The sequence below is a fragment of the Athene noctua genome, chromosome 1 (genome assembly GCF_965140245.1).
Source record: "Athene noctua chromosome 1, bAthNoc1.hap1.1, whole genome shotgun sequence".
NCBI classification, from domain to species: Eukaryota; Metazoa; Chordata; class Aves; order Strigiformes; family Strigidae; genus Athene; species Athene noctua.
In genome coordinates, this window is record NC_134037.1 from 141,735,120 (window position 1) to 141,807,208 (window position 72,089).

Sequence of the window (72,089 nt, forward strand, 5' to 3'; positions counted from 1 at the left end):
TGTTGCTATAGCTGCATTATATGACGTATTCACATCATCCTATGAAAAAGAATTGAACTATGACTGACTAAAGATGCTTTAACTTATGAACTAGAAATGTGTGGGGAGAAAATAAACATGGTACTTAAAGATAAAAATATACATTAACTTTGACCATTACTTCTTTCTGTAGAGTATTCTAACTGTTGTTTCATCCACTGATTATAGCAGTAAAATATTTTAAAGTAAATACAGAAATTTTGAAGACAAACCTGTCAGGCTCAAACAGTTGGAGGTCTGGAACCTGGCTCGAAGAATACTGGTATTTTCTTTGAAATCAGCAATTTATAGCCAGGCTTTTTACACCAGCATCACACACACACACACCCCTGTGTAATATGGAAAATCTTTAGCGGAGGAACTATTTACAGAGATTCAAAATGGTATACAAACTCTGTGCTATTTCAGATAGTAATTGGCCCTTGTGGTAAATTGGGTTGATAAAATCAGTGAGGTAATGAGAAGTTTCTAAATATATTGTTATGAAGGTCCAGTTACAGCTCTGATTCACTCTTGTTCCCGAGGAAAGTTTTTCTTAAGTCTGTTTTCATTATCTGACAACAGATCAAAGTATACAACTGCCATTTCCAGAACATAAGTATAGTGGAATGGGCCAGTCCCAGGTACTGATGGAAGAAGCAGGTTAATAGAAATGGACACATCATCAGTAATGCAAAGAAGCCTTACATTCCCAGGATATACGAACATGTCTACCTCATAACATTAGCATCCTTGCCTGAAAAAAAAAAAGTCTTTCCCTGGGATTTAGGATTGCACATGTAAGAAAATTATAAGGGCCTTTAAGGAGTGTGCACTTGTGCAGGCAGGAATAATAGAAGTGAAATCTGTGGAGCTACCTGAAAAGAAAATTGGAATGAAAACTGGGGTGTAGGATCCTGAGGGTATGTCTGTACTGCTAAATAAAAGTGCGTAGGGATGGAGAGCCTGGGCTCTCATTGTCCCTGCTGCTTTGCAAGCCAGCTCAGCCCCTGGCTTCCTTTTGAACTATTTCAAATATTTGTTTCCAAGACAAATCTGCCACAGAAAGGGCAACTCTCTGGCCCTGGGGCCCAAAATCAGTTCTTGGCAGGCTTTCCCTTAGTCATATCAACATAACCCGATTGACCAGTGCACTCAATTATGTGCTCTTATTTATCCCTGGCCAAGGAAGCACTTAAATTCCTACTTAGCTTTAGGCACAGGGTTCAGTCCTCTTGAAACATTTTGCATGCAAGGCAAAAATACGTTCAAGTAACCTGGATTTGACGTGTTAAACCTACATTTTAGGTGCTACTGAAGTTATGATTTTCTTTTAATGAAGGCTGAAGCCAGGGGTCTTAAGCACATTTAAAGCAGAGCAGATGTTATTTTGTTAAATCAAGATCGTGGTTTACACTTTCCTCTGAAGTATTGAACATTAACTGGTATAAAAGAAAGATACTATAATATATGGATCCTTGGTTTGTTTTGGTAGAAAATTCCTTGGCTGCTAAGGAAACTGTCCTGCTGCCTTGCAGACTTAAGGAGTGTAGTGTTTAATGAAAGTTCACCAGTGGGACTGTGGGCTGCCTGAGCACAGAGGATAGCTGTTAGGGAATATGCCTTTCTAGCTTTGGTCATGCCACACATGGCATTTCCTGAAGCTCCTTCCCTTTTACATTTCTGGAGATCTGGGAGTGAATCCTAATGAAGGTCACATAAATATAAGACAGAGGATACTCAGTGCTAACAGCTCCTGTTATATTAAGGCTGTGGAAAAGAGAGAAAACTCACAAACTCAAAAGCAATATTCAGGTTCAGCTCAGCTTAACTCATTAAGAATATTTATAGTCTGTTTCCCAATTAAAGTTGGGTTTAGAGCCACTTTGATAGAATTTTTAAAGCTTAAGAAATGTCCAATATGTATGCAGTTATTTACAATATTCTATACATTTTTGTTAAGTTATGAAAAGATTGTGAGCCTACTATATGGTGATTGTATCTCAGACCTTAAAGACGGTGTCCATTTTTCAAAAATCCTGAAACACAGGAAAATATGATGTCTGTATAAATCATAAGTAACATGTTTTTGAGAAGTGGAGTAATATAACTGATGAAGGGTTAGAATAGATTATTCTCCCTTTTCCCTCTAACCAGGTTATTCTTATTTCTTTGGAGGTTTGTGTTTATTTTTCTTTTTTGTGTCCAAACTCCAAGTATATTATCAATTGACAAATAATTTGGTCATGTTACAAATTATTATTTTGCTACACTTGCATTCACACGTGTGAAATACTGAGATCCTGAGAGAAGACAGAAGCCCTCTCAAATTCTGGAGAAAACTTTGATATATTTAAATAAATATGTTGGTTTATGCTTCAGGTGGAACATTATTAAAAATCTACTCCTATCACAGAAGGATTAGTAAAAGTAGGAATATTTTGGATTCAAGGAAATTGTACTAAATTCATTATTTGACCAACTGGATGGATCAAAGATTAAAGACTTGCAACAATAGCTGTCAGTGTAGCTGGGCTGCCATGCAGCAGCAGACATTAAGCATTAATGGAGCTTATAAAATAAAAATTAGAGGTGCCAAGATGTTAAAAATATAAATTAAGATGTTATTTTAAGATACTTTCTGCATTCTGTTAATGTCCAAAATAATGAATTAGCAGCCTGTTTAATGACAAGGACATACAGTGGTTTGTAATAAAAACTCAGCTAGAATGTGCTCAGCTGGGCTGCAGATATTTAATAAGGCTCCCGGTGCTCAAGTGTTATTGCACCGTTTCTGGAAGGTAGTGAGCTAAACATATTCAGGACAGAGCTGGCAGGGGCAGGGTCATTAGCACACCTAAAAAATATTATTATTTTGGCTGCTACCTGAGTCCTTTCTGAGAAATGACTGTTTCCCTGAGGACTGTTGGGCTGATAGAGGTTCCTTTCCATAGCAGCGTTGTCTTTGGGGCAGCACGGGGGCCACCCCAAGTAGAAACCATACCAGTGCCGTGACTCCCTTCTCTCGGGTGTCCCCAGACCTATACTGTAGCAGCAAGAAGCAATCACAGCACCTAAGCTGAAGGGTGCCCAGCCAGCAAGGTAAAGGATGCCTGGCCAGAACACGTCCCAGCTGCAGCACTGAGGTGGTGGCAGGGGCTCTGGCAGCCAGCAGCTGACTGAATAATCACATGAGATCCCAGAGGGAGAGGTTGGCAGAGCCTCCCTTGACACCCCAGCCCCTGCTCCCGGGTGCAACACCAGCCACAAAGACAGTACGTGACTGCACTCGTAACGGCTCACAGATGAAAAAGAAGTCTAGAAATTGCCTTCCTCACTTCTACAGCAGCCTCTTGGCAGGAACTACATCCTAGGTTGTTGGTTTTGTTTAAGTTAGGGAAGACTGTGCTGATTTAATTCCCTTAAACGAGTTTCACCTGTGGCAGAAGGATGCATTCCAGAGGTGCTCCAGTAGGCAATCATACAAACTCCTATTGTGCGATTCTCCTCTCCTTTGTACAGTACGGTGAATCAGGAAATCTACAGACAACTTTTCATTCCTTGAACCCGGACTTAGGATTCTTCCCTCACTTGCATTTAGACAGCTTTACTGTTACCAGTGAGATTACACCAGTATAAACCACATGAGAATAAGGCTTATATGAGCATACGGTCGTATGTAGAGCATACGGACAACGTGTTAGTATGCAAAGCCAGCTAAGCATCATCCTAACGTCAGTACAGCCTTGACAAGGTAGGTGAAGCCCACCTTTCCATCCAATGTTTACATGTGGCAATTCATTACCTGTTATTTTACGTTTCCTAGGTGGGGACATTTGTCACCGGTTCTGACCCCTGGCAGGGACCTGCTGCTCCCTCTTGAATCCACCCTGGCCACATGTGCTGGTGTGCGGCGGGTGAGGTGCCCTGCCTCAGGGTGGGCAGTTGGGGCATTTGTGCCCTGCCCCAGGGTGGGCAGAGGGGACACCCTGCTCTCCCCTCGGGGCACGGCTCTGCTCGTGCAGCTGCAATGCTGCCCCCTGCCCTGGGTGTCATGGCTGGTGCAGCCAAGCTGAGAGGCCTGGCTGCAGGTTTTAATTTCACTTCCAAGAGGCCTATGCAAGAGTGAGCATGGACGTACCCAAGTTGGTAAGCTCACAATGAAACACCAGGCAAGAAGACTGCCAAATTTTTAAGGTGTCAGAAAAAAATGGTATTAAAGGACTAATGCAGCACCGAGTCCTGGCATATTCAATACTCCATGGTTTTATATCATTCTGTAAAAAGAAGTAATTTAAATCAATCTTCCCAAAAGTTACCTGCTGAGTTTTTCTTTTTAAAATATTTGAGGAACATGTTTGAGGCCTTGAGCCTCTCTTCAGCCAGTTAAAAAACCAAAACATAAACTGAGAGATTTACCTTCCTATCAATAAAAAGAGATAATGAAAGGATTAGGTGAAACCCAAATCACGTTTCTACAGCTGGTAGGACAATAGCCTTGAAACTGAAATGCACAAAAACATCCTTTTTCCATGAAGCCCTCTATAAAATGGGTAGAAAGGAGAGGGAAAACCCGAGTGCTGGGATGACTGCCTGCATGCCGCTGAGGGTTGTAAAAACTTGTCAGGTGCCTCTGACAGGCAAACATTTACAGTTTTATAACGTCAGTATTTGCAACATTTAAGGCATTTCCTGTCTTAAGTATTGGGAAGTACAAGTAAATATTGCCTGTTCTGAGGCTAACTTCTCTACTTAGTTGAGGTAAAACTAGCAGGCTTTTCATGGTCAGACTGATTTGCAGGCAAACCACAAAAATTCCAAAGCTGCTGTCACATTTTTAATTCATTAGTAGCAACTCATACCTACTCCCAGAGCTACTTTTTATAGTGGGCCTTTTCTGGACCACAGTGGGTTTTGCGCAAAGTAGAAAATCTGAGCCTAGTAAGGTGGTTCTGGCTAAATGCTGAAATTGTCAGAACAAAACTTCTTCAACTAAGTCTTCCCTTTATAGAGAAAAGGGAATTTTTTCTGTCTTTTTTTTTTTTTAGGTTTCAAAAACCATGCTGAACTTCCCCACCCTACTTCATATGCAGACTTCATAGATATCTGTGAACCTTTACATATTCCAGCTCCGGATGGCAGCCTAGAGAGCCTGCTGGAAAGCAGAGTAGGTGTGAAAATGGGTGGGTTTAGAGCAGCGCTGGAGTATATCTCTGCAATTGCTCCATTGAAGCTGGCAGAACTATATCGATTTAAGGCTAGATTTGGCTCATGATTGAATTTTGTATGTCTTTAGAGCCAACACTGTGCATGGCATATGAAGCAAAACAGAGCACAGTTACTGCTTTTCTTCTCAATCTATTTCTTGTTCTTCCAGCATTAAGAGGTAATAAAAAGCATGTACATATGTGTCTGCACACACATACACGCTTGCCCAGACAAAGCCTTTTCTTACAAATTTTTCATTGTAGTTTTGCAGGCTGGGAAGACCTGGCTAGTTCAGATAAAGCTTCAGAGAAGTATTTTAAGGTTTAGATGCTTATCTTAACCAGCCCTGAACTCTGATTTCGCCCATGGCTGAGGGAAATTTCTCCCCCCAGGAAGCCTGTTCAGGGGGCAGCATCCATGCAGGGAACTAACTGCCAGTTCAGAGCTGTGGCAGTGCAGCATCCTTTACTTCAGGGTAGAAAGCTCACCATATGGCTGCTTTGTTTCCAGTAGCTATAATGTAATTGAATCAATTGCCCTCACATGATACGGGTGTACTAAATGAACATACATCATTTATTTCTGGGTTTTGAGGCTTGTAAGGAGTGGAGGGCAAGGCCCCTGAGGATAGATCAGTCTAGTTTGTCTTCAAGAAAAATGGGTTGAAATCTGAACTGTGGTGCAGGCACAAATCAATTCAGTGGTTCTGACAGTCCCACATGAATACTTTCCTCATTTGGAAATTATCCTCTGATGAAGGTTGCTGTCAGTCTTTACACAGCTAGGCTACAAAAAGCAGGTATCTTCTGAAGTGAAGGTCATAAGTAAATAACATGCAAATACAGCTAACATAAGCTAGGGAAGGGGATAGCAGTAATTCTCATGATACTGTCAGAAAGTAAATCATGAGGTGGGAGCAGGGAGAAGAGGCTGCCAAAGGCTGGCTAGAGAAGATGCTGAGACCTCCAGCAACTGAGAATTGCCATAAGCCTGTCTCCCACTTTCCCCCTTGCAGCAGCAGCCAGGTAAGGTCAATGCCTAAACCTACTGTGCCCTAGTTTTCCCAGTCCTCTACTACTTCACCTCAGTGCTTTGCAGTTAGATAACTAGCATTTTGGCTTTTTTTCCTCTGCTCTGCACCAGCTCTGTACCAAGAGCTGGGGCTAAAACCATTGCTCCTGATCTCTCTGGTCAGGCATTGATACTGCTACTTGCTTTGTGTCTGCTTCAGGCTACACAAATCTTTCCCAGAAAAACCAAAGTAGGCTTAACTTCGCTGTTTTTTCTTTCATTATAACACCAAAATTTAGACCTACAGAAAAACAAGGCCAAATCCCAGGGAAAGATGGGACAGCTTTTGGAGGGTGAAGAAATGAACTGCCTGAAAGGGTCTTATCTAAGCTAACACCTGGGCCTCTGGCATTAGGCAGCAAGGGATGAGTTTCTTCCTGCAAGTGTGTTTTTATTGGATTGGGACAATGTGTCTTCTGGTCATGCCCATCTCTTTCTATTTACAATTCATCCTGGCTAACTGGCTTCACAGAGTGCCAATTAACCGGTTGGGTTAGTTGCGTGTATCTTGTGGTTGCTGATAAAGAGCTATTCTTTGAAGTCAAAGCCTGGCTTCATGGGACTTTTCTTCTAAAGTTGAAGAGAGAATTCTGGACTTAGACTTTGATATCCCCCTTCCCCTTCATTAGCATTTTGGGGACTCCAAATTTGGAGAGCACCAGTTTAGAGCTAGAGACCATTTATCAGCAATTCGTCACCTTATCGGAGAGTTTGGAAAGTGTTTTTCAGACCTTTCAGCTATTTTTGTGACTGCAAGACTTTTTCCTGCAGTCTGTCTCCCAAAGCAGAAATTGAAAATCTGGCTTTTCAGAGCTGTTATTGAGTCCATCCTTCCTCTTAATTTATTGACATAGGCGCTTTACTATATGATATTTTGTAAAAGCCAACCTATTTTCTCAACTCTTTTATGCATCTCTGTGTTTAAATACATTTCTTTCATTTCTTGTTTCCTTCCTGCCCTTGTTAATACCTTTCAGACCTTTGAGTTTTGTAGTCCCACAGCAGCACGGGCAAATATCAGTGCAGCACCAAAGTCCTTACAGGAAGAAAGTTGAAGGTCATTGCAGAGAGGGAGACAGTATTTCTGGAGAGATGGGATTGAAATACAAGTGTGTGGGCATCCTCTGGCTTTGAACATAGGCGATACTATAAAGCTACAGAGTAGGATAAGACAGAAGCGGGAGAAGACAGAGTCAGCCCCTCTGCAAACTGTTGGGAGGCTAAACTGCGAGGTCATTCAGTACTCCAGGCCAAACTAATATTGGTAACACAGCCCCTTTGTTGTGCCTTCATGGTAGATGTGTGCCTTTATACCATTCCTTGCTTCCATTTCTCTATTTCAGTCTCCACTAAATTGATTTTTTTTCTATTTCTGCTCCTTGGAAACTTAATTCTCTGCCACCTAATACCCTCTTAGTGCAATCCCTGTACAGACACATTAGGTCAGAGTGGAATTATATAGATGTAAGGCATAAAACCTGTATCAAAATTTTTCCATTCTAACTAGTTTTGCCCAGAAAATGTGGACTTAAGGAAGCAGAAAAGAAGTCCAGCACCAGCTTATGGCAGTAAACGGTGTGTTATTACTAAAAATTGCACCCCACAAAATTTTCTGATTTTATACAGAGATGTTGTCATTTTTTTTGAAGACAGCATTTTCCTCTGAAACACCCTCCCTTTCCTTCATCTCTCCTGTCCTGTTTTTTGACCAGAATAGCTCAGGCTGTATCTTCTGTAATAAGAAGCAAACCAATCCCCATTCCCACTTCAAGTGTCATTGCTCACAGTCACTTATTTGAAGCGGCGCTCTAATTCATCTTCTCTCATTTGTTCCCTACCTATTGGTAAGGAATAGAACAAGGGATGTCTGCTTTCCCATGAACGTGCAAATAATATTTCTTCAAAACCAGGATTACATATCTTCAAAAGGCTTTTCTGGTCAGGGATCCACAATGTGTAACAGGGAGTTGACTGAAGACTCACAATGTAGAGTTTGCTCAGAGGAGTGAAATAAAAAGATGGATTAGCTGCTTTTTCGGGGATCTGAGTGTTAATTGGCTCCCTAATAAAATCATCTAGTTAAACTCTCTGCTCGGTGGTATAGCACTGCACTGAAGGAATTTTTGAAGGCACCCTGCTAAGTTGATTGTGCTTCTAGATAATTAATTGAAATGAGAAAAATAACACATACCAAAAAAAAGAATCACAGATTTTCAGCTGTTCTTCATACACAAAAATTGCAAAGATTAACTCACCTGATAGGAAAGTAAGTAACCTACTGGACAGAGTGTTTCTTTGTCTCAAGCAACAGGTTTGGCAACCACTTCCTTTGGAAAGATTCACATTTCTAAAGCTGCAAGGAGGAATTGTAAAACTATGACAATGCTTTGAATAAAAATGTAATGGTTATTTTGTACTTTTTAGTGGGTTTGTATACATTTTATATGGTTTTATAGACATTTTAAAATTTGGGGAAGGTAGTTTTAAAACAAAACAAAAATGGTTCCCATTCTCTCCTGTTTTATTTCTTGTTGCTTGTATATGGATTTTGCCCCCATGTACAGCAGTCCTGTTGGCATATATCATCCCAGGATGATTTAGCTTTCTGTGTAATTGTGTCTAAGTGTCTGTATTTATCCTGTTGGTAATCCTGCGCTGGAAACTCTTGCCCATACTTGGTTATATTCTAATATTGATTTTGTTTCCTTTTCTTCTGGTCTTAGTTACAAATTACACCTTTCTTTTTGCTTGGAATGTTTTAGGGTGATTGATTACTGAATGAATTGAGTGCACCCACAAGCTAAGGCTTGATTCAATCCTCTTAGTGCAAAAGATTTCAGATCACGCAAAATGAAGTTACAGCACCCTCTGGAAATAAGGATGGTGGATGTTTTTTTCCTGGATGTTGGAGAGCTGGGCCTCTGGGTACCCCCCTTGGGCTTGAGTACCCATCTTCACTGAGGCACAGAGTTAAACCCCAATTTCTGTCATGTCAGTGGATTTCTGTGGCTATCAGAGAGTTTGTTTGCAACCCCTTGAAGATGTGAGATCTATAAATTGCAGGCTCTTTAGGGAATATGACTTTGTATGTGTACAGGGCTTTGTTTTCTTTGTAAAGAAGAGGGAAGGGAGGAAAGTTTGATAAGAGGCACTCACATATATGTAAAACAATGACTTGAGATCACTAGGAAAAAATGTGGATCCAGAATTATCCTCTTAAGTCCCTTCCCCAAAGGTGGTTGAACTTGCTTTTATGCAGATGAACTCACTGTGAGCTTGACATTGCAAACAGTGCACTTGAAAGTATTTTGCCTGCTTCCAACCTTTTCTATGAGGTGGGTAACAAATAGATTAAGCGTGTGCTGCAGTGGACTTGATCAGATATGTACCAATATGCAAATGTCTCTGTTTACAGGTGGGCTTGGCTGCAAGAGCAGAATTTATCTGGGGCATGCATTACTGTGGCTTCTGCACTGTCAGGTGTGGTGTGGAAATGAGAGGACAGCAAACAGCACAGCTTGCAGGGACTTGTTGCTGATACCCCTTTCATTCCTGGAGTTTGACAAACTCTTAAAAACCTCTTGGCATGTTCATTCCTCTATGTAGCTTTTGGGTTGTTGTAACCACACAGTACTGAGCCTTCAGTGCCGTAATTACTTCCATCTCCTCCTGCTGCTGCAAATAAGCAGAGAGGAAAAGTTCATTAATCAATTATCTGAATTTTGGAGAGAACCAGAGCAATGATAGTCTCCTGTTTCCTGGAGATTCGAAATATGCCTCCTTCCTTCGGAAGCGGATGCAGCCCCAGCTGAAACAGGGAGTGGGGAGAAAAAGGAGGGGGAGAGCAGGGGGGTGCACACTTGACCTGGCAGCTTGAAAAATGCTGGCACAGAGAAAGGCCTGAAGCCACCTCTATCTGAAGATCCATAATAAATCTGGTGTGTGAACGTATGGATGAGAGAGAACAAATTTAGGAAATACAACATCTCTGAAGAGCTTGCTTCTTGTTCCACATGATGACCTGCCTTCAGGACTGGTTTTATGCATTTTACTTGTCAAATCCTCTTGCACTTTGTGGCTTGGGAGGCTAAGCTTGTATTACTGGTTCTGTGGGTACTTTATACAACTGTTTCCCAGACTGTTTCTCTCCTCCCAGCTATTCTTTCCTTCATTTGGCCTCAGTCTCATGTTCCTGCCTTTCCTTTGGTGCCCACTGTTGTGCTCCAGCCTCATGAGCACAACTACCATCTTGCAATGTTCTAGACTGCTCTTGGGACCCCCACAACATCCCAAGGATGTGTTTGCTGTGGAGGGTTGTAGAGAGATGGTGTGGGAAGAAGTTGGGACAATTGCAGCTAAAAATGCAAACGAGCAATGTCATTGAAGAAGCTAGCGTGAAGTAGGATATATTTATTTAGCTCCATTTAAGAAGCATATACTTCAGTGGGATTTCTGCTTGTGGAGTAATTTTTAAGGCCACAGTGCAACACACTGTTACTAGAGGCAATGACAAGTACATTTATCAATGGTAGCAGCAACAAACCAAATTAAAATACAGTCATTACTACTTAGTCTAAGGTTTAATGCAGCAAAATGTTAAGCATGTGCTTAAGACCCATAGGGCTTCAGCCAGTGCTAAGAATAGGCACATTCAAGTGATTTGTTGAGTTGATGAGTATAACAGGTACCTGATGGCTCTGCAGATATCAAACTCTGGTACTTTGTCTCTCACTACATTCCTGTACAGTCCAAATCCCTTTTATATTACATACAGAAAAAAAAAAAAAAAAAAAAAAAAAAAAAAAAAAAAAGTGGTAAGTGATTAGGCTACACAGAAAGATAGAAAGAAGCTGTAGGAAAATTCATCTTTTTCATCAAATCACTTTTTTACTGTTATTGAAATAGGAATAAATATATTGCACTATAAACTGACAAAATTTTGCATGCCTTAGCTCTTTATATGGACTCAGGAACAAACTTCACCTCTAAGTCTTATTTTCATAATTTTTAATCCCCCTTCTTTCATAAGTTTCTCTTATATTCTTAGAACAATATGAGAGAATGAAAGTAACTAATTTAAATGATATAAAAATGCACAGATATTAACTGGAAGACTTTGTAGGAATACGGATAAAGTATCAGCCTTAAATTTCAAAGTGTACAGTAGTCAGTTCAGATAGGGTTTGGGTTATATTTTTTAATTTAAAATTCTTCAAATCTTTTATTCTTTCTGTATCGAATAGATCACTACATCTTCAATACTTAAATTATCTGCACTATAAAAAGAAATCCCCTTTAACAGTTAAGAAAATATTTAAACAGTTATTTTTTTTTGTAAAGGAACTGAAACATGATGTACAATGTATAAGCTAATCTTCTACTGATGTATACATGGAGGTCCAAACAAGAATAAGAGAAATGTTCTTTCTCTGATCTTGGCAACTTTTGCATTCAGTTTTTTAGGTCATCATTTTATGGATGGTTTGGGAATCCAGACAGATTTAGCTACATGAATTTATTTGCAGAGTCACAGTTTTAGCAAGTAGTAGCTACTTTTCTTTACTTTTACAGAAAAATATACATTTATTAGACCTAAACATAAAGACCTGCTCATATATTGGCAGTTGTAAGCAGAAGTTTTTGAAGTTGGTGAGGGTGGGATACTTACCCAAAGACTGTGGTGAGACAAGAGATCTCTTTGAGTTCGGATGTTCCTGGAGGAAGAGGAGCTGTTTGCATCCCCTGGGAAGAAGAGTCTGAACTGAAAGGGAGTGGGGCAGAGAAGTGGAACTTAATTTTTACCATGTGAAATCTATTCTTAGTAATGTCTTGCCTTAGGGACAATGTGGTAGAAATGTGTTTTTGGAGGTAGCTTAGCCCTAGTTTTTAAGGTATTTAACATCTTTAGTTTAGGCTTGCTAAGGGTCTGAGTTGAATGAAACATGGGACTTCTTGGAAGTTTCCCAAGATGTACTCAGATTGTTCAGCCAGCTCCACTTGTCTCCTTCAGAAGTGAATGACCTCTCCATGTTGTATATACCCTCAGCAGCAGAAGAGAGTTTTCCCACCTGCTGTGTAACCATTTCTATGTTATCTGACATTCCCTTTCCTTGTCACACACATTACTTTTTCTGCATAAAACAGCATAGCACAGGAGTGAGTCAGAGGCGACCACACACGGTAACTGTTGGCTCTTTCCAGATTTCCAGTACATTGATTTGATAGAGGATCCCACATGGGCTTGGAGTGGCCATGATCAGCTATTTAAAAGAAGTACTTGCTGTGCAAGTCACAGGACCTCAGCAAGACCGGCTTACAGGGAAAAAAATAGTTAGGAAATAAAATGAAACTTTGTGAAATTTGATCTAGCAAGGTGGACAGTGAGAGAGAGAGAGAGAGAGAGAGAGAGAGAGAGAGAGAAAGAGAGAGTTTTGACATAAAGTAGCAGTTTCTAAAGAACCAGGAGTACTTTCTCAGTAAAACCTGCCTGTGTTTTTGCACTTTGACTTCTATGCTTTTTCACATATTTTTCTTTGCTAGTTTGGCATAAATCAAGTGTAGCTTTACCTGGGGAAGAGAAGAAGGGAAAGTAGTAGAAGGGGGTGAACTGAGAAAGCTTTAGGCACCTTGCTTGCCCACTGCCTCTTGCCACAACACTTGTGCATGCATGGTCAGATTCTTCTCACGGCTGCTTGATCCCAGGCATGAGCAGCCAGAGACAAGCTGTGCAGTTGCACAGCAGCCAAGCAAGGGGTCATTCTTCCTCTTCACAACCCTGCATCCCACTCTGTGGTCTGTGACATGATTCAGCAGAGCAAAGGCTGGTGGAGGAAAGGAATTTCCACATTCTCATCCAAGTTGCACTCCCTCCTGGAAATAACCATTGTCCACAAATAGAAATAAAGTTGTTTAATGTATTATGGAGCCATACAAGAGTTTCTGCTGAAGCACCCTCCTCTGAAGCACCACAAAGCTATTAGTGTTCTTGAAAACCCAGTGCTTGACAAGCTTTGCTTTGATGTCTGATGACTCCCTGGCGCAGAACGCATGGGGTATCCTGGCCCATGCTGGGGTAACACAGGCCTCTTCTTTTGCCCTACAGACTATAATCCCTGGGACTAGGAGGCATCTTTATTAACAACACCAGTCCTTGCCCTGGTTTGTCACTGTGGGTATTGAAATACTCTATGTAGATTTAAGTCACAGGAAGCCTGACATATCTTTTGATACCCAGAGGGTGAATTGTAGCTTGATGCGTCCTCTGGGATGATGTGCTCCCCCTTCCTGCTTCCACCAGCAGGTGCCGGGTGGTATGACCCCCTCCTAATGTTCCCAGTGCAAGGGGTGGAAGGAGAGGCAGGGTGACAGAGGACAAAGCTGATGCAGAGGGAAGCCATGCATGGAGAGGTTCTTTGGCATTGCACGGGCAGTGAGTGACTTGCTAGCCTGAAGACACAGGAGAGTGGAAAAGGCAGGGGACTGGTGGGGAGGGAACAGAGAGGTAAGTGTCATGCAGCAAGGAAGAGACTTGACAGATCCGTGCTGGCATTTTGTATTTATAAGCTATGTTGAGACCGATGAGCTCCACAATAAAATCCCTACTGACTGCAGAGGCTGCAAGAAATTACCCTTTTTTTGTTAAGGAGAGAAAGTACAAACAAAAGAGGGAGAGGGAGAAATCATATTTGTTAATTCCCCATCTGAGCAGTGTCTTCAGTATGTGCTTAGAAAGGAAAAAGCTCTCCATCACTCAGTGCTGCCGTGACGCAGAGTGAAGGTGACCAGCGCGGGAAGAACCATTCAGCATTTCAGAGCCTCAGGGAGTCTCTCTGTGTACCATTTCGTGCATAAGGCTGGAGAGAAGAGGGGAGGTGGAGTCAGAGGTGAGCTTAGTCACATTTCCAGCAAGCTGCAAGGACCTCAGCTGGCCTCTGTCACTTGTATCTTGATGGACTTTAAATTGAGGGATAGCTTTGGGATCCCACTTCTCACGATTAGCAGCGACAATTCCCTGCACACAGGGGCATTTGTGAGAGAAATTAAATATGTGCGTGTCCAAGGAAGGGGGGGAGGTGTTACTGCCATGCTGGAGAAGTCATCCTAACCTCCATCATAACCCAGCATCCTACAGCATCATCCTAACCAGCTGATGGACACCCAAATATGACAGTAGTTTTGAGGATGAGGCATCTTCAGAACTTTTGAGGGGAGGCATCCTGAAGCACCAGCGCAAGAGCAGCAGGGCCAGTTCGTCTGAGCAGTTCATCTGTTTCCAAGTCACTATTCTGGAGGCGACAACCCTCTTCCCCTGGCTCCAGGGCAGAGCTAAATTACACTAATGCCTCTGGTCTGCCATCAGAAGGGAAAGAGCTGTGTCAACACAGAAAAAGCTATTTTCTTACAGGTTGTTAGAGACAAAGGAGACAAGGCAGGAGCAAGAATATAAGTAGAAGTTCTCTAGTAAAAAATGGGAGAAAAGAGAGAAGATTGATTGTTTAAGTCACAAAAGACAGAAAAATGAAGGGAAAAGTAAAAAGACTATTAAATTGAATATGCCTGCCCTTTAGAATACCATTGATAAAGGCTGAGGATGTGCAGTATAAAGGTTGAGACATATCTAACTGAGGGTCACATCTGCTGAAATGATAATTTATGGTTAGAGAATTAAATAGACTGTTTGGATGATGTGGGTATCATTTCTAGACTATCAGGTATTAGGAGGCTGGAGGGAACACACATCACTAGATACATGAAGCAGGTGTCTGAAGACCATCCAGCTATGAAAGGAAAAAAAAAACCCCAAACCTCTTGTTTATTGCTTTGCTTGCTACCCTATCCTCTCCTGCTTGCTGTAGGGAAATCAAATGAAAAAACAAGTAATGCAATATGCATTCTGTGTTCCCCATTACAACTGACAATCTGAGAAACAATACCTTAATGATGTCTTAGATTTTTAATGAAGATGCTTGTTAGGCTTCACAGTATAAATGTAAAAAAGATTGAGAGGAGTTTGTTCTCCAAACATAGCCAGGTCAGGCTGGAGCAGAGAAGGGTGAGCACAATTAAAAGAAACAAAAACGGTGAGAAAAACCTGGATAGTGACTGAACTAATCAAGAAAGGGATGATTATGCTGAATGAGCAGACTTCTCTATATAGATATATTAATATTGTAAATTGTGTCAGCCGGTGTGGTGGCCCAGCCTCTTAGTGGCTGCATCTGTTTCTTTCCTATCAGCTGTAGAATCAAATATAGTTATTGAGAAACAGATGCATGCACTCTCATCTCCAGAGTGCATTGTACCGTACTAACTGGAGCCCACAAAAAATAGATAGGTCATTCCCTCATTCTCTTGCAATTCCCTAATTCTCCCCTCTTTTTTCCCTGCCACTGCTCAGCTCTGCGCGTACCTGCTCTCTGAATCATATAGAACTTTTTCTTGAGTTGCATTTTTTTACTGAAATGTTTTCTTCAAGTTCCATTCCATGCAATTGCCTCTTACCCCTCACCCCATCAAAAAGGGAGAAAAATGCAAACCCCAGACTATAATTTACAAAGACATACTGTTGAATCCTTCATCAGACTCTTTTGCTTGAAGCCTGTAATTGTATTCTGTAGAAAGCCAAACTGAATTTGCTCCCTCTGGAGAGCATTGTGTTGTAAAAAATCAAATCAGACTTCTACACTTGATAACAGGAATAGCTTTCTTTACCCGATGCAGAAGTGATTTGTATTATGTAATATATGTAATTACTAGAAAATTGTGTATTTGTAATATGGGATACCATTGCTTTCAATACGACACTCTCATTGCTGCTTTTCTAGAGTCTCTCAATTGTTTGTTTTGGGGAAGGTGGTGAGCACAGCAGGCTTACCCAGTGTCCCAGCATCACTGAAGGAAACAGACCGTAATTAAATGAAAATACGTACCCCCTTCTTGTAATCACTAAGAACATTGGAGTGGTGTTGAGGACTCTGAACCTTGCTTGTTTTTACAGACTCATGAGGGAAAGCCCAAGGTACGTGAAAAACACACCACCTAGTGAAATAGACTTGCCTCTTATGTCCAGACATAACAATGATTGCCTATGTGACAACATCTGTGACCATGTCCACCTCTGTAAAATGGTACTGATGGTTGCTCACCTTCATACATCTCTGAGAAGGACAGGGAAACACTCTGTCCTCCCTGAGTGTTTGGTATTATTGATAAAAGCAGTGGCTCTGCACTCCTGCTTAATGGGTTCCTCCCTAAGGCCCTCTGCAGTAGACTATGTTACTCATAACATTTTGCTGTCTGACCAGCACTTCACTGAAGGGTGCTGTAGCTCAGCATTACACATGGTCAACCTTCTGCATTGAGGAATTGAGGGCTTGCTACCATTTGTACCTGGTTTGAACCTGAGAAGCAAGTGTGTATATATACAAACCTGTATTAGTGATCATGCTTGTGCATGCATGCGTGTATGAAACAGAGATGATGATGAGGGTGCCCTTCTTCCTTGGATTAGCCTAGGGATTTTCTGCATGACATTCTGAAGTGACTGTGAACTTTCATATTTCAGAGTTGGGATTTACATGATGACCAGTGGGCTCTACTTGTTGGTCCTCTGGGTTTTCTTTTCTCTTTTCATCAGATAGCAGACTGTTTTCTTTTCTTCCTGCTGACTTCCACATAGCAGGGCTTATAGCCAGAAATTCCTGAAAGCTGACTTGGGTCTTCCTGAACTAGCCCAAAAAACTAATGTATTGGCTTAGTTCACCACTAAGGGTTTTTTTTTGTTTTGTTTTTGCTGTCCTTTAGGGCCTAAAAGTAAGCTGGCTTCCTGACGCAGGATATTTCTTCTAGCAGTATAACTTTTTACTTGGTCTTAGGTCTGACTGATTTGGTGTGACAGAGATTTGTTGCAGGAAAAAACATAGCTTCCTGGGTTTTATGAAGTTGGGCCAATTTCACTGAAAATACCTCCCAAAGGAAATTACTCTCTTCTTCTTGAATTCTTTCTGTCTGCTATGAATCGTTCACCTCCAGGAACCCATTGTTCCCAATTTTGGAAATTTCTGCATCTTTCAAGTGACTTCACTCTATTGGAAGTAGCAACCCCCTCTTACCTCACTCTGCTTCTAGGACTTAGCCTGTGAAGTTCCCAGCAGCTTCCTGCACTTGTGTCATTGCCATCCCATCCCAAGAGAGTTCTCAGCCACTGTCTCATCGTGCTTTGCATTAGTATGCAGTTCCCATTGTGAATTGGGTTTGTGTCTGTCCTGGTTTCAGCTGGGATAGAGTTAATTTTCTTCCTAGTAACTGTCACAGTGCTGTGTTTTGGATTAGAGAATAATGTTGATAACACACCAATGTTTTAGTTGTTGCTAAGTAGCCCTTCTCCTAAGTTAAGGATTTTTCAGTTTCCCATGCTCTGCCAGTGAGCAGGTGCACAAGAAGCTGGGAGGGGACACAGCCAGGATGGCTGACCCAAATTAGCCAAAGGGATATTCCACGCCATAGAACATCATGCTCAGTATATAAACCAGGGGGGAGTTGGCCAGGAGGGGCAGATCACTGCTCAAGGACTGTCTGGGCATTGGTCAGCAAGTGGTGAGAATTGCATTGTGTATCCCTTGTCTTTTCTTGAGTTTTCTTTCTCTCCCTCTTTTTGCTATACTAATTTTCATTACTATTACTATTATTGACATTATTTTATTTTAGACATTAAATTGTTCTTATCTCTACCCGAAAGTTTTACTTTTTTTAATTGTCCTCCCCATCTCATTGGGAGCAGGGGGACTGAGCAAGTAACTGCATGGTGCTTAGTTGCTGGCTGGGGTTAAATCATGACAGTGTCTCAGGGAAGTAGTGCAAGACCTTCAGAGCAAAGAGGAACCTGCTCAAGTCATGCTGCCAAAGTCAGCAGACTTTTTTTCCAAATAACAAGAAAAGGAAAAAAAAAAAAACCAAACACCACCCAGAAGAAGCCAGTCAACTCTGAATTGCACAAGAAAGAGGACTACAATTTCAGAGAAGAGTAACACCCTGACTACTTCTTGCAGCTTCTTTCAGCATGGGAGGGAGGTGTTGCTTCTTGTTCAGTCATAAGTGATAATTGCAAAACATACAATTTCATCCCTTTTGTGATGGAAAGCTTGTGACTGAATTATGTCTCCTGATCTCCTGTCTACCTTTATGTAGATGCGCTCTGAGGTCAGCCTATTTAGGTTATTTCATCCTTGAACTTCTTTACCACGTTTAATACTGGCAGGTACATTTTCCTTCTCAAATCTCTGTCCTCCCTCAGCCTTTTCCCACCATATGTCTATCCTCCTCTCCACTCCTCTTCTCCTGTGACAGTCCTTACCTCTTTCTTTCCACTGGTACCACAACAGCCTTTCTCTCCCATCCACTTCATCTTGTCTCTGCATCAGTGGATCTCAGATCTCTATGGCAATGTATTTCAAATTACTTTCCCACCTCTGCCTGCCTCCCTAGAGTCTGCCTTTCCAGATACCATTGCCAGTCACTTAAATTCACTGTGGCAAAGAACATATTCCTCAATCATATTCCTTCTTCCATGCTCACCAGATGCATTACCTTGATTTTCCCCCTATCTTTAACTCTCCACCTTCAGGCCACTGCTAAATCCTAATCCTCATTCCTTTACAACTAAAATTTGTCTTTCTACTCCCCAGTTCCCAAACCCATTGTATCAGTCTGGCATTGCTCAGAGGGAAGGTTTTGTTTAAACAACATTTCTTGATAGAAATGTAGAACAAATGTGTTTGGGTTTGACTTTGTGGGACCCCAGAATGAATTTCAGTCTAGTAGTTAGGGGAAAATATTAATGAAATAAAACTTTTTCAGTTGAAGAAAATTTAATCGAGCATTTGGTAGAGAACCCCACAGTGTAATTTTAGAGCTCTGTTTTATAACATAGGGTGTTATAATATATATGGACCCACTCCCAATATTAGCTGTGCCACAGATGGATGCATCATAAGAAAGAATGGGGAAGTTGCTTTTTCTCATTCAACAGTTTGAACTGTGCCTTAAGGCCTTGGTTCCTACTCCAGCAGATGTGTAGGTCACTGCCAAATAGCTCTGGGTTTGGTTGCTTGTTGCATTGTGCCATATGTCAGCTGCTGTGCCCATGCAAAAGCTGATGCAGGCTTTTGCTCTCTCTTAATGCCTCTGAGGTAATTCTCCCCTTATGTGAACTATGCTTGGTTGCAATTTCACTGTTGAGCTTTGCAAAATTGAGCTGTTAGGAAAAAAAAAAAAAAAAAAAAACAAAGCAAAAAAAACCCAAACCACAACAGAGAGTGGTAGCTGAGTCAAATGGGAAGTAGTGAACAGCAAGCAAAACTGTACTGTATCCTGTTATATCCTGACACAGATGAACAGCTCTGAGACTGCTGTAGGAACAGGAGTGAAATTAAAGTCTGGGGGTTGTGCTAAAGGCCAGCAGTGCAGCATACTCATGGATGCTGCACCGAGGTCCTCTGAGAGACGCATCTCTGAGCAGACACCTCTGCTCTGTACTTCTTAGGTCTGTTGTCTGATTTTGGGACAGGGTTTGAGACAGAATAGGAGGCAGGGTTTGTTGACAAACAGATGGGGACTATGATGTACTTGGCTCTGAAAGGGACTTGGGTGGGGAGATATAAGGAAGAGGAAAAAGCAGCAGTGCACTTAGTTAATGCTTGGGAAATGGGCTTGTTTAGGAGAAAACAAGCCTCACTGCTTACTAATGCATTAGTTGGGCATCATTGTACACTTTAGGAGACTCGAAAAGGTAATATGCTCTAAAGCTGTGCCTGTGCTCTTCACATGCAATCTGCATGTGCCTTCAGAGGACCTTTGGGGTCTATTTTCCTACACTGTCGAAAGGGATTTTTAATTTCCCTCATGACTTTTTTTTAATTCCTCAAATCCCAACAAGAAGCCCAGCAGCAACCATCAGGACATCACAATGGTCCTGCAACCCCCTGATACAAAAGCAGTGAGTTGCACAGCTGTATGCCCCACAGTGTCCACAACCCAAAGGAGACACCTTCTGTTCCTGCTTACACAGCTGTGGCAGGCATCCTTTAGAGAAACGTGATAACTCACCTTCATAAACTACACCAGCTCTCTCTCTCACAACTACAAACATTAAGCATTTTTTTTTCTTGCAGCCCAGAATAAGTCCTCCACCTCCTGCAGATGTCCTTTTGAGTAGAGCTACAAGTCCTCATCCATTAGTGCAGATTTATTATCTGCATTCATCTACAGGTTTCAAAAGCCTGATAGTAAACTCACTTTTCCTCCCTCCTGCCTACACAGCTAGATGCTCCTAGAGAGGGAAAAATTTAGATTGGCAACTGCTTACTGAGATGTTTCCTATTATTTTGCTTATCTTCCTATAAGTGTGTTCAGAGCAAATGTTTAGTACGCTGCAGATAATGTAGTTACCGATAATGGATCCTTGCTGCTAGGGGACGTGCAGTGATTTACCTTCATCAAATTAAATCAGAACAGGTGTTGCCAACTCACTTCCAAATCAGAAGGTGAGCAGGTGCCACTAAGTTGCATCTGGCAATGGGAGCAGACAAATCTAGGCCAGAGAATTGTTGAATGAGATGATTTTTAATTTGGTGCACAACCTAAGCAATTACAAACACTTTCCAAGGATTCTTCTGCACACCCTTCTCATACCTATTTAAGAAACAGTGACAGAGGGACAGTGTCAGAAAACAGTATTTGGATTAGATAGCATTGTGAATGTTGCCCCTGGCACTTAAGGCATTTTCTTTGTCTTTGGCAGGGAGTTGTGCATGTAGATATACTCCAAAGTGGAGGGAAGACCGCTGGGGCAAAGAAGGGCAAAGTTTATGATACACTGCAGCGCTTGTACAAATCGGTGGCTGTGGACCCGTTTCTACATTGTAAACTGCCTCCCATAAGAATGAAACGCTGCAGAAATAGAGGGATTTTCTTAGGAATGCTCTGATGCTGCATCACAGTTTATGAGTGGACACCTGCTGGTTTCAGCCCTAGATGAAGACACACGTTTCTTCCTTAGAAGAACAGCTTGGGCCACTACTTCAGTAATGATCAGAGTATCTGTATCTGACCCTCCATATTTGGCTAAAATCAGTGTTTTTGAAAGCATGGATTAAGTCATCTTCCTGCTGCATATAAAAGCATTTTTGACTAAGTCGTTTTCAACCAAACAGTGCTCTGCCAGGGCAGTAAATCACACAAACAATGTTAATCACTTTTTGGTCATGTTTAATGGCCTTAAATTGCCTTAGAAATTGCTCCACCTAATTTTATTTCACTGGGGCTCTACAAGGGGTCCAGCTGCAAATAACCACTCAGAATCAAGGCTGAATTACTGCAAATACCTCGGTAAAGGTAAGAAGGCAGATCCTCAGATCATATAAATTGGTACAGCCCTGCTGATGTCTGTGATGTTATGGTGATTGATACCAGCAGGGCTATAATACAGCTAAAGTAAATGGTCTGCAGTTTTAAATGCCTGCTGCTAATGGGTCCCATGGTAAATCAATGGCTGACTTGTTAGTTTCTCCTTAAAATGGACTCAGAAGGTACATTAATGGGAAAAAAATCCAACAGCTTAGCAGAGCAGTTGGCAACATAGGTAGCACTGTAGCCAATATGATTCACATTTGCATTTAGACATAGGGCCTGATTTGTTAGCATAGCAGATGCTTGTGTCAGTAGACAACAGGTCTAAAATAAAGCCTGACCCCTAGACCAATGCAGCTGTGGCTCTGGTTGATCCAAATGACTTCCTGTGACTGGGATCTTACATGTATGTCTCTGGGCTTTTGAGAATTAAAGCCTGCAAGTGCCTTCATTTCTACTTCTCAGCCATCTCAAAGGGAGTCAAGAAACAGATGGCTTTGAGTGCCCTTCCAGTAGAACTGGGGGGAGAGAAAGAGCTACTGAACCTGGGTGGGAATGAGCTTCCTCACCCTGTCAGGGTTGTCAAGAATTCTAGTATTTTTCCTATGTCCCACCAGGGGTAAAAGGTCCTTTTAAAACCTGGATGAAAATCTCCAAAATAAAATCAAGATGGGGTCCAAACTAAATATTTCACTTTAATAATGATCAAAGAGTATATTTTGACTGTGACCTTTCTAAGCAGTTGCCTCTTTTTAATACAAAAGGAATGTGGTGTTTTCACTTGTTTCCTTCAATTAAAAAATAAAACGTTTCACTTTAAAAAATGTCAAAATAGCAGTTATTGATCATTCAAAGTTTCTTTTGATTTTTTTTAAAGCTGAGAGACTTGTTGAAAAAAAACCTTTGCCATCAATCATGTTCAGTTTTTACAGATGACTGCTTATTTTTCATTGTGGGTGGAGGGATGAGAAAAGTTTAGTCCAAAAATTCCTGGCCACTTCTAAAAATTTTTACCTAAATTTTGAAAAGCTGTTGTTTTACATAGGTTTCAGACCAGTTGCATGAGACTGCACTGGGCAATGGAGATGCAGGAAGTGCTTTTTATTTTTTTAGCTCATTTTTAAGTGAATAATCTTTTTTTTTTTTCTTTTTTTTTTTTTTTTATCAGTGACCAACATGATTTATAGAGTCTCTAAGTGATTTATATTCTGTTTGCATGATTTAGTGTCCTGAGTGAATGCAGTTTGGTTGAAATGGCTTAATGAAAAATGGTTTCTTTATAGCATGGATGGAGCTTAATCCATGTTTTCAAAAATCATTCTGATTAAGGCCTTATAAGGATCAGACCAAGGCACTATCTGTTGCCAAGGTATCTGCTAGAAATGTGGTTCCCAAGGAAAAACCTAAAAGCTTTACGTCATGAAAGGAGAAAGTTACTTTCTGAAATACAGTGGTGATGAGACAACTTTATGGATTTCCAGCTCAGATAGCAACACAGCAAGGCTTTAAGGGGAGAGCTGGGAAATAAAACCAACTTGATCAAAAAAATTAAGAAAAACCCCAGAGAAGACCAGCTCACCTGGTATCTTATGCCAAGTAAAATCACTGCCTTCATCCTAGTTGTTCAAAGTCTATACATTTGGCCCTGAGGAGAGGATGTGGAGTTCCTACCCAAAGACAGGCTTCCTGCCCACAGCTTCTGGGCAGCTGTTCTCAGATGGATGCTTGAAACACTCAGATAGTTTTGGGCAATGTTTTAAAGAAATTACCTACACTTAAAGTGACTTTATCAGGGGATGGTGATTAGTGACACATTTTGTTTAAAAGTACCTCATTTTCATTTAAGTGTTTGTTTACAGCACTTCTCTGCTAAATGCCACAAATATTGAATGGTTCCTTGAAGGTATTTGGGCTCCATGAAGTGAAATAGAGTTAGAGGATTTGTAGTTTTCCTTCAGTGGGAGGCTGTTCTACAAGGCACGCTTTTCAGGCCTGTATACCCAGTATACCCAGTATACTCCAGTATACCCTACACGCAACAAAGGTTTTACTTTTTTTGGTGGCACAGGCCAAAGTTTGAGGAAAAATGAGCAATTAAAGTTCTTCAGCTGTGTCCACTGACAGCATGTTTGTTGCAGGGACTTCAGCACAATGCAGCACCTGATGCTGGCACATTTTTGTGAACATCCCCCATGAGCAGTGTTCCCTACCTGCTGGTTTTATTTTTGCACACCAACTTGATGATGCAGGTAGGTTTGTTTTTTTCTTTCCCCATTGCTTTCAGGTCAGACACCCACACATAGATGTTATAAGCTTGCATCTGACTTTCATACAGCCAATATAAGCTGTAACTCAACTGATCTCAAATAAATCACATATCTGCATCTACTCTTAAGGGATGCTGCAGAAAAAGCTGTTTCAGGAATCAAAGCTTCCAGAACCTGGATCTCCAAAGCACAGGAGCAATATTCCCAGCTCACAGGGGCTGTCCTGCTGCACTGCTTTGGCAGGGGCTTTGCAAGCACAGTGGCCCTTCTAACGTCACAGTTAAAATATTCTCTTTTTTTTTTCTGGACTTCTCTGGAGAGAAGTACCCACACAAGTGGTGATCCTCTGGGTCCACTGGGTACATCTCACTGGACATGGACGTGTTAATCTATGTACACCTTTAGAGCTGATCTGATCTGCACATATGCATAAGCCAAGAGACCTCTGTTTCCAGATGTTTAACAAACATTTGTCCAGAAACCACAGAAAAATAAATGGCTCAAGACCCCCTGTCTCTTTAGCTCAGAATGTCCAGCTGGAAAAAGATGTAGCTGGGGAAGCATGGGGGAATGGCACCTTGTCCTACCTCACCCCTATGCCATCCATGCCATGCAAAGGCAAGCCCCCTCAAACTTGCCAGAGTTACTTGTAACCAGAGTGTGACCATGTTCCCAAAGACACCCAAGTAACAAAACACTGGTGAACCTGCCCAAACCCCTACTCATCCCTCTGCGAACAAGGAGCAGTACTTCTGGGTGTTGGGTGTCCGCTGCACACTAACCCACTTACCTCAAATTCTTACTTTGGCTCCAGGTAATGAAGGGCATTTTCCCCTCCTCCGTGCACAGATTTCTGCTTCTGCAGCAGTTTGGAAAAGGGGCTGGACCGCCAATTGCAGAGCAGTAACCATCTACCCGTCATACCTGCTGCTTCTCCAACCGGCGCCTTGCTCGCCCAGCTGTAAACCAGAGCAGTTCTTCTGAAGAAAAGTAATGTGCAACAGGTAATGGGAATAGACCAAGATTTCATGATTATGATTTTTTTCACAGCCTTGTACCTTATTTTCTCATTTACATCTCTGCAAAGCGCTTCAGAGCGGAGCTCCGGGGAACAGTGTTAAGTATGTGCATTTAATGCTGTGGTGATGCGAATGATTTCACAGGGTGCAGGTGGTAGAGAGAGGCTGGGGCTTGTGTTTACACTTGTTTTACACAGTTTTCTATTGTTTTTACACTGCCTTACCCTTCAGTAACTTCAGTTGCGTGACTTTTGGTGCACATGAAAGGAAACTCAAAGTAAGATGGTAGAATTACTTTGGCAGGTTAGATATCTAAGGCACATTTGTGTGGTCAGGGGAAGAGGACTGTTAGGCACAAAGGTGAATTTTCCTTTGATAACCAAAATAAGCAATAAATAGGAGGGATTAAATGTCAAAGAGGGCATTGTCTCCTAAACTGGATAGTGAAACAATGACTAAACCATAAAATAATTTTAAAGAAGTTTTATCTTAGCATGCAATGTATAGGCCCCATTTCAGAGATGCACGTATGCTGATCTCTGGGCATATGTTTAGATGCTGTCCTGAGTAAGGATGAAGGTACCTGTCTCTGTGCTGTCCTTAGGAGAGGCTTAGATGATGAAGCAAACAGTCAGATTGTTTTCCCTGAGGCAGCAGAACTTCCATTCACTTTTCACCTTCTTTTTCAACTGCCTGTTTATTTTCATAGAGCACTGGCTTGAATTCTTGTGTTTTGGCAATAACAGGCTTGACCGTTCCTCATTTCTCGGGTTGTTCTCCCCCACCACTGCCACCTCTGATGCTAAGTCTGTTTTTTGTACTTTCTGTGTTTGGAAGTGGGGGAGTGGAGGAGTTGCTGACAGAGGTAGCCAGTGATAATTACTAAATGTGTCTGCTTGGTTGAAAGTAAGGAAGCATACAACAAATGTTAAAGGGAGCAAAATGGATTATTTCTTATTCCTGGGGGATTCTGCACTTAAAGCGATGCCCCAGAAACAGCTGGAATGTTAAATGAAAGCCAAAGGCCCCCCACAAGCGTGTCAGCAGAGAAAAGCTCCTCACAGTGAAGGCCTTTGAAAATTAGAACTGAAAAATAATATTCTATAAAAAGAAAAATTCTCCTAAGAAAACAGAAAGCAAGGAAATTAAAAGCACAATAGGGACTTGCCACAGTACTTAGGTTGTGAGGGGTCTGTCAAGCAAAATACTGTTAACACAAAACCCTGACTTTTTTCCCTGTACAAATATACATGCACACACTTTATTCGGAGTGGCCTTAAGTTTGCCTCAAGATCACCAACTGAGTTTTTAAATTAACACAGGGGTGCTCACACAACCATGTACCATCCTAATGGCCTTCCAGAAAAGTTCTGTCTGCATACAGAAAAGGAAGCATGGGTGCCTTCTATCTCCCTTCCTTTCTCCCCCCCCGATTTAAAGAAATTTAAGAAAACATTAGGGAGAAGAACAGGTGCCAGTCAGGAATCTGCAAAATGAAATGTTTGGGGGTTTTTTTATCTCTGCTTTTGCGGTTACCCTGTCCCTCTCCTCCTCCTTCATCCCAGGTGATCCACATTGTCTTACATGGCAGAGCACTGTGTTTCATAAAGGATCATCTTGCTGTGTCAATTTAAACACCAGCAAGGCTCTGCCCCATTAAATTCAACAAGGATTCATCAGTAAGATACAAAGGATGTGGCTCTTTCCTTTACGGGCCAGAGGATCAGTGTGGCCTAAACACAAAGCCATGGAATGATAGACCTGGAAGGTTATTCTTATTCCAAAAGTAGACATAGTATTAATAGGAGCTGTACTGACTTACTACCTTGCTGATATGCCCCAAACCCCCTCTGTGTGAGAAAATGAACCATCTTTGTGTTTACTCAGTCATAAGCCTGCTTGCTGAGATTGTTGACGAATTTACCAGATGATACCAATTCAAGTGTTATGTCAGTGACCAGACATCTGGATTGGCCATGACAATCCCCAACTAATGGAGCTTGTCCCAGTGTCCTGTCTTTGTATTGGGATTTTCCTCTGGGCACAGGCCATTTCTCAATTTTTTCTCTCAAGCTGCCATGAAAAGTATTTATGCACTTTCAGAGGGTTGCACAGAATGATAGATGGCACGTAAAACCCCTGTCCCAGCCCCAGCATCAGATCACACAACTCGGAAGCAAAAGGGAGAAAGGGCATTCTTTCCATTATATGATCTGGTGTCTCCCATCCACCCCTTATTAAAAAAAATAGATATAAAAACTCTTGTTAGACTATATTAGGCTCCATTCCATTAAAAATATCTATACTATATGTTTGACTTTTAATTGAAAGACAATGACAGTCCATGAGAGAGCTGTGTATCGGCTGCCAACGACTGAGTACAAAACGGGTGTCACGTCTGCAGACAGGCAGAGTCTTTTCAGGCAGAAGTGAAATCTGCTCACCAGATGTACCATAAGGATGATGACAGTGGATCTGGACACATGCCTACCAAGCAGTGAACTGACACCATCGATCCATTTTGTAAGAGTCGTGAACAAAGCTTCAAATTGCAGGGATGTTTTGTTATTGACCAAATCAAATCAGTTGATAGAGCATTCAGAAAGCCTGCTCTCCAATTGCAAACATTCAGTGCCTCATCTGGATCATTAGAATTTGTAATGTAACAAATCCTTGTGTAGTTATGAACTTGGTGCCCTCAGTCTAAAATAAATTGGGGAGGGGGGGTGTGTGTAAAATAATACTTTGGTAACTTAGACTGATTCTTCGTATTTGCAAATTAATTCAGGCATTCTGGACAAAAAGACTCGTTATCTGTCCCCATCATCACAGTTATTTCTAAGAGACAAAACCAGGATATTAGGATTGTGCCATGTGGAAGACATGATACCCCAGAACCATAACAACTCTTTTTATATGAAATGAGATGTATTTCAAACTTTTTTTTTTTGTGCATCAGCTCAAATCTGTGTTAGAAGTTGACATGAAAACCATACTGAACACCAAAATGCCTTCTGTAGTATAAAATTATGGTATCTATTCAACAACCTCCCAATAGGTCTAAACATAAGTTTTTAATCCATTTTTTAGTGTTTGGAACTGAGTTGCTTATGCACATTTTTTGTTCATGAATTAAACTTGGCATGTCTTAATCTACAGAACTCAGAAATTGGTCAGAATTTTTTAATAAAATAGGTAAGCATTTGGACAGTAAATGTCCCAAGAAATGTTAGAATGTTTAAAGAAAAGTTGTTGGTTATTCAGTGAAATGAATCAATACTCTGCCAAATCTGTAATGAATCAGCACCTCAGCATGAGGTTAGGAGTATCCATATTCTACAAACCCCACGGTGTGTTGTCTTTTGGAGTAGGCATAAAACCCGTGAATAAGCTATTAGTCATTAAAGAACCGCAGGGAACTTTAAGCATAGAGATCTTGTAACAGACGGTCTGGGCAAAATTCTAACTCATGTCTAATATTCATCTGCTGGTGTAAATCAGCATTGCTGCTTGACATTTGTAGAGATTTGCATCAATAGGCTCCCTGGCTCCACCTATCTAAATGATCCCCTGTTCTTTTCATTGGATAAGCTATTCCTCTTCCCTTCCTGCACTGCAAGCAGAAAGCATCTTCCAGTGTCTGCATTTATGGCTGATGGGAATCAAGGAGTGTAGCTGCTGAAGGTCTCCTTATTACCTGTGGTTGAGTTATCTCCCTAATTTTCTACATGTTGTGGGAACTTCCACTGGAAAAAAAGTGATCAAATACAAAGGCATAATCACCTGACCTTAAAGCAAGATGGTTTTCTTTATATACCAGTAGGAAAATAGAGGGCTGAAGTGAATGTCAAGCTCTACTAAATCCCATTGTTAGCGTTTTAACACTTACTGATCCCGGTGTATATAATTCAGCAAATTGCAGAGCAGTGCATAGTCAGGCTTCAGATCTCACCTACTACTACTGAAAAAATTGTCACTCATAAGAAACTACCTAACTGCTAGTTACCATGCCAGAGTATCTAAGATGTACAATTAATTACAGGGTAATAATTATAGTATCTCAGATACTATTGCTGATAACTGAGTTTGACTTTTCAATAGCTGGTACTTCTACAGTGTGATGATACCCAACTAGACCACTGAGAACCCCCTGAAGATAATGCAACCTGCATGCAATTTGGTGCTAAACCATCACTTAGCATTGAAAGTGTAGTCTTCTGAGGCTTAGGCATAGTGTGCTGGCATTTTCTGCCATTGCAGAAGTCCCTAGAGAGTGTTTCCAACACTTTCCAAGAGAATAAGTGGTTTAGAGGCGTTATATACAACACAGCTTAGACCGGTTTCACTGCACCGAGGGAGCTGGCCCTTTCACAGGTGCATACTAGTTACAGGTATATTATGTAGGCTTATTCTACAGCCACTTTTCCTTTTCTCTCAGGTTTATGATGTAGTTTGTCCTTTTTTTTTTTTTCTTGTTTCTTTGGTGAAATAATCTCAAGCTTCTGTCTTAACATTTCCCAGATAAATCCTAACTCAAATACAAAAATTCAGCGTAATCGGTGGATTGTTTTAACACATGCTCATCATTTATTTTTTGAGTACCTTATATAAGTTTTATAGGATCAGTAGCCTGGTGGGAAAGGGAGTGAAGAGTCATGTCATCTCTAGATCAAGCTGTTTGTTACATGGAATTGGCAAAGCAATACCTTTGTCATGATGAGTGCTTCATGACACGGACCTTTGGGTAGACCGGGTGTGCTTAAAGCAGATGATTTATTACCTTCCATTTACCCTTAGTTTTAGGGTTTTTGTTGTAAAAGGGAGAGGAGGGGGTTAAAGATAATGAAGATGAAAGGATCCTTTGGGGTTAAGGAAGCCACTGAAGATCACGAGGGAGGCTTCTGGGAACCAGGTTATTTATGAAACACAGATGCCACAGTGTAATGCTCAGGAACTAGAAGTTCCACTTGTCTTGTGGGCCTTTGCTTATTTTTTGAGTTGTTTTTCCCTGAGTGAGGTGCCAGAAACTCCCTTTGCCAGCAGAGGGTCCTCAAATTTTCATTTGTCACACAGTTCACAGTGCTGATTAGCCTGTCATACATGGAGCCCACACCCCCTCACTTTGCCGCTACTAAGTGCTTCCCATGACACCCCTAACCAGCATGAGCTGTTGTCCCTTTTCTGTCTGGCACCATGACATTTGCAGTATCTTGTTCCTTCAGGCCTTTCCTTGGCCTGTTGTTCTTGGAACCATATGGAGCCTGTTTCGAGGAAGAAAATTCAGTCACAGCCATTTAAATCAGCTTTTTTTTTTTTTTTTTTTTTTTTAACCCAAACAGAATTTTATGCAGTGAGGTAAATCTAGCCAGGGTTGATGTTTGTTCCTCTCTCACTGATAATTCTTTGGATTCTAGCTAACAATTTACAGTTAAGCTAATGATAATTAATATCATCCTAGCATTTCTCAGGATAATGGATTTGTTCACTGTAGATCACCAATCCTGTTATCACCGCAGCACGTGCAGCAACAGCTGCAGTGCACACTTCCCTTCACAGCACCTCTTTTACATGGCAGACACTCCTTTGGTGACTAGAACCAACACTCTACTTCACACGAGGGCTACCTTCAAATGAGGAGAAAGATTGTCAGCAAGACAACCAGAAATGGAGAAATGGTGGTTCCTAGAAACAGAAAATCTACAAATGCAGGTCCTGGACTGGTGTGATGTTCTGGTGTTACCAAAGCCAAATGGTATGGTAGTGGGTCATCACACTGTTTTATCCAGGATAATGTTTGACAGCAGAAGGGAGGGAAGGTACTACCTACTCCTGCTTTATCACACTAGCTTTTATACATAATTACTGTAAAATGCTGTGCATCGTAAGAGCTGTGTAAGTAGCATAGAACCTGCTCATACCACTCTTCTCTTCATGCATGACACTGTTCTGTGAGGGGCAGTGGATTTTCCAGAGGCTAGATGCAGTTCACCCAAGAAGACTCAATGTTAAATAACTTTCACAGTATTATTATTTTTATTACTGTAGTGCATGGAAGTTGTAGTAATAGAACAGACCCCCACTGTGTTAGGGACCTTACAAACAGATTACAAAAAGACACTGTTTTCCCCAAAGAGTTTAAAACTAATTAGCCTTCTCCATTCCGGACATGGTCTTGGTACCTACAGCAAAGAAAAATCTTGTTTGCTTATTTATTTTGCCTGATTCAATTTAGAATAGACAGCTCAGTTTATTTTTCCATTAAAAAGATGATGCCAAACTGAGTGCTAACATACATGAACTACAACCCCTCTGTTTTTAATAGGGGAGGAAGGAGGTACATGCTTGTGATTAATTTGGCTCATCCTGGTTGAAAAGCAATAAAGATTTGTCTTTACTGGCCATAAGTAGAGTGGATAGATTAAACACAAGCAAGCTACCTCTCAAGCTGTGGGTGATGTATTATCTGGAATATGGTATGAAAAATTAGCCAACACATTTACCATACCCTCTAGGAAGCCCTGTGATTAAATTTAACATAGCTGACCTTGTTGTCCTAAGTCTAATGAGCCTGAATGGATAGAAATGTCCTTGATCCAGCTAGTGTTTTTTAGTGTCAGAGTGTAGTCTTATATAATTTATCCACCTTAACCCCACCAGTGGTCCAATTGCTTAATGCACTGGCCTGTCACCTTTCAAATGGGATTTTTGGTCTGCTTGGTGTAAAGTGAAATTAGACTCAGCTGCTTGCACATGTAATGATACATGGCTTCAGCCTAAGAAAGCAGTCTGGGTTTTGCTCTGAGACCTGTATTGATATAAAGGTGAGGGCTGCCCACTACCCCATACAATGAATTTTGTTTCAAAAGTGGAGAGAAGCATCTTGAGGACAGCTTCTGCAGGAGTGCCTGTTACAGCACATGCAAGCTCACTTATACCGTGATAATTCTGGTTTGTGACTGCTCTTTTAGATAATGTATCCAGTTTCTACATATTTGTGCATGACTTAACCTAAGTATTGTGCATCATGTATCCAGCACATGCTGCCCAAACTGAAGCAAAAGAAAGAATCAAACAAAAGGATTACGAAATTTATTTTTGCTGCCTGAGTTACATTTCCAGTCTAAAGCTGTAGTTCCCACTCTGTTAAATCTGCCTCTACAGCCATGAAACAAGCATGCAGTTTTTTGTAGCAAAATTTTAAGCTCTTTCTGGCATGTCAGATCTTTCACCATGAAAAGAGATTCATCCCTTCCTTGTGTAGATCCTTCCCCAGAGGTGCAGAAGATAGATGACTTTGCCCAGCCAAAACCAGCAATGAACCCGTAGGCTGCAATTAACTGGGATGCACTTCAGCTCTTGCCTATTTAACACTGGCTGAAGTTTGCTCTAGAAGGAGAATGAGACAGCCTTCGAAGTGCTTCTCTTTGTCCAAACAACTGAGACCAATTGTTCAATTAAGAACTTGCACTGTAAGACAGTGACCTGCTTAAGCCCTGATTTGGAAAGCCAGTTGGGCACAAGGTTAACAGCTTCCATGGATCACAGACATACCCATACAGGAATAGGGTAGAATTTCACTAACGTCTCAGTAGCTCTTCCCATTTCTGTTGTCTACCTGCAGGCATGTATTTATGGGAGCAGCCCTGGGCAGAGCTCTGCTGCGCTGTGAGGGAAGCAAACCAAATCCCAGCAGATGCCCAACCTTTCCTCTGAGCATTCAGGACACAGGCAGGGTTGTGAAAGCTGCCACCCAGCACACCAGCAACTATCCCAAGCTGTTGCCCTCTTGAACTCAGAGGCCAAGAGACGGCAATGCAGGATGTACTTAACTGGTAGTGTGGAGGATATTTCTTCTAACAAAAGAAGAAATCACACTTGCTTTTTTACAGCCCAGAGGAAGCTAATAGAGTGAGGCACAGTGCTACCATAGTCACTTATGCAATTTCTTCTGCATACTACCCTTGAGACCAGTAGAAACCTTTATTGCAGCCCTCAGATTCTCTCTCCTTTCTTGTCTCTCATATACTGGCTTGATAGAATGTTTCCTAAAGAAGGTAAGGACAGTCTTCCACAAGACTTGACCCAGAAACCTTTCCATTAGCTAGAGTAAAAATAGTGATGGGTTTTTTTTGCAGTTCTAGAGCAGGAGTGAGGCTGTCCCTGAGTTGCTTACACTGAAGCACATTTTAAATGCCTTCTGAAGCTGGGGTCATTCACATTTAAAGCTGAAGCTGTTCATTTAATCATAACAGCAGTTGTAAATTGTAAGTTGTCGCACTTAAGCCATAAGCCATCCCCTGGGCAGGCCCTTTGTGCATCAGAGATGAGTTGAAAGGGAGAATTTGACAAACTTTTCATCAGAGAGAATCAAAGCAGTGGTAAGTCAGCTGGCTACTAGAAATAAATATTGTTTCTGAGCATACCTGTGTTCTGGAGCACTTCACAGAGCATATGAGACACTCACAAATCCTTTTTGCTGTTCCACATTTTTGGAATCACAACTAACTCATATTAAATTGAGGTTCTTCCTCATTCTCACAAAATCTATAATTAAGGACACAGCTTTACAATGCAAAACCAATTTCAGGTTTCTAGAGTAATAGTTTAGTATTCTTGTAAAATATCCAACTGATTCAAAAGAGCTTACACTTAAATATTTCCATGCCTTCCTGCCTACCGCTGATCATCTGATAGGATGTGTGTGCGTGTGTATATGTGGTTGGGTTATTTTAAAATCTTTGCTCCCAACTATTTGGAAACATTCCCTTAGATGTCTGCAGAGGCAGTATAATTCCCCAGATCAGCGCCTAGGAGCATTTTTCCATAAAGCAGTGGGATACCTCATGATCAAGACAATTGAAAAAAAACATAGTAGAAGCTACAGGGAACTGATTCTGACTGTTGCCTGAACATGGAGTTAGTATCTGCTCCTGGAGATGTCTCTGTGCACTCAGAGTTTGCTGGGTGCAATATAAGACATCCAGCCAAAGAGGTAAATAGAAGATCATATTTTTTTCCTCAAAGGGATATGCTGTTTGAAAGCAAAACAAGGCAGGAGTATGAGGCTTCAGAAACCTGAATGGCAAGAGAAATCTTTGAGAAACACCAAACTGGCACTCTCAGCAATGAAGGTGGTGATCAATGACCTAAGGTGAAATCCTCATTAATGGAAATATGGTGGTCAGTTAAGTTGAGCCACAACTTCTTTCTTGTTCTGCAGAAGAAGAGTAGACCTGTGCAGAAGAATATATTAAATATGTTTAGATGTCTGATTTAATTTTTCAATGTAGAAATGACTCTACATGATGCTGACCCTGCAGTTTTGAAAAAATGTTGTGTCTAAGGCTTTAGTTTTCAGACAGTCCCAGGGTCTGCTATCTTAATTTTTCTATTATTTTTTTTTTTTAATTGAATGGTGATGGGAATCCAGGAATGGCTTTTTGTTCTTGTTGTTATTCTCACTGTCCTTGCCTTGTTCATTTTGCTTCTTGGCAGTCACAGCAGAGCACATCTTCCCAGCAGTTTTCTTGAGCTTGGATTTTAGGTAAAGCTTGAAGGCCCTGTCCCAGCATAACACTTGATTGTGTATGTGCCCTTAAGTGGGTGGGTTTTCTGTCTGAATCTTAAGAGGCTGTTCTTATACTCTGAGTTAGACTCTAAAATATTTAAGTAGGAGCATAAACCCCTCAAAACACTGCAGTAGGGTTTCCATTCCCATGCATAACTGGTAAAGGTTAAATGACCAAACCTCCCTAAGTCAGTGGAAAGACTATCTTTGACTTCATCTGGGTCTGGATCAGAGACAAATGAAGGGGGTATTTTTCTTGCTAGGCAGCATTTCAGTGGTGATACTGTAACTGTCAGACTGAAGGAGATGATGAAGGGAGGGGCACTGAAAGTAAATGTCAAAGGTATAAAATATGGGTAGAAGCAATTTAATTTTCCTTCTTTGTTGGGTCGGTTCATTTCATCTCAAAACTGAATGCAAGCTCAGCTCCCAGATCTTTGCAGAATCGTCCAGACATAATGTAATTTGGGAAAATAAGTGGTCCACATTTTCTTGATGTGACAACATATGGATATTAGCAGGTTTTCATTTCTCCAATCAATATACATAAAACATACAGAAGGAAAACAAGTCATGCAATAGGACTCAGATTAGTTTTTAATACTGTCAAGATTTTATCAGTCAGCAAATGAGATAAAGAAAGGATAAATAAATTTGAAACAGCATTGAACAGCAGTGAAACAGACTCTCTTCTCCTCTCGATTTGTGTCAGCTTTTGGATTTCTTTTGTGGAGAACTTCAAATTTTTCAGTAAACACAGAGAATGGAAAGAGAGAAGGACTCTGCATTGCTTCTCTGCAATCCCTTCGCAAGAGCTACTTTTTTAATTTCCCAGAGGTTACCAGCATACTAACATCTTTTTTATTTTAATTTGAATTATGAAGTGTAGGAGCAGAGGGATCTTGTTCCAAGATCCCTTTTTTTTTTTTTTTTCTTCTCCTTGAAAAGGAAATTCTCCACAATAAAGAATGTCTAATTAAAAAGTCTTCATGTTTTTCAGGGGTTTTTTTTGGTGGGTTTGGGTTTTTTTTTTGACTACCTCACTTCATACATTGGTTTCTCAGGTGTGGCTACAAATGATAAAATTTACTGTGTAATTGGATTATGACGTATGAAAAAAGGTAAGTCTGTATTAAGTTATTATTTTGCAATGTTCCCAAGCATTTATCCACCTGAAATGGTTCAAGTGTGGCAAAAAAATTAAGGGAATATAATTTGACTTTGCTGCAAAGAAAACATTAGAACACTCTCCTGCCCTACAGCAAACAGTACAAATAACAGAGGCAAAAAATGCTATGATACAATTAAGTAGATACAATACATGTATCTCAAACTTGTAGTTAGGGCTGACTTAAACAGAATTTAATATACCAGACACATTGCATTGCAAGTGAATTCTCATTTCGCCAAAACACTAACAGATGTTTAATCAATAAGATGGACCATAAAGGGCAGCACAATTAGTAGGTCTGAGAAATGCTCTTGTGTGATGTTAGAAAGCTGTAATTATGGACCAGATCTCATAAGTGTTTTGCACAGATGACACATAATACCAATATTCTAGCTTATAAGAAAAGCTGCATGGCACTTTTAATACAATTACAGGCACAAAGAGACAACAACCCTGATCTTCAAGAATGCATTTAAACAAATATCAAAACTGTCTCTGGATTAAAAAGAAAGGTAAAACAAAAGTTAAAAACAGCTCCTTGGACTCAATTCTCTTGGGTTTTTGTCACATTTTTGCTCAGATGGGTACAGACAACCACCCCACCTTCCTCAGCATGCCTCCCCTTATGCCTTAAGGTAGAAGTCTCAGAACTGCACCATCCTTCTTCTCGCCCTCAGCATGGGAGGTTATGTACAGCTGGTGTGAGCAGTGGTCCTGCCAGCAGGAGATGGCACAGGAGGCCTCAGAGGAAAAGGAGTAGCCAAAGCAGATGAGAGCATTCTGAGGGTCCTCTAATTTTGCTTGAGGAGAGAAGACTTCTAGGTTTCACTGCTAACTATGTTTTTATATGACACACTCCATGATGACTGGGCTCCCAGCTGGTCATAGTCCCTTTATTATCTGTCACCTCCCATAGTAGGAGGGAGAGGTTATCTGCGCTTGGAGCAGCATGGAAAGGAAAATTATTGAAGGAATAATCCTTGATTTTTTGACAGTGCAATCATACTGTTGAGCAGAGTGGCAACCAGGAAAATCACTGGGTTCATGGCTGTGATGTGAGGTTTGTTACCCTATTCCTCCCCTCAAAACTCTCTGCCTTTGTCAGAATGTGACTGAAAAAAAGTGAAGGTAGTTCAACAAAACATTATCCTTCTTCAAATAAAATGAAAGTCCTAGTTGTCCATTCTCTCCAGCAGAGAGAAGCCATTATTAGACAAGTGTTCTCCCATCTGCGCCACGTTCGGAAACATAATCCTCCTAAATTACTGGGATTTCAAAAACATTGCCTTTGTGCATGAATTTGAACTTCCATATTTTAATGTTTTAAAGGGATCAATACAGCAATGTTCAGCAACCTGGAATTGTTATGCTTAACCTGTAATTACAGCTCTTTACTGAAACTTATAGCTGGGCTGAAGCCCTTCAAATCTTAGATTAATCAGACTCAGCATAGCACCCCTGCCCATAAATTCCAGCGAGGTAGATTTATTTCAATATAGTGAATCATGCAGGTTTTGGCAACAATCTGAAGAGTATATTTTGTCCATGGGAAAGTGAAGGAAGAAATATGGTTGGATGGATTATGTAGAGGGAAGACAAATCTCCTTCAAATGCATGTTCTACAACTTAATTAATAAATAGTCAACTGATTGGCTGGTACAGTGATAGGCTTCATTGTAGCTAATGAAGCTTCATCAATGTATGCCAGCTGAGAATCTGACCAATAATTCTTCATGTAAGATTTATAAATAGTACAGAGGAAATACATTGTCAGAAAATATGAACAGGAGCCCTATTAATGCATACTTTTAATTTAGCTATTCCCAAAGAGCATACATCTCATTGCCACAGGCCTGAAGTAGTGCAGGTCATTTTATCCCATGATGGATCTCCCAGGTACATCCCATAATGAGTGCCCCATTAAGTGCAGTCACAGGCTAATCCATGCATACACACAAGCCTGTCAATGGTCAGCAGGGCTGAGGCAGCTGGAGCCCCAGCAGTAACAGCATCTGAACCTGCCAGGCAGAGGTACACGGCCTCTGCTCAGCCCCACTGACTTCACTCTGTATTGCACCCTTGTCCCAGCCAGCGGGGACTCCCATGACTCCCTAGGACGAGGACCTTTGTCCTCACCACTGTCAGCGTGGCACCTAAAACAGGGAGGACCTCGGTCCTCAAGTGGATGCCTTGGCTTCTTACGGTAAACCAACAACTGACAAAGGAAGAGGTGCGGAGGAGGACTATGAGGGTAATGGGGGAGTAGGGTGCCTGTCTTAGGAGAGGAGACTGAGAAAAGCTTGACTTGTTTAGCCCAGCAAAATGAAAGCTGAGATGGGATCTGATTGCTATCTATAAATACATCAGAAGGATAAACACCAGGGAGGGAGGAGAGCAATTTATGCCAAAGGACAATGTTGGCACAGGGACAAATGAGTCTAAACAGGCAATGAATAAATTTCAGCTGTGTAGAAGAGGAAGGTTTCTGAGTAACAGAATAGGAAGGCTCTGGAGAAGCCAGAGGGGACTAGTGGGAGCTTAACTCCTTCTGAGACAGCGTGTTGATGTGGTACAGGGGCATGTGCCAACTGTGAGCTGGACTCAGTAACCCAAATGGCCACTTCCCATCCTCTGTCTGTCCCTTCTGAGTTGTCAAACAGGTGGATGTATCTGCCCCTAGGTTTAACCACTCTCCCTACTCAGAGTCCTGTCCTGTGCACTTCTCTGGGTAGCATATGTTTTCTTTCATTGTGAATGTCAGTAGTCTTCAGGTGTTAGGTAAATTTGGCTTCGGTGGGAACTGTGCTGTCTTTCATATATTCTCCAAAAGTTGAAAATTCAACTTACCCTGTGTACGAATATATATAATTTTAAATAGGATGACATTTTAAATGGTGTAAATTTTCATTAAATTGAAGTAAAAAAGTAAGAAGTTTGAAAAACTGCTGAAGAATAATTTAATGTAATTCTGATAGTGATTTATTTTCATAAAAGCCTTTTTGGAAGCACTCTGACTGTAAAAATATTTTTGGATTATTTTTGATTATTTGTTTCATGATCTTTCATTTTTTTATTTCCAGTCAGTATACAAAAACATAACCTAATTCAATGTAACTCATAAAAACAGACTTAAATTCAATTTTTGTGAATGGGAGCCCTTTCTAATATTTGAGACGGCATATACTACTAGGGCAAAATAGCCAGGATGTTTTACCTCTGTTTTGCTTCTTTGATAGTCTTTGCCATCAGCGCATACAAGATTCTAATTGCCTACATGTATATGTATGCACACATACATAGTTAGATTTTTTTTTTTATGTGTTAATTTTTCCTGAACTTTTTCAGGCAGAGATAAATTTGGTCTCATCTGTGTTTTATTAAGTTTTCAACTACCAGTGACAGTTACCAAAAATCAGCTCATATTTCAGCAGTTTCTTCAGTCCCTTCTCTGCCTGAGGGCATCTTAACCCCCTAGCACCTCTTTTCCGGGTAATGTGTCCTAACCCTTGGGTTTATCAGCTGCTCAAAAGGCTGGGGATGGAGAGCTATTCTCAGTCCTTCCTGTTGGTAATATTCCGTTTTGGATAAATAATTGGGCCCCTTTTATTTTAGTATCCTGACCAGCAGCTGCAGAATCATTTGTATTTCTTCACCAAGTATTTAAGTGTGGTATTCAAAGTGGAGCAGTTTGAGCAGACAAGCCTGAGGGAGGCCTGCTTCAACTTGCACTAATAACTTAGCAGTTGAGAGACTCACTTGAGAGGTAAGAAACCTTGGGTCAAATCATTGCTCTGAATCTGTAAAGTACAAAATCATTTTAAAAAAATGACCTACTTAATCTGTTTCCTATTTTCACCTTTTGTAAATGGGTTCTTTATTATTATTTAATCAAACCAATATTTTCTCCCCGACTCAGCTGCCAAACTGAATGAAACATTCCATGCCAATGCGTGGTGGGTTCACATAAATTCTTTCATGGTGCTTCAGTATATTTGTGTCCAGTCAGTTACCTAAGTGCAGCAACTCTGTACCATTTCACTGACCGTAGGTCTTAGGACGTGCAGGTGCTACACAGTGTTGTACAGTAGACAGACATTTGAGCTAGCTTTAGTTATCTTGCGTACTGAAGCAGAAGAGCCACATTAGCGTGATACCTCGCAAAAGTAGAGTAAATTAGCCCTGGAAATGTTGCACCCATTACTGTCACTACCAATTACAATAATTAATGTTATTCATCTCTAGGCAGCGGATTAAAACTGAACTAACCCATTAGTAACTGAATGTCATTGCGACTGGAGGGTTGTTGGATAGGCTGTGTGAAGGTGGTGATTTCATTTCAGTTCCTATTGGCAAATGGCCATGTTCTTCAAATGAATAATAAATGAATACACAACAAGCAAAATCTTGGCTCCCTGGAGCTCTCTATTAACTGAAATGGTGCAGGACGCAAACAGATCTGTGTCAATTATTGCAAACTTTGTCACGATACCAGATATTTCTGGATTTGAATACAGAAAGGAGTTGAGGATTGAGTGGGCCATGGAGGCTGAGGTACCCTATTTCTCCTTTGGGAAATCCCTCTAGAATAAGGCTGTTCACACAGCCATTTGTAAGCTTCCCAGTAGCTGAATTAATGTCTGCTCCATTGCTGCTTGTTTGTACTCTTTCATGTTTGTTTATTAAATGATCAGTTACAATGAAACACACAATGTAAAAACTAGTCTTGACAGAAATCACCCCTCATTCACAGCACATGTATTACTATAATTAGATTATTTTATGCATTTCTGTGTAAGCACACACTAATCAGTTTGCCAGTACTGTTCAAAAAAGTAAAATAAAGCTGAAGTTTTAGAGATGCATTAGTTGCAATTTGCTAAACATGTCTAAGAAAGAAAAGCTCAGCCATATTCAATTCTATAAATAGCGACAGCAATTAGACAATAGTCAAGTCTCTTTAGCTGATTTACTTCATCTGTCCATAGGGTGTTTTCCAGATCTGACCTTTTTCATCCTTATACTCTTAGTTCCTATTTAACATATCCATAGGCAAGCTGACATGGCTTTGACCCCCCAGATATGGTTGTTTCTTGCTTGCCCTTTGGTGAATGAGAAACAAGCAAGAATCATTGATCTCTTTAAGGAAGAAAACAAGACTCATACAATTTATTAAAGAGAACTGTGAACGGGCTCTGTATGGAGTGTGCATCACTACATTGATTCCTAGGCTATTTGCCAATGTTGGTTTTAATTTCTTAAGGGCTGGGGTTTTTTGTTGTTGTTTTGGGGTTTTGTTTAACGTGACTATTTCTGCACAATATACAGGACTAGAAATGGGCCAAAATTTTAACCCTAATGTGAAACTGACAACATGTAGCTATTAGTCTGTAGAAAGGGAAATAAATATTTCACAGAATCACAGAATTGTCTAGGTTGGAAAAGACCTTGAACGTCATCTAGTCCAACCATTAACCTAACACTGACAGTTCCCAACTCCACCATATCCCTCAGCGCTATGTCGACCCGCCTCTTAATCCCCTCCAGGGATGGGGACTCCACCACCTCCCTGGGCAGCACATTCCAACGCCCAACAACCCCTTCTGTAAATAAAAGCTTCCTAATATCTAGTCTAAACCTTCCCTGGCGCAATTTGAGGCCATCACCTCTTGTGCTATCGCTTGTTACTTGGTTAAAGAGACTCATCCCCAGCTCTCTGCAACCTCCTTTCATGTCGCTGTAGAGGGTGATGAGGTCTCCCCTCAGCCTCCTCTTCTCCAGACTAAACACCCCCAGTTCCCTCAGCCGCTCCCCGTACAACCTGTGCTCCAGACCCTGCACCAGCTTCGTTGCCCTTCTCTGGACACGCTCGAGTCATTCAATGTCCTTTTTGGAGCGAGGGGCCCAAAACTGAACACAGGAATCGAGGTGCGGCCTCACCAGTGCCGAGTACAGGGGTCAGATCCCTTCCCTGTCCCTGCTGGCCACGCTATTGCTGACACAAGCCAGGATGCCATTGGCTTTCTTGGCCACCCAGGCACACTGCTGGCTCCTGTTCAGCCGGCTGTCAATCAACACCCCAGGTCCCTCTCTGACTGGCAGCTCTCCAGCCACTCCTCCCCAAGCCTTTCAACACATTTGTTGTGTGTGTTGCCAGACAGAGTAGCCAAGATCAGAAACTAACCTTGTGATCCCAGCAGAAGGGTGCTGAAGGTGAAAGAATGACCTTTCTGAGCTACATATGGTACAGTTACCATCATTTGGATGAACATGGAGCAGGAACAATGCTTTTTGGGTGCCTGGTATGCCTCTCCTCTGGGAGAAGATAAACTCATATGAAAGAAAGTCTACTTTTCATTTGCTTTCCAGCTATGACAACCAATTGCTGTATTTTTGTCCTCTTTTTTGACCTCCTCAGGATATAGTCATGTCCTGTTAGACTCTTAGTCTGTCATGTAAACTGATCAAGACACATTCAGGTGTAGAATTTGAGGGAAAATTAATAACACACTAATTAGTGCACATGCCTCTCAAATGCTCAAACTTCCAGGCTGAAGTCCACAAGTTCTTAGAGACAGGATGAAGGTATAAATAATTATTAGACTCCTACTGCTTCTCAGAAGCTTATCTCTGCATTTTGCTTACAGTATTAATAGAGACACAGCCTTCTAATTGCATTATATACATTATGTTACATTCGAGTCTTGGTAAAGCAAGTTAATCAGCCATGTCTAAAAATAATGACCGTGGCTCTTTAAGCTAACTGTGCATCTCAGTCATCTAAAATGTAACTCCTACATGGTTTGCCGTATCGCCCATACTCATAGACAAGCAAGATGTTCATGCTGCAATATTTAGACTCTGTAATGCTTTCAATATGTGAGGTGCTAATCTGCTAAGATGCTTCTGATAATCATTTTTTCTATGCTTTATTTGTCCTTATTAAATTACTGAAACCCTTGGGCTGGGACTTTTGAGTATTTGCCTCTGCCCTACACAACCCTCTTTAGATTTAAGAGTTGACCTGTGGGATGAAGCTTTAGATCAGAGTTTTAGATGCTGAGAAAGGCTGAGCTGTGTCAGTCAAGGTGAGCACCGTGTCTGTCCAGGAGGCTATACAAGAGGCGAGGGCTCTGCAGGGGGCAACTGGACAAGTGTCAGGAAACGTTACGGTGACAAAGCTGCACAAATCTCTGTTTCCCACCAGAGAAAGGTGGCTTTAAACTCCTTTTGGGACTTTCTTTGTGGAGACTGCCAGAATGTAAATGGCTTGTCCCCCATGTGCCCTGCATTCATCATCTCTACACAGGTCCTGCGAGCCTTCAGCACAGATCCATCTGGTAGCCAGTGGCTTCACCTGTTCCAGTAAGAATATATTAGATTTCTGCAGGGGAGATTAGAGCAAAAGGGTATTACTTTTTCTCCCTGTGTTGCAAGGAAAGGCTATGTTTCACAGTTTGTGCCAATTGGAGAAGAACTCTCCTGAGACTGCATCCTATAAAGGAATTTATTTACTCTCCAGCAAAAGAGTTACCCAGCAGGCAGGCTCCTGACTCAGTTGCCATGCTCTTAGCACTGCCTATTCAGTTCTGCAAGTTTAGTAAACTGCAGAGAAAACCCACTGGAGAGACATGGGTACAGCATGACTAACTGAAGCTCTGTCGAAGAGAGAGAAAGTTTTCTCTTCTTAATACAGCAGTAAATCCCGTATTGTACAAACTGCAGTAGCAATAAGAGTGGAATGGCACCCCACACCTCAACACAGGGTGGTGGCATGACCTAGTGGGTAGGGAAGCTCTTGGTAAGTCCTTCTTCTGTTTTCTTCCCTACAGACACCGAGATGCCACTGAATTCACAAAGTCCTTGCTGGGATTTTCTTTTTCAGTTGCCTCTTTTGACAAGACACAGCTGGCACTTTTATTCAGCATCCATCAGTACACCAGTTGCAATGCCTTACTGCAATCTTTTTGTCTCCATTGTTGCCCTGTTTTCTGTTGTGCTGGCTGTAAATGAATTGGTTTGTGCAATTAGCGTTGGAGCTGTAAAGTGTCTAATAACAGGGAAAACAGGAGCCTGTGTGCTGAGGAAACTAGATGCACAAAATGACGCAACCAGATTTGGGGGTGTCATGTTGTGCAGCGTCTGACATTTTTTTCATGAACAGAAGCAGAATATATTAATTGCAGTTTCAAGGTATTCAGAGGTATAGCAGTAAGGCTCTCAACCATCAAATTCTGTAAGTATCTGAGAAGTACCACTGATAATGTTTAACACAGACTTCTGTGGCATGCCATTTGGTTTCAGTGCAAAGTACGTGCTTGAGAATCAGCAGAATTGGTGTTTGAAGTAGTCATTGGCTAATATAAAACCTCTCATAAAACTATTTTCAAGGACTTTTTTACCCAAATAAATGGAAATTGTTCAGTCTGTCTTCAAATGAAAAATGGCAATCTGTGTGCTTTGCTGGCAGAATGGAAACAACATGAGAGAGCACACAGGGAGAGTGCAATATGACAGTGACTGGGCTTACCTCTGAAGCCTGCAATATCTGGAATTTAAAGGGGCTACAAGTTAGATTCAAGCTGTACATGAGTGCAACTAATAACATGTTGCAGAGATCCAAGCCTTCAAAAATACATGCAGAAAATGCAGGAGCACAGCTCAAAGTGGTTATCTCAGCTGTGTTGTGTTGTCCAGATTGGTGAGGCCTTTTTTCTAGCCCAGGTGGTTTCATTTCATTGAAATTTCATTTCATTGCATTGTGCTGGTAAAGAGTTCTGGCTGGATGGTCCTGGAGCCTCGATGCAGAAGCTTGTGCTAAACCGTTGTTGTGACCTTTAGCAAGGATTTCAGACTGACGTATTCACGCATGGCTGTCTGCATTTAGGATCCAGCACCAATATCCACTAAATAAGTTTTCTTATGGTTTTCCACTGAATTTGGTGGAACTGCTCATGTGTGTAAATGTTACTCAGCTGTATGTATAGTGTCAGGACCTCAGACATGATGGACAAGTTAATTATAAATAGGTCAGAATGTGATGAATCTCAAGTTGCAGTTGTAAAGTTTGCATTAGTTATTAAATATTCAGGCTACTGTCATACTTGGACTGATTGCTCTAAGGTTATGAAGCAAGTCTCTAATATTTATGACATGTCTTGTTCACTTTTTCTTCTTGACACTGTCTTGAACTGATGGAGACAAGGTGATGGATTTTTTTTCCAAGCACCTATAACCCTTGTATCAATGTTTGTTTAGCGTAAATGTGGAAGACAAGAATTTGAGAATACACATTTTAGGGCTGAAAATTTTAGGAGCAAACAACTCTTTCTATACAATGCGGTAGAGATACACCTACGCAATACAGTGCCAATATTCACTCACTATATGAGTGCTATCATATGCTGTATCAGAGGACCTTTCGAGATTTTCTTTGTTCTACATTTCCCCTTTGTCCTAGTCCCATCACACAAAACTTTTAACTATAGATAATAGAGGGTGTATAGGAGGCAGATTCCTGGGTTGAGCTATCATTTGTATGTCAAACATCCACTCTTTTTAGGCTTTTAAGAAGAGAAACAACATCATGCCTTTAGCTTTGTACTAACACACAGCTGACACTGACTGCTCCTCCCACCACCACCAGGTTAAAAGATGTTCTGATATTTATGAATGCACAAAGTCACAAATCTCATTTATCTCCAGACCTGAGGCCCCATTATCATGTCATCTCACTTGCTCAACCTGAAAACCTTAGGGAGAGAAATTAAAGAAAAAGGTGTAACAGAACAAATATCCCTTAATCAATTGCCCTCTGACATCTCTCACTCAGAGGTTGGAGCTTGCAAAATGAATTAGTGTAATAAGCTCAATATGTACAGCAGATGGCATGGACATTATAATAAAAGCAGATGAAATAAAACCTCAAATCATTTGTAATGATTTATAACTATCGATCCCACTAAAACATTTCTCTTCCTTCAGGGAAGGGAGTAAAGAAGGAAGCATTAGCTAGGTGCTTTATTATATGTTGTATACTTTTTTCCCCTACGTACTGAGCTGAAAAAAGCATTGCACATAGAAAATCTCGAAGCATTCAGCTAAAAAGCCTTTTATATAAAAGTTTAAATAAATTTGCCATCTATTTCAAGGAGTTTAAATAGGATTTTAAAGTGATATTTTAAACAAAACTGCTTTATGAAGTGATTTTTTGGGGGAAACTACATACCTAAATCTCTCAGCTTTATGGGGCATATCCATCTGCATCAGTCACATTGCATTATGTTGTTTCACAAAATGTCATAACATCTTATAGGACATATTTTTTCTGAAAACGATTTTTACTTAAATGGTAGGGTATGCTGCTCACAAGGAAAGTGAGATTAGCTGGCAAGGTATGACAACATAGAACTGAAGGGAAAAGAGAAAAAATAAAGACAAGAAACTTAATCCAACTGTCCCTTAAAAATAATACATTCTGAAGGAAAAAAAAAAAATAACAGTATGACTAAATGCCTATTAGCAGGTGATAAAAAAATGTCTAAACCTTGATTTAGGCAAGCTCAATCTCAGAAAATATTTTTTTCTAACAGGGGCTGCACATATTTCATTGTGCATTCACTACAGGGAGAAGTTTCTGCTACAGGGAGGAGTGTCATTTCCAAAGCTCGCTCCAAAACCCAGAAGTTGAAGGAAATAACTTCTATAAAAAGTTTAAGTGTAACTGAGTTATCTGCTGGTTACGTGCGTCCCAGTTTGAGGAACTATTTGCACAGCTTAACTCTGTCTTCAGGCTAGCATTTGTTTAATACAACTGACCTTGAAACTACTTCTGCACACAATGAAAGTTACACACTAAATTAAGGCTGTCATGCAGACTTAGGACCTTGTTCAGTTATTTAACCTATTAGTGTAGCTGAGAATTAATTTAGGTAAAGAGAACTTACCCCTGTTAATTTACAGACCTTAACAATGTCTCATATACAGCAAACAGGTGAGTTAAACATGGTTTTTTATTCACCCAAGCGCCACTGATTTACACAATATCTGTAAATCTTTCCCTTGCTGAGAGAAGAGAGACTTTCAGACCCCTTGGACAGGTCCCGCTGATCATGGGGACTGAATACTGGGGATGAAGGTTACAGGAATACAATTTGCCATACTGTGTAGGACACCATGTTGCAAACTAGGTGGTGACTGAATGTTGCCAAAATTAGTATTACTGGATTTCTTAACAGTTACATTGGCTACTTTATGTACTTTCCACAGGTATCTAAAGTTCCTAATTGGGGAGTAACATCTCATTATGCTAGGTGCTGTGCCAACCCCTCAGAGAGGCATCTGTTGAAGGACAGAACTTGTCTGAAATGAGTTTTACACTCCCAGGTGCAAATAAAGTCTGTTCAGAGGAGGGGAGCATCATTTCTTAGTGCTGTTTCCATCTTCCTTGGTTAAAAATGGTCCCATATTTTTAACAAATAAAAGCGTTATCTGTACCACTTTATCACTGGTTTAACCAAAGTTTGAGCTGAAGTTGTTACAGAATCATTCTGTTTGTTGTGAACAGATACAGTATTGATAAATAATGACTATTTTCTCACATGAAGCTCCAGTGAAAAACCTTTCCTGAAACCTCCTCTACCAAAACCAAACAAAAAAAAGGCATGTGACAGGTTGTCATTATAACAATACAGGAGGGGAAAATGAGTAATCAAAAGAGGCTACAGCACAGGAAGGCTGAGGCTTTGCTGCATTCACCTCCTGGCATGCTATTTTTACCTAGCCACATGCTGTAAGCCTTGTGGTGGGTAGCGTTGTGCCAGGGAAAATGAAGGTCCCACAGACACGTGGGCAGGGAAGGCTGCGAGTCCTGCTCCAATATGGCCCTGGGGTGAGGGAATGGCCAGGCTGGGCAGAGGTCAAGGAAGGACCCTGGGGCTGAGCAGAACAGTTTGTCTTTGAGTCAATAGGGTGCTGTTGTTGGTGTAAAGGTCCCTACCTTGTGTACACAAAATGTAGTAATCAGCACTAAATAGCACCTTGATGGACATTTGCAACCAAGCCTTCACAGCACGTACAAGGAAACAAGGAAGACACAGCGACTCTTATCTTCAGAATAATTTGTAAGACACCCTGCATGTCTTTATGGGGAAATTTGCAGAACTGTTCACAGGATGCTGCTAACCTGGTCCATAGAGATTTTTGGATTACCTTTATTGGCATTTAATTTCACACAGATGTATACTCTACAGCTTCCAAGCGCAAGCACTAAACTCCTTCAGTTATCAAAAGAAAGTTTTTTGACAAGTTAACAGTCTGGCCTGACTTTTGTTGTCAATAGAGTGGAGAACCCATAATGGCTGTCATGTTTTGTGCTCTGACATAAAGACCTCTCCTGCCTTTGCCATCCCTCAGCGGCCCCCAGCACCTCACCCACACCAACTCTCTGTTTTTCTAGGGGGTGCCACAAGGCAGCAATAGATCCATGGTTTGGCACTTGATAGATGGGAGCCTGCAGCAGGCCTGCGGTGCCAGGCTCTGCCAACAACAGGGACCCAGGTAGCTCACATTGACCTGACCTGCTCCAGAGCACGCCTCTGCATGACACCACGAGGGACCCATGGGTTGTGTGCCCGTGGGCGCTCACCCCAGGACCAGTCCAACACCAGCATGCAGGCTCTGACATGCCAGTAGGTGAGAGGCAGCGCAGTGAACACCAGCCTCACAGGCAGCCTGTCCCACTGCTGGTCCCAGCTCACAAGATAGCACAAGCACTGGCTGTTGGGGCAAGTTCTACCCTCAGCTCCCTAGCCAGAGTTCTGGCAGGAAATGGCTTTATATATGGTGTCCTCAAAAAACAAGAACTGGGGTTTGTCCAACCAAAGCATCATTTCAATTAACATTTTAAATTGAATATTATTGAGAAATTGTTATGTGTCATTTCAGAAGGCTCATGTGGAAACAGACAGATGGGAGGAGACTTGCTCAAACTATATCAGCCAGGTCTGTCAGAGCAGTGAGCTTCACTTCAGAGTAAGGAGGTTATCCATAGATTTGAAGGGACTATCTGAGTGAGACCTGCTACTGTGTATTAGGCTACCCCTGTCTTCTAACCTAGGCCTTCCTTCCATGCTTGAATCTGGATTTTGTGAGTGGCTTTTTTGCAAGACCTTAGCGTTCTCTGATTTCTTGATGCATCCCCAGGCAAGAAACCGTATACCTGCTGTCTCGTTTCTCACTGTGTAATTGCTAACCTATGTCATAGCTGGTTATGTAAGGTTTGCAGCATGAACTGGGTGTGCTGCTGAAAAGCCTTTGTTTTCCAACACAGTCCTTTTCATTTAGAAGTCATGATGTGAATATAAGAAAAGAACAGAACTCTGTTCATTCTTTTTTTTTTTTTTTTAATTTAAAAAACTCAAAACAACACATACAGACTTCTGCCCACAATCCAACAAAACAAAAATGGCTACACATGAACCTTTAGAAATGAAGAATTCAATGCAGATTCTGAACAAAACAGAGATATTTTTCATTTTTCATTAACATTTTATGTTTTTCTTCTTTTATCAAGCATTTTGACTACCTTTCCTTCCACATATTTAACCTCCTGTTTAAAGATTTTGTAGAGCAGCTTTTAAAAATTAATGCATTAGAAAGAGGTAAAGAAAAAAACCCAAACCACTCTAACATAACCATATTTACTCACACTTCAGTGGGGCTCAAGGATGGTGTTTTTATAATAAAACCTTGAAGAAAATCTACTGGGACATTGCTCCCAGGAGAAGTGGTGGCTTCAAGGCTGATAATCTCTTTGTGGTATGATAAAAGTAAAATTACAGAATCATAGAAAGATTTGGGTTGGAAGGGACCTTAAAGACCATCTAGTTCCACCCCCCTGCCATGGGCAGGGACACCTTCCACTAGCCCAGGTTGCTCAAAGCCCCGTCCAGCCTGGCCTGGAACACTGCCAGGGAGGGGGCAGCCACAGCTGCTCTGGGCAACCTCTGCCACTGTCTCACCACCCTCACAGGGAAGAATTTTTCCTCATCTCTAATCTAAATCTACCCTCTTCCAGTTTAAAACCATCACCCCTTGTCCTATCCCTACACCTATGATCAAGGGTCCCTCCCCACCTTTCCTGTAGCCCCCTTTAAGTACTGGGAGGCCGCTATAAGGTCTCCCCGGATCCTTCTCTTCTCCAGGCTCAACACCCCCAATTCTCTCAACCTGTCCTCACAGGGGAGGTGCTCCAGCCCCCTCAGCATCTTCGTGGGCTCCTCTGGACCCATGCAAGCAGGTCCATGTCCTTCTTACTCTGGGGGCCCCAGATGTGGACACAGCACTGCAGGTGGGGGTCTCACAAGAGTGGAGTAGAGGGGGAGAATCCCCTCCCTCAACCTGCTGGCCACAGTTGTCTTGATGCAGTCCAGGTTGCAGTTGGCTTTCTGCTCTCTGAGCACACATTGCTGGCTCATAGTCAGTTTTCCATCCACCAACACTCCTAAATCCTTCTCTCTGGGGCTGCTCTCAATCCACTCATGGCCCAGCCTGTATTTGTGTTTGGGATTGCCCCAACCCCTGTGCAGGACCTGGCACTTGGCCTTGTTGAACTCCATGAGGTTCGCAAGGTCCCACCTCTCCAGCCTGTCCAGGTCCCTCTGGATGGCACATCCCTTCCCTCCAGTATGTCAATCGCACCACACAGCTTGGTGTCATCAGCAAACTGCTGAGGGGACCTCGATCCCACCGTCCATGTCACCAGCAGAGATGTTAAACAGTGCCGGTCCCAGCACCCACCCCTGAGGAGCGGCACTTGTCACTGCTCAACACTGGGACATCGAGCCGTTGACCACAAACCTTTGAGTGTGGCGATTGAGCCAATTCCTTATCCACTCAGTGGTCCATCCATCAAATCCATGTCTCTCCAATTTAGAGACAAGGATGTTGTGTGGGACAGTTAAATGCTTTGCACAAATCTAGGTAGATGACATCAGTTGCTTTTCCCTTATCCCTCAGCACTGAAACCCCATCATGGAAGGCCAATAAATTTGTCAGGCACTATTTCCCCTTAGTGAAGCCGTGCTGGCTGTCACCAACCACTGCCTTATTTTCCATGTGCCCTAGCATAGTTTCCAGAAGAATCTGCTTCCTGATCTTGCCAGGCACAGAGGTGAGACTGACTGGTCTGTAGTCCCCCGAGTCTTTGTTTTTTCTATGTTTAAAAATGGGGGTTATGTTACCCCTTTCCCATGGGAGAAGCAGGAACTTCACCAGCCTACCACGACTTCTCAAATATGTTGGATGTCCCTGAGCTTAGCCACTTCATCCATCAGTTCCCTCAGGACCAGTGGATGCACCTCATCAGGTCACATGGACTTGTGCACCCTCGAGTTCCTTAGACAGTCACAAACCCAATTTCCTACAGTGAACAGTTCTTCCTTCTCCCAGTCCCCACCTTTGCCTTCTGCATCTTGGATGGTGCAGCTGAAGCACTTGCTGGTGAAGTCTGAGGTAAAAATGTCATTGAGTACCTCAGCCTTCTCCATATCCTGGGTGACTAAGTGTCATTTTTCCTTCCTAGTTTTTCTTTTCTCAGGCTTCCTAGTCTTCCTTTTATCACTGACATACCCGTAAAAGCTTTTCTTCTTGCCCTTGATGTCCTCGGCCAGATTTAATTCTATCAGCTTTCCTAACCTGATCCCTGACTGCTCAGACAGTTTCTCTCTATCCCTCCCAGACTACCTGTCTTTGCTTTCACCCTCTGTAGGTTTCCTATTTGTGTTTGAGCCTGTCCAGGAGCTCCTTGTTCATCCATGCAGGCCTCCTGGTGCTCTTACAACTTCTTTGTTGGGATGCATCGCTCCTGAGCTTGGAGGAGGTGATCCTTGAATATTAACCAGCTTTCTTGGGCCCCTCTTCCTTCCAGGACTTTATCCCATGCTACTCTGCCAAGGAGGTCCCTGAAGAGGCCAAAGTCTGCTCTTCTTAGGTCCAGGGTCGTGAGCTTGCTGTGCACCCTCCTCGCTGCCCTAAGCATCTTGAACTCCACCATTTCATGGTCACTGCAGCCAAGGCTGCCCTTGAGCTTCACATTCCCCACCAGTCCCCCCTTGTTGGTGAGAACAAGGACCAGCATAGCACCTCTCCTCATTGGCTCCTCCATCACTTGGAAAAAGAAGTTATCATCAATGCATTCCAGGAGCCTCCTGCGTTGCTCATGTGCTGCAGTGTTGTTCCTCCAACAGATACTGGAGTGGTTGAAGACCCCCATGAGGACCAGGGCTTGTGAGAGTGAGGCTGCACCTACCTGTCTATAGAGGGCCTCATCTGCTCAGTCTCCCTGGTCGGGTGGCCTGCAGCAGACCCTCACTATAACATCTCCTGTCCCTGCCTTCCCTTTAATCCTGACCCATAAGCTCTTGGTCAGCTCCTTGCCCATCTCCAGGCAGAGCTCTGTTCACTCCAGCTGGTGACACCCTCTCCTTATCTCCCCTGCCTGTCCTTTCTAAAGAGCCTGTATCCCGCCATTCCTACACTCCAGTCACAGGAGCCATGGCACATCTCCATGATGCCAATAAGACCGTAGCCCTGCAGGTGTGCTCACGTCTCTAGCACCTCTTGTCTATTCCCCACGCTATGTGCCTTTGCATAGAGGCACTGAAGTTGGGCCCCTGATGAAGCTGGCTTACTGGCTGGAACTCCTTAGTGCTGCTCTTTGAGTGCTCTCCTGCTGCCCTGTGACCCCTCTCCAGGCTCTGGGCATCCATTGCTGGCACTGACATCAAGCTGGTAGGAGTGGGATGGACTGAGGTTCCCCTCCTCTGGCAACTTTAGTTTAAAACCCTCACCACCAGCTTGGCAAGCCTATAACCAAAGATTCTCTTCCCCTTCTCTGACAGATTGAACCCATAAGCCCCCACGAGTCCACATTTCTCAAAGCAAGTCCCATGGTCGAAGTAGCCAAACCCCTGGCTGTGACACCAGTCCTGTAACCAATTGTTGATTTGCCAGATTTAACTGGTCCTTTCAGACCCCTTCCCTTTGACTGGAAGGATAAATGAAAAAAATGCCTGCACTCCAGGGTTCCTTACTCTCACGCCCAGGCCTCTGTAATCCTTCTTGAGACTCCTCAGACTGCTCCTGGTTGTACCACTGGTGCCCATGTGAAACAACAGCATTGCCTAAGCTCCTGTACCTTGAATAAATGAGAAATTTTTTTCTCTGCTTTGGGATTCTTAAAGGTTAGGAGAGGCAGAAACCACCAGCAGTTAGGAACAACTGAAAATAAACCATTGAAAGAGACAAAAAAAAAAAAAAAAAGGTGAAGGAAGGGAATCATGGCTGGATCTTGGGTATTGTTTAGCTTCCAACTAGCTTTCATGGCTGTTTCTACAACCTTATTTTTCAGACCGCCCCACTCCCACTGTGTTAATGAGGCGGGAAGTGACCTGCCTACTTATTTTCTGGCTTCATACTTAGCAAGAGGGCAACATGCTGAACAGCTGACTGTGTGCACAGTATTGTGGATTGGATCCACACGCTATGTGACTGACAATTGTAACATCTCTGAAAAAGTATAAACCAAGCTCCAGACTTGTATTTGCTTTGGGTAGATAATGGCGTTTTCTCTCAAGCAAGCTTTTCTTTCCTTTCTCCACAGCATGATCATCAGGCATCATGCTGAAGTGGCACATATATTATTCTAATTAACTCCCTTAAATTTAAGAAGGAATGCCTCTGTAACTGCATGGGGCTCAATGGAAATTCCCCATGAACTCCACACATTTCACTTCCATCAGTATTTGCAAGCTACAAGCAGCTCACATACGTGCAAACTCCATTTGCAGAGCAGCTCTGAACTGTTTCTTGGAGCGAAGCTTTTTCCCCACACCTTTCTTTCTCTTGCAGCCCATGGCCTTTTTCTCCCATGCTTTTTCCCATTTATGAATGTTTCTGGGGAGCCTTGAGTACAGATTGAGGGGATTGCGGCCAGTGGTACATCTAAGAGAAAGTGTCTGGGAAGTTGTATCTGTGAGTTAGCACTACTTATGTGATTCTCAGCCTCTCTGCAGGAAATGTTTTTTCTGTCCAGCATGTGTTCATCAGCCACGTTTCAAGAGTTGCCTGAGTTTGCCTTTGAAGTATCTCTGTGGCCACAGTAAATGTGCAGGCTCCCTGTGGTGAGAGAAATGTGGAACTGGGCAGTAGGAATTGTGGGCAGCTGATGTAGACACAGGACGAGGTGTGCTCATGATCTGTGTGAGATGATGGAAGAAATTAGTAAGAAACAGAGCAGGATGTAACCCTTGATTTGGAGTAATAGTGTATCTGCCCCAGCTCTGAGCACAATTGCATCTTCCTTTTCCTCTTTAACAATATCCCACAGAGATTCCCTTGGAGAGCACAGTGGGCTAGGAAGAAGTAAAGCTTCGGCTGGAAACCAATTTCTTTCCAGTTTATGAGCTTTCCAGCTCCTTCCAAGATCAACACGGTAAAACAATACAGCTGCATACCTGCAGACAATATAATGGCAGAGCAAATTGCTCTCACAGAAGCAGCACTGTGCTGCTGTACCCCAGAAGACACTTTCAAAACTCCATGGAAGAGCTGTGTGGATCACTTTGACATAGACAGGAAGGAAAAGCATTTCTTTTTGCATAAGGTGAAATGACTGCTTTTAAACCATGAAAGCAGCTAAAAGTTATATGTGTTTCACAATCTTCCAAATCAAGCAACAAGACAAACTGGGGAACACAACCAGACATAGTTGAGACAGGAGCTGAACCTAATGCAGGATTACTCTCCCTAGTCCATACCAAGTTACATTTCACATGCATATAGCCTGAAGCTTCAGCCTCTCTCAGGAGAGAATATACGAACAGGTTAAATCCTAGGAGGACATTAACTTATTTCATTATTATTCTTTGAAAATATTAACTGTTCCCTGACCAAGTTTTGTCAAAGAATTTGTACTCCACTATGCATAAGTGTTCATAGCCATGTATATCCACAGTATATTCCTTTGGCTACATCAGAAAGTTTCCTGAAAATAATTAATTTCTGGTCCCAGCTCTTTCCTAACATTGTGTGTCACCTTGCAGAGGGCACTGTCCATTTTGATCTCCTCAGAGGTTTAATCTTTGGAGACAGTTGCACTCTGATTAACTTGGAGGCACCCTGATCCCCCTGTTACAGTGATGTAATCTAAGTATAACAGTAGGCACATCTCTTAAAAGACCATGCTGAACTGAACATCACTGCTACATATATAACTGCTACCGTCTGTAACTGTGTATGCTGTGTACGTAGATGTGTGCTGCTTCGGCTTCTCAACCTCCAGACTCTGAGGCACAGCAAAGTTGATGACTACATTGAATCTTTCTTAAAGGCCGTCAGAGAAGATCCCTGAGGAATGCCAACTTCCCATGAAAGACGAAGCATCCGTTGTGTTAACTTAACTCCTTTTAACTGCACGTTGACAAGGTATCATTTGGCTTTTTTCCCCCCAATTAGAGGGTGCCATGTGCAGTGCATCCCACCAACCAGGAATCAGGGAGAGCTATCCTGGGAATTCTCACTGACAGTGAAGGTTGCAAACTGTCGTCATTAGCATGCAGTCTACTAACAGAAGCATGAGGCTTTGCATTAAGAAAGGAAAGAATCTGTGCCCCAGAATACTGATTGCTCTGAACAGCAATGTTACAGTGGATGGCATTAGGTGGGAGAATGCTTTTGAGAGCAGAGTCAAAAGAGAGTTTGGCTGTTTCAGGTCAAGCACTTGATTTTAAGGGACTTCTAATCAATTTGTAGCCTAAACCTAGAGTGAGCATCCTTCTACTTTTCACAATGAGGGCCTTGGGGATTGCATTTTCTTTTCACAACTAGTGCTTCAAAAATCAGGGGTGATCTTGAGCTATCGAGTTCATACCTCAAGCTGAACTTGCCTTGCAAAATTGCTTCAGAATTTTGGTTTGTCTCTTACAGGAATTTGGTGGGATGGGGGCAGAACCCAGACAAACAACTGCCTGCCAAGCAAGCACCAAGTTTAGAGCTCAGCCTGATCTCCAGAAGCTCGCAGCGTCAAGGGCCTAAGCTTAGCTTCCTCTCTGATCTCCAAGGGAGTACAACTGTGTTACTTTCAAATGAAAAACAGCAGTCACCACCTCCAACCCGAGTAGTGTAGTCAGTAAAAAAACCTGCATACAAATTGCTTCTACACCTGCAATATGTCCTTGAATCTGTCAGAACTGATGTCTCTGCTCAGGTAATGCCAGAGGTCCCCAGGGGGAGAGCAGTGGAGGGAAACACGCTACAAGTCTTCCCACACTGCTAAGCTCTCGGACTCTCCTAGAGCCTCCAGAAGTATCTGTTGCTTGTTTCAAGTCATGATAGACATTTTAGGTGACACAGTTCAGGTTTGAGTCTCAAAATATATGTGTGAATGAGTATTTGGGGGAGTTATGATAATAAATTACTTTCTGCACTGTACCTAGTCTTAAGGTTACTCAGACAACCTAGATATCAATATGCACATAACCAGCTGGGTATTGAATCAATTACCATTTTCCACAAAGCATTTGCATTCTGTATCTTATGAAAGTGATCTGCTGGCGCCATCAATCAGTATTTGCCTCACATACACAACCTTATTACTAGAAATAAAGTCTTGTAATTATTACTTAAAAGCATGAGTATTTGTACTTCTTTCCCATTGTGATGGTGGTTTTTAACTGTTGTGTTTGATTCATATCAATATATTCCTGTAGTGGAGGATTTTCAGGGCTGCCTTTGGATGTATTGTGTAGAGAAAGCTTTTATAGGAAATTTTTGTTATTAAAAAAAAGAGAGTCTGCAGGTCTTTCTCAGGATTTGTTCTCCATCATCTTTGTTAGCAGTGATGCCGAAATTGAAAGGTACAGTCCTTAAAGAGTCTCTGCCCTGTTCATTTACAGGGAAAAAGTTACACATACTGAATGTGGTTCTTCACAGGCCTCCTATGATTGCCTTTTAAAGCTTTTCTACATACCAGTTTCCCTCAGAGGCCACAAAAAAAAGGTCACAGATGTTTATGTTTGAAGATACCTAGCTGACTTTTACTTGTAAGTGTCCTGGTCTAGGATCCAGGTAAAATAAGCTGCATTTTTCAGTTTCGTATAAGTTTGTCTTTCTCTGCAGTGAGAAGATGTAATAAAAGTGTAAAGAAAGTGTAATAAAAGAAAGTGCCTGTGTAATATTAGATGCAACATACAACTGCAGATGTAGCAGATTAGAAAGCGATACCTTTGGCTGTCAGAGATGGGCTCTGTGTTTCAATCGGCCCTGCAAAACGTGTCAGAGTGAAACACCCCACTGCCAAAAGTGGTAAGGGCTGCCTACCCATGCTGGAGGTCCTGCGTTTCTCCATTCATGCTCCAAGGGAAACATGAGGCATAGTAATGACACCTTACAATGTCACACAAATGTTCACCATAAGTACATTTCTTGCATTTTTTTTTCCCACAAAATTCAATGAGAAGAGACAGATTTATAAAAATTATCACTGAACCCTGCTTGTGCACATTTGCAAATCTCTCTGGATGTCTATTTTGAGCAAAATATGGTAAGGTAGAGAAATTGGTCCCAGTGCATTTTCAGGACATGCTTAATTTTATGCATATGAGCAGTCCCACTGAGTTCAGTGAAACTACATAATTCTTTAAATGAAAAAACTGAAATGAAGCCTGTTACAAAACTAAGACCCAGTGAAATCTGACCTGTGAAATTTTGACCTGATTATCATTCTTTTCTTTCCCTATTAACCAAAATATCTAAATTATTCTGGAATTGAGATGTGGTTTTAGGGAGGAGTGATAATGTTTCATGGTCCTAGATTGCTAAATGCATAGATAGCTTCTCCACCCTCTACAGCTCAGTGCACAATGAGAAACAAAGGTATAACTCAGTATAAACTGGCTTCTTTATTTGTTCAGTCTTTGCAACACAATGACTTAATGAACACAGTCTGAAGACTGTTTGTAAGCCACAATTAGTGCAGATATCCGATAAGTGATTTTGGAGGTCACAGGTTTTGGTAGTCTAAAAATCTTTGAGGAGACTGATTTTCAGAAGGCTGAGAGCTTCTTAACACTTTCCAAAACTGGGGCTCCATCAGCAGGGATTTTAAGGAGGCTCCAACTGGACACTCTGAAGCATCAGGGCCTTGTCCCTTGTGGCTAGAGCCACAAGTTGAAACAGCTGACAGTCAACTATAGACAGGACATTCTGCAGCTATATTTATCTTCAGAGACTTCCTAGATATCACCTTCTTAAAATTCTCCTTTTAAGACTTTTAAGACACTTTTTGTCTCGATTAAACCACTTGAATATAGGATCTGACATTTATAAATGTACCAGGAAGGATCAAAAAGAGTGTCCTTGCTTTCATGTACCTCATTTTTTTCAGTCTTAATTTTGGTAGGGATTGGGTACTCAGGATTTGGTCACAGCTGTGAAGTGCACTGTCATAAGGAAAGCTATGAAAAACAAAGAAGAGCAATGAAAAATAGTAAGGGACTGGTGAAGTTGGTTAGCAGGTAGAATAGAGAGATCTTCCTGACTGATGGGAGAGATGAGCCATCATAATTGTTTGGCACATGATCTCACCACATACATGTGGTTTCTGATACAAGGAATTCAAATAGCAACCATAAGAGGAAATTTTTGCAGGTTATTCTTCGTGTTGAATGCCCAATGTTGGTGTTGCAGGACTACTCTGCTGGTCTTAGTTGTCAGCAAGGGGCACTCAAGAACACCCCATAGATCTCATGTTCAAGACCCGTACCATTGATTACAAATTATTATTACCAATGACATTTGCTGTATACCTTTTTCATCAACCTCTTGCTAGCAGTAAGAGAGGGAATTATTGCCTATTTAGGTTTGTACACTACCTCTGGTAGTCATTCATACTTGAGAAAGGGAAACAAACCCATAAAGTATCTAGCTGACTGTTCAGTGTTGTGTCTTTATGACTTGTGAAGTTCCTTGGGTCTCCTTATGTCTTTAAATGATCAGAATGTGTAGTCTTCTGCATAAAGATCAGTATTTGTACCTGATCAGTTTTCCCAGACGTGGTCAAATTAGTAGTGTCTATTAGTTACCCAGGCAGGAAATTACCCAGTTTCTTGTAATTTATATCTCATACTCCACTAGTATAATATGTATTTGAAAATAATTTATGCAAAGAAATATCAGTCCATGCATTGCTGTTTTTGAGTAGTCACCACTTGCTAATATTTTTGAGACAGTACAGGCATTTAAATCACATCCTGCTATTTCTGCCTCCTATTGGGTAATTAAAAAAATAAAAACAGAAGCCTAGTAAAGGATACCTAAAAATGCATAAAATCTTGTGGGTTTGGTCAGAATTTTCTGACTAATCAGCACAACGAAGGACATTTTAAATGTTTTACAAACATTTACAGGAAAAAAAAATTAGAAATTAAATTATTGTGCTTAGAGCAACTCAGCAACTCTGAATTCCCAATGTTGTACGACGTTCTGACATAGTGAAAGGTTTGTTCTCATTTTGGAATGAAAATTAAATATTTAAAACTGCTAAATGAAGAGCAAACCCAAAATATCCCATGTTGGAATTATTAATTATGAAACTAAATAATCATCTGTTCTTTAGTTGTGTTGTTACCTTGGTCATCCTGAAAGATTAAGAACAATCTGGAAAGTCCCCAACATAAAGTAAGGCAGTTAGATGACCTGGAAATCTGGGATATGACTGAAGTTATTCTAGGCTTCTGGAATTCCTTCCATGAAGCCAAAATGCAGAGTTCCTGAAAGCTTTGGCCGAATCAGTATGATTGGGCACAGCTCTAAGATAACTGGCTTTCAAACCACTCATCAGCTCACTGAAACTGAGTTATTTCTGCAAACATTTTACTTTCAAGAAACAACATTTTTTTCCCTTTAAAGAAAGCTTGTTGTATTGCAAAATATCTGATGAGCTCTACTGATGAGTGATGCTGATCCACAAGTAACTGGAGTTCTCACTTCATGTTGACTTGCATAAATATTGACCGTCTGTATAATGAAAAGTTCTAGGTTTTAATACGTATTTGTAATGAAATTTCTTTGATTTCTATGGGTTCTCCAGAATTTCTGCTGCATATTTAAAACTGCATTCTGGTTTTTGTATGGAGTATCATCATATTTTCTCAAATTAAAAAGGCTGCCCTTCACAAAAGTTCCATTTCTACTTCTTGAGATAAGGTGAATGAGTGTGCTGTTCGATTATTTAAAAAGTGAAAGCTAATGGACTTCCTATAATGTGGGTTCTTATAATTTCCTAGAGCATCCTTCTCTGTGTACCTGTGTGTGGTTCCTCTCTGCCCTCATAAATCACGTCTCATGGCCAATTGCAGGCACACCTGGGGAACAGAATGCGATGTTGTAAAGAAATTTTGTTATACCAGGACATCATTCACTTAATTTAAATAATAAATAAATGACAGCCATAAAATCAGGTTATTTTTCCTGTTGCAGTAAGCTTCATTAAAGACCTCACATCTTTGACTATTGCCCTTTATCCTGTCATCTCTATTTCTTGGGATTGTTTGGCTTAAATGCAAAAGAACATGTTTAAATTTGTAATACAAAACACAGCTGAAATCATTGACACTTCAATCAGCCTTTATTGTGTTGAAATCACAGTAGGATATCCCTTACTTAGACTGTAGTGACACTAAAGCAGAATTGATTTCAGTGTAAAAGGAACAGCAATTGTATGCAAATATATAAATCTCAGTGCAAACAAAGGGAAACATATGAACAAATTTGCTGTTGGCAGAGTTTGTTTTAATTTTCAAATGTAATAAACTAAAGGAGGTGAAAGAAACGAAAATAAAAAAACAAGATTAACTAATCAAGTCACCTCCTGGCTGTAGTCTTCAAAGTCCTGCTGTTCAGAGGCAGTGAGCATTGAGATCAGTCACCTGAAAATTGTGAATGCTGCAGCAGAGCTTCTGTTGAGAAAAGCTTTCTCAAAACATTTAGAAAACATATTTAATCCTAAATGTTCCCGATCCAAATGTTACACAATTGAGTGCAGATCTATGATGTGAAAGCAGTATGCTGGCTACCATCCACAAACGAGTTTAATGTTCAAACAAATCACAATGTTGTCTAAAATGTATGTTAGAAAAGTAAGTAGCAGATGATGTTAAAGCACTCCGCAAATGTATACGATCAAATAATTTCAGAGGAAACCTGCAAGCAGTTGCACCTCAAAAAAAAAAAAAAAAAAAGTTCAATTAACACCATAGTAGAAAAATAAACAATTAAAGTAGAAAGCAAAATGTGCATGTAGTCACAGTCCACAAATGGCAAAATTCAAATAGTAGAAACAGGTGGACATGGCTCAACAAGGAGCTCAGTGGATTACTCTAGGATTACTCTTAAATCTGTGTTCAAATCCTAGTTTTAACTGTAACTGAAATAAGCCTGATGACCTGAAATTTGTCTGCAATGAAAAGTAATCCACATGCTAAAGACGTCAAGGCTCAGAAGAGGTCCTCCGTGTTCCAAGGTGACTTACAGCAGTCAGGATCTGCATCCATGTACAGGCCCAGATCCTCCATCTCTCTTTTGACATATCTTATCTCAGTAGACACACAAACCTGACCATTTAGGTTTACTGACAGCACATCTGTGAGGAAAAATATGTAGTAACTGAAAAAACATTTTCACATAGCCTGGACAATAGTATAGAGACTGTGAGGATGATAAAGTTCAGAGATGATCCAAGGTGCAATATTTATATGCAGTTCCTTGTGTCAAAATGGCCACAGTGTCAATGAAACACTGTGCAGATACATACCCGCACATATACACATACACATTGTCTCCAGGCTTCTAGTGCAGCTGTTGATTAAAAACTCCTTCCTATTAAAAGCTCTTCACGCATGAAATGAAGACACATGTAACCTGCTAAGTTGAGTTGCTGTCTGTGGATAGGCAGTGACCACGTGTGGGAGGACCAGTCCACGTGATGAGATGCATCTCAGTCTAACCCTGGGACCACTCCCATCTGAACTATATGGGCATCGCCATTTCTCACAGGCAGCTGTACCTTACAGCTTATAGCTCATTCCTGGTATCAGTATACCTCTACCAGCTGAATGTATTTAAAATTTCATCATGCCCATTTCATGAGGATGAGCCTCACTCTCTCCCAGGGAGTTCTGATAATTTTCTGGATGTGTTGCTGTTTCTGGATCTGCCACCCAAGTGGCACAGTTGCTGCAAGTGCTGTAGCACATCAGCTGTGAAGGACATGGGACAACGGGTGGGGTGACGCTGGCTTAGTGGCTCCCACTGTATGTTCTCTGCACACCACTTCTGACCTGAGCAGAGCGTCCCTGAGCTAGAGTCCAGCCACACCTTCCTCCCTTCCCCGTTCCCTGGGAGCCATGTGTGGGACTCCCAGCAGCTCACGGGTGCTCCAGGCACAGAGCAAGACTTCATTCTGATGGATACTGTGAAAATACAGAGCAAAAAAGATGGTTTCTAATGAACAGAGCTGCAGAGAGAGTGACAGAGTGGACATCATAATGCTAACGGACTTTTTGGACCCTCCAGCAGGCCACTGAGCACCTACAAGTTGTCTTCACAAGTCACCCTTTCTGTATTAAGCCTTCTTAGTCTAAGTTAGGCCAGAAAGCGAAGTCAAAGGAAGACAAATTGAAGAGGATCATTACTCAGAGTTAGAGCATTGGCTGCAGTAACCCAAAGCGAGATCTACCCAGACCTGTCCTGTGTGCCACAGGAGCTGCATGTACCTGAAAAGAGAACAGTGAGAACCCAACAAGTAAGCATGAGGTTCCTGGAGCATTGTACCAGTCTCCAGCTGTATCCAGCTCAGGGTATTTCCTGACCCTGACACAGTTTGCCTAGTAACTCTCAGTAGATCTACTCTCCGGTGGCTTATCTCATCCATGTCCTTGGAACCGTGTCAAATTTTGCATTCACAGACTTGTTTGATCCTTAGCAGTGTGGCTGTTGTTATGTTTTGACTCTCAGCCATGACTGCTTCTTTTGATTTGTCTTCTCACATCATTTTGTGACCTAGGCTAGAAGCTGTAACAGGTAAGACATAATTAAACAGAAGTCTTGCATGTTCTGACAAGGAGTGGTAGAAATACTGAACTCTTCTTAACAGCTATAAGAGGCCAAGAGGTACAAGATCAGGTAACCTCAGTTTAATTTGGCTTAATATTTGATAGAGTCTGTCCAGAGCAGTGTAATAAACTAAGAACATCTGCTTTTCATGTCATTATTAATGTGTTTTTTATATGTGACTGGCTCATAAAAAAAGGTTTCGCTCTAAGGTGCTCTTTGTTCAGCATTGAGCTCGTGCTTATACCAGCTTTCCAAACCCCAGATACAGTGAGAGCCTGACCCCTTTCTGACTTGATATCCGAAACTTGAGCAATATTTATGTCTAAGTGCTCACTGAACTGTCAGTCTTTCCTAGCACCTTAAAGGTTATACAGTTTCAGTGTGAAGAGGCTTTTCTGTTGTTTATAAAAACTATGCAAGATACGTGGTTCTTTTTCATCATTGTCCTACATAATTTTTTACTTAATATGCTTCATTTAATTGATCTGATCATTACATAGTTATTATTTTCCATTAAGTTGCTTTCAAGCAGTACTTTGCTTCTTTGTCTGTTTTCTTGAACTCTTTAGATTCCCAAATCATGCCAGGGGTCAATGTTTTGGCTCCTTCTCATCAGCAAATTTTATCTTCAGCATTAAGTTTGAGCTCCTAAAGGCCTGGCCTCCCTTATCACCTCTCCCTTCAAACCACTGTGTAGATGCCTAATAAAATCAGGGAACTCCATGTTTTTAAAATGAAGCTAGTTCTTAATAGAACTATTTGTAGCTGCCATTCCCACCCCTCACTTCACAGAGGCAGACTTGCTGTTGCCTTCTCTGAACATTTCACACCTGCCTCCCTGCTCTCTCCTTCCCCGATAAATACATCCCCTGTACCTCCCTGGTGGTCTTGGCATGTTATCAGCTCATGTGCAAGCAAAAATAAACAAGCTGTGTGTCAAAACAGACTCATGGTTGTATGTCAATTTTATTTGGTTGTTTGCTCTCCTATTCTTTGAAAGGAAAAGGGAGTCAGAATTACCCTAGCTAGGAATGTGAGGTTAAAAAAGCCCTTGATTTTCAGAGGGACATAGCTATTCCTGTACAAGTTCATGGCTTTCAGATTGTCCTAGAAGCACTCTGGTGCCACAGCCTTCTGATCATGCCCCTCGTTACACATCTGCATACTTAAAGCCTCTCAGCACGCATCGTATGGGAATTACCAACCTAGCAGCAGAAGTTCACAGAAGGGACAGTGCTATGTTAGCAAAGCTTGGCTCTTTATTCCCTCTTGTGAGAAACACAGCTAGATAAATTCTATCTATATCCCTTTCATCAAGGCATGCATACTATGTAGAGAAAGCCAGGCCATTCCTTGGGTGAAATTTTAGACCTCGCTGAAGACTTAATGGAAGACACAACTAAATGGTGCTTATAAATCAGTAAGAACCACAAGATCAAAAAATTAAGTCACCTTTAAGTTATCTGTTGGGGAAAAAAAAAAGAGTCAACATTGACAAAGTATTAATCTTAATGAGGACAAATATTTATACCAAACAAAATTAACATATTAGAAAATGCAAGAGGCATATAATTAGCAAAAGGCAAGGGAATTGACATAACATGGATAAATCCTTCATTAATAAAATAACTGTTTTAAAATGTCAAAATGAGTGTATTTTATTCATAAATTGTGTAGAATTTAGCACACTAATTAAAGACATAGGCTCCATAGCTATTTACATGGCAATTAAATCCACAATGCCAGTGACCCAGCCAAATTAATGTTGGCCCCAACTTAAAAGTAGACTCTATAAATAAATAATTCACACCATCACTAGAGTCTTTGCTTAAGCAAACAGTTCAGTGTAGAAAATTCTGGGAATTATGAATGACTTTGATGTGCATTAAAAAAACACACCAAAATAAAATGCAAAATAAAACATTCAAATGTTTTATTGGAGACTCAGATTCCAAGCTAAGTTATATCAACAATGATGGGAAGAACATAAGCCCAGCAGGCGATAACAGTCCAGCCATCTTTTTAAAGCAACTAAATCTGCTCTACAGATTCTTAGGAAGCAGAAGGCCTGCTCTTGCAGCTCCATACAAAAGTTCTCCAGCTCCCCCAGGTAGTATCTTTGATTTTGACTGGGCCACTTTTTCACATGAGTTAGTAAATTTGTGGCTTACCCCTATTTTTGTTCCTAGGAAGAAAGGGGAAAACCACAAGCAGTATGGAAAGAACAAAGACCAACACTGAGAGAGAGAAATAGGTGCATTTACAAATTACCATTTGACGGTGTGTGTTCACGTGGTGGAGTGCAGAGCTCCCCTCTTTCTAGGAATTAAAAATATGACTGTCAGCAAGGAATAGCAACATGCAAATTAGCTATTTAAATGTAACTTGATCACAGCTTCCTTGAAAATAAAACCCCACAAGGAGATAACCCTGCTGACAATTTTCCTGAAGTATCAGCCACTTGCATTTAGAGTTGGGTGCAGAGTAGGGCACTACTTCATCCTTGGTCAGGTCGAGAAAGAAGGGAACGCTGAAGTCTTGGCGTGGCTCGTGCATCCAAAGATAGAGCTGCTGTATGCTGATGCTCTGTATCTACCTATGTGTAATAAGAAACTCAAGCAGAACCATCAGCAGATGAGATGGGCAGCAACATAAATGATGGGAGAGACTGACTAACCAAGGGAAGTATAAACAGAAGTGCTCTGCCAAGCACCTGCCAGAGCCAAGTCAGGATGAGTTCAAGGTGAAATAGGAAAGGAGGAGCGCAGAGCAGTTCTTGTGTTATACCCTTCCTATTACCACAGCCTCTCTTCTTCCTTTCTGGTGCATGTTGCAAACCATACCCCACAGGTCCCTCAGAAAACCTGCTGCAAGAGAGGGGAGAAAAGGAGAAGCATAAACCTAAAAAATGAAGCTTTAATATATGTTGTGGTCCACTTATACAGAAGTGACCAACTTTTCTAACCATCAGGTATAAACGTACGGTCAGTGTAAATCCTGCAAACCATTCTGATACCATCTTGGACTTCAAAACAGGTCTCAAATAGAAACTTAAGCATTGTGCAGATTATCTGCACAGAGGTGAATTTCACCACCATATCTATTCACTACCTGCTCTACACATTAGACAGACTGGAATAGAAAACTTCAGTGAAGCATCTAATAATCTTCACAAGCCAAAACAGCTGCAGACGACCATGAAGGACCAGTCTGCTTTGAGCATGAGGTGCTTTTTTTTCCCAGTGATGTCTCACATGAGGCCAAAATGTTGTTATTCATGCCACACAGAACAGACCACCAGCATCTTATAGCTCAGGGTTACTTGAATGTACCTTTTTTTTGTCTTTTTTTTTTTTTTTTTTTTCAATTGCTTATAGGACTTTATAAAGCAAAATGCTTCTGAAATAATGATTCACCTAAAACACTGGATATTATCCTAGGTCCTTCATTTCCAGAAAGATATTGATGGGTTGGAAGACATTCAGAGAAAAGTAACAGATATGTTTAAGGCACTGGAGGGACTGATTTATGAAAGGAAATTAACAGAAAAAAATATAAACATTATGTTGTAGCTTTGACCAACCCAGAATGAAATGAGAGACTGATGTGACAACGATGTAAGGGTTTTTTGAAAGGTGCACATTCCATTTATGGAAAGGAATTTGTATGCAGGTCATCCAAGGGCTAGTATACTGGGATGTAAAATTGTGGGTAGAAGAATCATGGAGAAAAAAAATCCAAATGATTAGTTAGCAGAGTTACATCCCATGAGAAGCAACTAAATTATTTTAAACAAGCCTTGGCATTACACTAGGGGCTGTACTATAAGGAAAAAGTCCTACATAATCAGGGAGAGAAAGTTAATAATGTTTCCTCTCAAATTTCAGTGATTCAGCACCCCAGGTTCATCCTTTCTCTGTCAGAACTATCCTTCTTGTCTTTTGCTTTTCCACGTCTTTGATGTTAAAAAAATCCAGCTTTTGGAGTCACCTGCAACAACAAAAAATGTATTTTTTTTTTTAATTTATTATCACATACTGCTCAGCTAATAGTTACCATGATTTTATATACCATTCAGCAAATGTCTTCACAATTTCTACACATATATGGCCTATCTGTGTGCCGGTCATCTGTCATGCCAGTTCTTTAACCATTAAGATTTATACCAAGTTCTTGGGGGGAGTACATGGAGCCTGATCTCTCTCTCCTGCATCCAAGAGTTTTTCTCTGCAAGTTTGGATAGTTGAAGTCAGCTCATCTTCTAGGCCCATGTCTGAAATGCTGAGTATGCTTGGTTTAGGTGCACAGCATCCTTCAGGACCAGTGCTTCTAGCCATACTTCAGTACAGAGAGGCATGTCACTAAATCATAATATATCAAGTCTGGTACTGAATTTATTCCATTAGAAGCTCTCCCTGATACAGCTTTGCTGATTGTGTCTGTCTTTCTTGGGTTTCAATATTTTATCTGCATGATTGAAAGCTTTCATTTTTTGGACAGAATTTCCAGAATGAGAAAGTGAACCTGATATTGTCTCCTTCTCCACTTTCAAGCCATTGCCGCATGCAATTTTTCTTGGAATATACTTTTCCAGTAATGGATTCAAGCAAACATCATTTCAGCCAAGGTCATAATTTTGGACTGAGCAAGGTAACAGATCTGTTCATGGGCAATTCCAACAAAAGCTCTTACAAAGAACAGTTTCTGGTGAGTATTAGCAAAGACAGTTCTGATCTGATCTTGCAAGCTCACCCAGATCCTATGGCTTTCTATGGAGTTTTTAGTACATGAGAGTACTTCCACTTCACAGTCCTAGTTAAAATGAGGATCCAGTTTCAGAATGGACAGTTTGAGCGCTCTTCCTGAAGTAAATCATCAGTAACAATTTCAAACTCAGTTCTTTATAGAACCTTTTTAAAAGCACTTTTGAGAAGAAATTAATATTGCCTCTATATCCCCTCAAGAAATCTGCTTCTTGTACTCTAGAGAAGATCAGTGGCATTTATCTCCTCTAGCACAGGTATTTTCTAACCTGTCCTTAAGAACCTCCAACAAAAGTCATCGCCAGGTAATCTGTTCTGTCAGATCAGCACTCAGTTTTATCAAGTTTTCTAATTACAGCAAACCTGAATCTTTGTGGTCATAATGTAAGCCCATCGTTGCTTGTCTGCCTTACTGTGGGCTTTGGAGAGCCAGCCATGTCTTTGCTTTCTGCTACAAATGGAACTCATTCAATCTGCTGCTAGAGACCGTGGTTTTCTATATTACTTCATTGACTTTGCTGGATTCTTCTCTATTGATCCCTACATCTCTTGAGGTATTCTGCCCAATACTGGACAGATGTTCAAATATTCAGCTGAAGCTTTCCAGAGTTCTGAGTAAGGGTCAGTCTATTTCACTTATTCCTACTTATACTTTCTGATACAGCATTTGCCTTTTCCAAAACAGCATGAAATTACTGGCTTTTGTTGAACTTGTAATTCATTAAGATCCCCAGATTGGTTCTGCAGAAATGCTACCTATACAGTTATTTTTGAGCCTGAGTTTTTTTATGTTGATGATTCCTGTCTATATACCTTCCACTTGTTCCTGCTGAATTACAGTTTTTATTACTCCAGTTCTAGAACCCATCCAGATCATTCCACATTTATCCTGTCTTCTGACACACTTGCATGTCCACTTAGTTTGGTCATCATCTCCAAATTTTAATAAGCATTCTCTTTTTTCCATCATTGAGGTTATTAATTAAAACATTAAAAATCACTGGATCGTGGATGAACACTTGTAAAATTCCAGAATCACCACATAAGTTCTCCACGAAGCACTCATGTCTTCTTTCCAAATACAGCTTTCCAACCGGCTTTATAACTCTCCTGTAAGTATTTCATCCGTTCTTCTGTATTCCCCTAGCTTGCTTATGTGGTCTTCCTGTGACACACCACAAAAAAACTTTGTTAAAATTAAGTTATATGATGTGTATAATTTTCCCTAATCACAAAGGAAAACTATTGCTATAATCTTAATGAAATGAATGAGTTGTTTGATATGTTTTGTCTCTAACAAATCCTCACTGGCTGTTGGCTCATCTTCTTGTTTTCTTCCATGTGTTTACAGCTAGGTTGTTGGCTTCTTTCTTCCAATAATTTGCCTTCCTCCCCTTTTTATAATGATAGACACTTTGTTTGCCCTTCTCCTGTCATTTACATATGTTGTTTTCTGTGAATCATTCCTTCCTACAATCTCTTTTGTGAGTTCCATTTATGTACTTTTTGTCAGATGTTGTAATTTGTCGCATCTAGACAAGCAGAGACTTGGAGCATATTCTGTGTTGAATCAATTTCTGTATGATTTTGAATAAGTAACCTTAATGGAGAAGGCGTCACAAAGCTGATTTGCCAGGAACATTCTGATTTTCCTGTTATTTTTATACACTGGCTGAAACAGAAGCATTTAAAAAGAATGATCTTTTAAGCCACAAGCATAATACTTCCAGATTATGTTCAAGCATAGCTAAAACTCTTCTAGTATTCTGATATACCTTGCTTCTCTTAGTGTTTGAAACAAAGGCGGCAATGATTGTTTCCAGGAAAATGCAGAAGCTAAAAACTTCCTGCAGTATATTTCATCAAATATGTCATTAATTTCTAGGGCAGAAAAAAAAAATCCAGTAAACTGTAATAAAGCGTTGCTCTTTTGACAATGGAAGTTGTAATTTCACCCCCAATGTTACTTTTATAGTTTCCAAACTTGTTCTTGGCCACCTTCCAAATATTTATAGCCCTCATATAATGTCTCTTTATAAGTGGTCTCAAGCAAATAGCCATTCTTGCAAACTCTTGCACATGTGCTGAACTCTGCTAGGTGACGTAGTTAGGGGTGGGAGTGTGAGCAACAGCAGATCCCCAACATAAGAACACTACAACTTATAACACTCCGACAAACCAAAGCACCTGTTGGAAATTTCACAAACATACGTGCATATCTGTTCAGGACTGGAATCTTTACAAGGCAGGAAGAAAGGGAAATAATGCAAGGCAGCGTGGAAGAAGTCCAGTATAAAGCTGGGAGGCTAGACAGAGTGACTTGACAAATTAGTTCATGCAGTGCTGATTACGTTTCTGTTTCTTTCCTTTTCTTAATAGTTTAAAGTAAGCGTGTCCTCTTTTGGCTTCAAGAGGCACTCAGAAAACAGCAACTTGATTTCTTATAAGCAACAGGAGGATTTTTACACGATAGTCAGATCTGTGAAACTGAGAGAAAAAAAAAAAAAAGTAAATTTAAGGCATTTTTCTTTCTTATACAATTGTGACATTTCAGAATTAAAATGTTTTCACCAGTCTTGGTAGCTAAAAAATAGGAGAACAAATGGTGGTCATTTGCTTCCTGTTGGTCTGGGAGGGTTTGAGAAAGGGTAGCATCTGCCCCAGCTCCATGGGCTTGTGTCTCCCTCTCTTGGAGATCTCAGTGGTGAAGACACTGCTGCATTTGGCACTGAAGCATCAGGTCCATGTGGCTGACTGTGACTCTGCTGTTTGAGGGGAATCTGATCTTTCCTGGCACACACATCACGCAGTGTGCCACACTGTTACCTTGCCATGGCTGCTGGCTGTGCTCACGTCCATCAGTCCGTGCTGCTGACCGTTTTCCCCAAACAGCTGCTGTCCTCTCCTGGGAGGTAGCACATGTCGGCCCGAGCATTGTGTGAAGGGTGGACACTTCATCCATCTTTGGCCTGTGGATGTCTAAGCAACTGGGTATAACTCACTGGTTCACTTCAGGGTTCCTCAGCTCAGTGACAGGTGAGACTTCAGCATATGAGCTTTGGACCTCACTTTCCTGCATCTTTTCGCACCCACGCATTCTTCTTTATTTCCAGCTGTAATCACATGTGACCTACTCACCTCCTCTGCTGCAACTCATCTGCATGCCCCCTACCCTACACCTCTGTGTCCTTGCCTGCTGCAGTCCTCTCTCTACCTCCTTGCAGCCTTCCTCCCAGCCTCCCCTGCCTCCTCTTCATGGGCTGGCTGCCTTGCCTGAGAGCAGGGGCATGCAACACACCCCAGCTGCAGGCTGAGAAGCAGAACAGGTATCCCCAGCTAGCTAGGCTGAGCAGGAGAGCCTCCAAGTCACCCTGAGACATACCTTCTCTTGACTACCTGTCAGCCTGTGAGACATGCTGTCACTCAGCTGCTAGCACACCATCTCCAAACCAGATGTTGTGCAGGTCTGATTTAATTTTGTCTGAGCTGTGGCGCAAGCTTTATTTTTGTGTCTATTTTTTAAGTGCTTCCTCATCTTGCTCTGTGAATTTTATACTTCAGTTTCTATTATAAACCTTAATCTACTGGTGACTATTCTGCATGTACACTGAAGACCTGTGTAAACTCTCTTACCACACCATTTTCCTGTCTATCAGAAGATGTGCATGCTGCTGCCTTCTTTTCTGATAGTTTAGTGCCAGTGTATAATGAATTTCCAACTTTACTTTCAAACAGATGTGTCAGAGGAAAAGCAATTCCTGCAAATTTTCAAAGGCAGCTTACTTACATAGAAAACTAAGCCTCCCTTAGACACCCAGAGACTTGAGGGAATTTAGGTGAGAAAAAGGAGTCAGCTGCTTAAGGCCAAAAACCTTCAAGATGTGTAAATGACTTAAGACTAGACTGAAAAAAAGTCTTACAGGTATTTAAAACACTTATCTTGCATCATCTACAAAAGTTCCAGTAGATTTTTTAATCTCACTAGGCATTCATTTTTAGGTATCAACCTTCATTTTTAAACATTTCAGTTGTAAATGATCCCAGGATACTTTTGAAAATGTTTTACTTATACTTTTTTTTTTCCCAGTGTTTGAGGCATGACAATTATTTTTTCCCCAGTCTGTGGCCTCCACAGATGTTTAAAATTTCTTTTACTGGTACAAATCTTACAAGTCTGATAACAGCAGGTTCTAACCTAGTTATTAAATGTTAACCTCTTGAAGTTAAATAACCTCTTCTGATGTCATTAAAAATGCCCCAGGAGTCCTGATGTACCCTCCTCACATTTTCAGCATGTTTAAGGAGAAAAATAGTGCAGCTCATCCTACTCCAGCCACCCTGTGCAGAGCAGTCAGTCAGGCAAGAAGTCTCTGTGACATTAACTCATTCCTTCTTTCTGTCCTGACAGTTCCACCTGCTAGACAAACTCCC

The 72,089-nt window shown here is 41.3% G+C and overlaps 1 long non-coding RNA gene across 1 annotated transcript; it reads left to right on the top strand.

Annotated features, from left to right (window-relative positions):
• Positions 1-24,850: 24,850 nt before the first annotated feature.
• On the top strand, positions 24,851-56,351 carry LOC141971207 (uncharacterized). The gene is made up of 3 exons (XR_012635264.1): positions 24,851-24,973; positions 55,036-55,209; positions 55,711-56,351. It is a non-coding gene; the product is annotated as an uncharacterized LOC141971207 (long non-coding RNA).
• Positions 56,352-72,089: the final 15,738 nt, after the last annotated feature.